Source organism: Oncorhynchus nerka, linkage group LG2 (genome assembly GCF_034236695.1).
Source record: "Oncorhynchus nerka isolate Pitt River linkage group LG2, Oner_Uvic_2.0, whole genome shotgun sequence".
Taxonomy (NCBI): Eukaryota; Metazoa; Chordata; class Actinopteri; order Salmoniformes; family Salmonidae; genus Oncorhynchus; species Oncorhynchus nerka.
Genome location: NC_088397.1, coordinates 40,566,815 through 40,635,098, shown reverse-complemented (window position 1 = coordinate 40,635,098; position 68,284 = coordinate 40,566,815). Strand labels below are relative to the sequence as shown.

The 68,284-nt window shown below is 43.1% G+C and overlaps 2 protein-coding genes across 2 annotated transcripts; one reads left to right on the top strand and one right to left on the bottom strand.

Annotated features, from left to right (window-relative positions):
- The first annotated feature begins 24,091 nt into the window (after positions 1–24,091).
- Positions 24,092–38,122, top strand: LOC115135237 (tyrosine 3-monooxygenase/tryptophan 5-monooxygenase activation protein, beta polypeptide a). Its single transcript, XM_029669719.2, has 6 exons — positions 24,092–24,201; positions 35,805–36,105; positions 36,463–36,586; positions 36,920–37,083; positions 37,426–37,521; positions 37,664–38,122. Exons 2-6 carry the CDS (start codon positions 35,812–35,814, stop codon positions 37,718–37,720), a joined length of 735 nt encoding a protein of 244 aa, XP_029525579.1. The 5' UTR covers positions 24,092–24,201; positions 35,805–35,811; the 3' UTR covers positions 37,721–38,122.
- A 9,186-nt stretch (positions 38,123–47,308) lies between these two features.
- LOC115135231 (mitochondrial import receptor subunit TOM34) lies at positions 47,309–56,868 on the bottom strand. Its single transcript, XM_029669706.2, has 8 exons — positions 56,642–56,868; positions 56,249–56,388; positions 50,451–50,550; positions 49,778–49,930; positions 49,487–49,641; positions 49,191–49,338; positions 48,888–49,014; positions 47,309–48,800 (listed from the first exon to the last, which is right to left on the bottom strand). Exons 2-8 carry the CDS (start codon positions 56,376–56,378, stop codon positions 48,699–48,701), a joined length of 915 nt encoding a protein of 304 aa, XP_029525566.1. The 5' UTR covers positions 56,379–56,388; positions 56,642–56,868; the 3' UTR covers positions 47,309–48,698.
- Positions 56,869–68,284: the final 11,416 nt, after the last annotated feature.

Here is a 68,284-nt window from a genome sequence, read left to right as displayed (position 1 = left end):
TGACTCTCTATGTCCCCTATCCTCCAGGCCGGCTCGGTCCTCCCCTCCCGCTCCGTGGCTCGACGACTCATTGCGAGCTCACAGAACAGGGCTCCGGGCAGCCGAGCGGAAATGGAGGAAAACTCGCCTCCCTGCAGACCTGACATCCTTTCACTCCCTCCTCTCTACATTTTCCTCTTCTCTCTCTGCTGCTAAAGCCACTTTCTACCACTCTAAATTCCAAGCATCTGCCTCTAACCCTAGGAAGCTCTTTGCAACCTTCTCCTCCCTCCTGAATCCTCCTCCCCCTCCCCCCCTCCTCCCTCTCTGCAGATGACTTCGTCAACCATTTTGAAAAGAAGGTCGACGACATCCGATCCTCGTTTGCTAAGTCAAACGACACCGCTGGTTCTGCTCACACTGCCCTACCCTGTGCTCTGACCTCTTTCTCCCCTCTCTCTCCAGATGAAATCTCGCGTCTTGTGACGGCCGGCCGCCCAACAACCTGCCCGCTTGACCCTATCCCCTCCTCTCTTCTCCAGACCATTTCCGGAGACCTTCTCCCTTACCTCACCTCGCTCATCAACTCATCCCTGACCGCTGGCTACGTCCCTTCCGTCTTCAAGAGAGCGAGAGTTGCACCCCTTCTGAAAAAACCTACACTCGATCCCTCCGATGTCAAAAACTACAGACCAGTATCTCTTCTTTCTTTTCTCTCCAAAACTCTTGAACGTGCCGTCCTTGGCCAGCTCTCCCGCTATCTCTCTCAGAATGACCATCTTGATCCAAATCAGTCAGGTTTCAAGACTAGTCATTCAACTGAGACTGCTCTTCTCTGTATCACGGAGGCGCTCCGCACTGCTAAAGCTAACTCTCTCTCCTCTGCTCTCATCCTTCTAGACCTATCGGCTGCCTTCGATACTGTGAACCATCAGATCCTCCTCTCCACCCTCTCCGAGTTGGGCATCTCCGGCGCGTCCCACGCTTGGATTGCGTCCTACCTGACAGGTCGCTCCTACCAGGTGGCGTGGCGAGAATCCGTCTCCACACCACGTGCTCTCACCACTGGTGTCCCCCAGGGCTCTGTTCTAGGCCCTCTCCTATTCTCGCTATACACCAAGTCACTTGGCTCTGTCATAACCTCACATGGTCTCTCCTATCATTGCTATGCAGACGACACACAATTAATCTTCTCCTTTCCCCCTTCTGATGACCAGGTGGCGAATCGCATCTCTGCATGTCTGGCAGACATATCAGTGTAGATGACGGATCACCACCTCAAGCTGAACCTCGGCAAGACGGAGCTGCTCTTCCTCCCGGGGAAGGACTGCCCGTTCCATGATCTCGCCATCACGGTTGACAACTCCATTGTGTCCTCCTCCCAGAGCGCTAAGAACCTTGGCGTGATCCTGGACAACACCCTGTCGTTCTCAACTAACATCAAGGCGGTGGCCCGTTCCTGTAGGTTCATGCTCTACAACATCCGCAGAGTACGACCCTGCCTCACACAGGAAGCGGCGCAGGTCCTAATCAAGGCACTTGTCATCTCCCGTCTGGATTACTGCAACTCGCTGTTGGCTGGGCTCCCTGCCTGTGCCATTAAACCCCTACAACTCATCCAGAACGCCGCAGCCCGTCTGGTGTTCAACCTTCCCAAGTTCTCTCACGTCACCCCGCTCCTCCGCTCTCTCCACTGGCTTCCAGTTGAAGCTCGCATCCGCTACAAGACCATGGTGCTTGCCTACGGAGCTGTGAGGGGAACGGCACCTCAGTACCTCCAGGCTCTGATCAGGCCCTACACCCAAACAAGGGCACTGCGTTCATCCACCTCTGGCCTGCTCGCCTCCCTACCACTGAGGAAGTACAGTTCCCGCTCAGCCCAGTCAAAACTGTTCGCTGCTCTGGCCCCCCAATGGTGGAACAAACTCCCTCACGACGCCAGGACAGCGGAGTCAATCACCACCTTCCGGAGACACCTGAAACCCCACCTCTTTAAGGAATACCTAGGATAGGATAAAGTAATCCCTCTCACCCCCCCTTAAAAGATTTAGATGCACTACTGTTCCACTGGATGTCATAAGGTGAATGCACCTATTTGTAAGTCGCTCTGGATAAGAGCGTCTGCTAAATGACTTAAATGTAATGTAAATGTAAATGTGTGCTACTGATTGAAGCCAGCCAGCAGCTCCTGAAAAAAACACCATGGTTGACACAGTCACAAAGAACAAGCCTGAGCTCCCCACTGCACTCCTAGCAACAATGGGGAGAGAGGCTTTCTCATCAAAGTTTGCCTTCACCCCCACCACCAGTCTAGTTTCTTACCTCCCAAAGAGGAACAAGAATGTGGTCCTCCTGAGCACACTGCACAAAACAGCTGAGATCAGTGATCGTGAAGACAGGAAGCCAGCTATCATTCTGGACTACAACCACAACAAAGGAGGCGTGGACAACCTGACAGGGTGATTGGAACTTACAGCTGCAGGAGGATGACTGCCCACTGGTCCCTGGTCATCTTCCATAACATCATTGATGTGTGCTCATACAATGCCTTCATGATATGGAACAAGATAAACCCTACCTGGATCTCTGATAAGCGGAACAAGAGGAGGGCTTTCCTGGAGCAGCTGGGAAAGGCACTTGTAACCCCATACGTTCAAAGAAGGGAGCACCTCCTTGGCACAGCAGCCTCTGCAGCGCTTGTGAAAGCTGTTCAGTGGGCTGCATCTTGTCCTGATCCACCTGAGGCTGCAGCTGGGGCAGGAAAGAGGATGAGATGCCAATTCTGCCTCCCAAAGAAGGACTTTAAAACAAATACAATGTGCTGTACATGTGAGATATACATCTGCAAAGTCCATGCACACACACTTGCATACTGTCCTACATGTGCTAATTAGAGTTGATTGATTTATTTATGTTCTTCACGTTTCTTTTTTGTATCTATGATCTTATTTTTGTTGTTTATACACCTTGTGGGTGGGGGCAATGGTTCAAAAAATGGGAGAAGACTAGTATTTGTAGTTCCTCATTGTACAGTATATAAGAATATCACTATGTTGCCAATAAAGTTCAAGACTGTTATTGTTTCCCTTCAATTAAATGCATTCCAAACTACTTTCTGCACATTTCTTCTACTTTCTTAGGCTATACAAGTGCTATCTCTTGCTAAAAAAATATATTTTACACCTATGCAGTACCTTTAGCAATAATAATAATAACAAACCTCTACTTTAGTAAAGAAAACAATTATGACAGGTGTGTTGTGATGAATGACAGGTTGTTTCTTCATGCAAAATAGATTTGGGGTTTAAAATTCAATTAAGCTGCTTTATTTTAGGGGTTTAGTGAAAGGTCATTTTTTACTAGGACATATGTTATGAATTCCAATTTGTTGTGGCTACCTTTAGCTAGGTGGCTAACACTAACATTAGGGTTAACCCTTGTGTAGTCTTAACATTCGGTACACTCCCCTTGAGTGCACAACGACACCACTACATCTGGCAAGACAGCAGTCACACACAGCATGATAAGCCAGGAGGTCCCAATCATAGGAATTAAAAAACACAACTGAATTTCCCAATTGAAATGTACAAATAGTACTTCCCATTGCCAAAAACATTTCACGTTTAGAACACAAAGTAACCGGTGACCTCAAGTTTAGGTGCAGATATCAAACAAAGACAATCATAACTATCAAAATTCAAATTCCCAGTTTATGCTACAAAACCAACTTCATAAGAGGTTTTAAAAATAGGTTCTATATGTCTCAACGTTCTATGACATACACTTAAGCATTGTTGGCAGAATAGATGGATAAAGTTCAATGCATTATTATTATAATTCACCAATACATTTCTTGGTAGATATTGCTGTCAGGTTGTAAATCACAGCTGGCCTGGTACATTGTTTGCTGCCATTCGGAGTGCACTGTTTTAGTTTCAATGACTCAATATTTTTGGACAAAAATGGACGAATGTAACTAAGCCTGGGAATGTCAATACAATCAAACTAGGAAGGGCAATGATCACAAGTCAGTCATAATGTGGATAATAGGGAAGCAAATCTATTTATGTAAGAAGCTAAAAACACAGAGCCTAACATTAGCTAGAAAGCTGCTAGGAGGATGTTATGTCATGCCATTGTAGAAGTGGGTGAGTGAGTTACTTTTTCCCCTCATATTGTTTTTAGGTGGCTATACACAGATAGAGATGCTGGTGTCATTTGGTTAGCTAGCAAAAACTTGAATGATTGCAATACATTAGCATTTCTATTGCGTTCACAAATTCATTCTGATTACCTACTCCGATTTCAGAGCACTCTCGTCTGAGTGTGCCAGGGCGCAGAACAACTGATGAATTTACGAATGCACAACACCTGCTAAGTATGATCGGTGTCAGAAACGTAGGCAAAAAAGAACGCTCTAGATAACATGTAAACACCCTAACCAGGTCTGCTAGGGGCAAGTCAAATGGTTGGAGTGAGGTGTTCTCTCATTTGTGTCTGGAAGTAGCTAGCAAGCTAGACAACTTTAGCCAGTTAGCTTGGATGCTTGGTTGGGACAAGCATGCCTTGGCAGTCAAGCTGCAGAAGGACGAGGACGCTACAATTAACCATCTTTTATCAATGCAATTTTGATGGCCAACTACCTGAAAACGTTTGAGAGCGTTTATCTAATGTTCCTTTGTTAGATTTTAGCTAATATTGCTCTGGATAGCATAAGTTGTTGATTGTGTTGTTGTTGATGATGTGTATAACTGAGGGAGAGAGTGTAACGAGTGCGCTGAGAGTCGAGAAGCAAGTTCAGGGAGTGAGTGTTTTCATAAATAATATAAACAATGAACATGAAACAAACAACGCACCGACATGAAAACACCTGAGGAAAGAACCAAGGAGAGTGACAGATATACAGATATAGGGAAGATAATCAATGAGGGGATGGAGTCCAGGTGAGGTTTTTTTATATATTTTTTTATTTCACCTTTATTTAACCAGGTAGGCTAGTTGAGAACAAGTTCTCATTTACAACTGCGACCTGGCCAATAAAGCTGTGATAAGGTGCGTCTCGGTGAGAGGTGTAGGAGTCAGGCGCAGGAGAGCAGGGATTTCTGAGAAGCATTTTTAATATATTGTAGCGACCCGCACAGACAGCTGTGTGTTATGTGCTAGGCTAGGAGGTGGTTGGGTTGTACTGACCAGTACCCGGTGTTTGCGGGGTCCGACATGTCAATCAACCTGCTATCTGCCAATCACGGGAATGCCTGGAATGTTCTGATGCCGGGCATCCTGGTGGTTGGCGGAGTGGCGTGGAGGGGGGTTGGGCATTGGAAGTTAAGACCAGGTTCAGCCTTTGTTCTCTCTCTCTTACGTCTGGGCTTTACAAGAGAAGGTCACGATTGGCTTGTGGGTTATCTGTCATCTATTTGGCGTGTGCTACGGCCCAAACAGTAGCCTGTGTAAAGTTGGTTCAATAAACCGTCAATTCGCAAACTCAAGCCTCTGTCTGGACAATTGTTCATTTATGATCTAGTCAGGTCATTACATTGGTGTCAGAAGTAAAAACGTTGATACAAGTTAGCCAGCTAGCTAGCTGACTTATGTGGCTAGCTACCGTAGGTGAGAACGGGGATTGAAAATGCTTGAGGGAATCCGAAAGTGAAGGTGGAGGTAGGGGACGATTATGGCCAAGGAGGTGCGTGTGAATGGACGTCGGGGTTCTGTCTGAGGAGATCGCCAGGGCGTCGGAGCGCAGAGGCCGCTTGAGGGAGGACGTTAGAGTGATGGCCGCTGAAGCGGGCATGAGTGCTTCGTCGAGTGTATTTCGCGCGGATTCTGGTGGGCGGACCGAAGTGGCGACGTCGACGCGGGGTGACGAGGAATCTGGGGCTCAGGATGTAAACAAACATGGCGGCGCCCAGTTCCCGGCTGCGTCCGTATCTGTTAAGACCCGAAGTATTCCGGTAAGGCGGATTGGGAAGCTTTTCATGCTCAGTTTGAACTGTTAGCTCATTTTAGGGGTGGTCGGATGAAGAAAGGGCACTGCAGTTGGCTTTATGCCTCACGGATGAAGCTCTGGCCTGTTTGATATTGATTAGCCCCGAGGACAGGCATGATTATGGTGCTCTAGTGGGAGCACTGAGGAGGCGCTATGGACAGTGTGTACAGCCCGGGCTACTGCGCTCCGAACTGAGGAATAGACGCAGGCAGCCTGGAGAGCCTCTACGGGTGCTAGCTAATGACATTGAGAGCCTCTCTCGGCGGGCATATGCTCACATGCCCCCTCCGTGCAGAGCGAGCTAGCACGGGACCAGTTCATACAGGCGCTCTCCCCTACGGAGCTGCGCATACAGACCCAGCTGGCTCATCCTGAGTCATTGCAGACAGCCTTGGAGATGGCTTTGGAGAGGGAGCTGGTGTGGGCTGGGGCTTCAGCTGGGGCTTTGGTGGGGGTGCAGGGAGACACACCCTCTGTGCGAGCTGGGGGCAGAGCAGCCCGGAGCCGGAAAAGCCTGCTTGGGTGGCCGAAATGACAGAACTCATTCGGGCTGTGTCGCTACAGGCGGCACGAAACACAAGCCCTGGTCCCAGGGTCTGCTGGGGTTGTGGCCAGCCAGGCCATCTGCGCCGAGATTGCCCCATGTCCCCAGAGCTCAGGGAAGCGGCTCGGGGTCCGCATAGACCGGGTAGTGCGGACCCCTGGCTTTCTATCCCAACCACCATCATCTTCAGGAGGAGCCCACCGGCACAGACGGGAAGCAAGGCTCCACTTCCCCCAGAAGCAGACGAGGGCAAGCGGATGGAGCCTGTTGTTGTGGTGGGCCGGACCTGTGTTGGGGACTTTTGTCATGTCCCTGTCACTGTGGAGGGGGTGCCCTGCTCCGCCCTGGTGGACACTGGGTCCACAGTAACCCTGGTGAGGCCAGATATTGTGCCAGGTTGGACTCAGTGTGAGCCTACAACTGTGCAGCTCCGCACAGTCACAGGTGAGCTGGCACCCATGAAAGGGAAGGGAATAATGACTCTGACAGTAGGGGGCAGGACTGTGCGTCATCCTGTGTGGGTGGCGGCTGTGCAGGACCCTTGTATCCTGGGGTTGGACTTTCTTAGGAGCACAGGCTGCCAGTTAGACCTAAATAGGGGCACACTGAGCTTCCAGGGAGGGACAGAAGTCACCATGGCCCCCTAATGTCACATTCACTCAACCCAACAAACCCTTTACTCCAACAGTTAAAGCAGCAGAGACTCATGGCTGCGCCCCTCCCCCACAGCTGTGTGTGACTTTTCCCCAGTCCCCCTGTCACCTACGGCGGTGTGTTACATTCCCCAGCTACCTCCATGACACAGCCCTCTGTGAGCCCGGGCCGCACCCCCAGCCCAGCTACCCCAGATGGGAGAGGAGAGGACACTGTCTGCAGTGAGGGAGATATGGGGGAGGAACTGTGTTGGTCTTGACCCCGAGCAGCAGGGACGGTTGTGGCAGTTGCTGTTTGAATTCAGAGACAGCTTTGCGTTGAGTGAGGAAGAGGTGGGTCAGACCCATCTGGTGCAGCATGAGATCGACACAGGTGATGCTCGACCCATCAAGATGCGTCCCCGCCGTATCCCGCTGGCACGCCAGGAGGCGGCAGACAAGGCTGTGTTGGAGATGCAGCGGGCAGACTTCATTGAGCCCTCAGACAGCCCCTGGGCGGCGCCAGTCGTCATGGTTCCGAAGAAGGGGGGCAAGCTGAGGTTCTGTGCGGACTACAGGCGGCTGAATGAGGTAACCAGGAAGGACTCATACCCCATACCACGTATCGATGAGTCGCTGGACCTGGTTAGGGGGTCCTCCTGGTTCTCCTCACTAGACCTCCGCAGCGGCTACTGGCAGGTGCCCCTCTCCCCAGAGGCCAGAGCCAAAACTGCGTTCTCCACTAACAGAGGACACTGGCAGTTCAAGGTCCTGTGCTTTGGCCTGTGCAACGCTCCAGCTACTTTTGAGCGTTTGATGGACAGGGTGCTGGATGGCATCCCCCGACAGCAGTGTCTGGTATACCTCGATGACATCCTGGCCCATGGCAGCTCCTTCCAGTCAGCCCTGGGGGCGCTACGGCGTGTGCTGGAGAGGGTGGCTGCCGCAGGTCTGAAGCTCCACCCGAGAAGTGCCACTTCATGAGGAGAGAGGTGTCCTTCTTGGGCCACCGAGTGGGGAAGGAGGGGATCAGCACCATGGAGGACAAGGTAGGGGCTGTCAGAGACTGGCCCACCCCCACCGACCAGCGTCAGCTGAAGAGCTTCCTGGGCCTGGCCTCGTACTACAGGAGGTTTGTACGGGGCTTCTCAAGCATTGCTGCTCCACTGAACCGCCTGCTGCCGAAGGACAAGGCTTTCACTTGGACAGTGGAGTGTGAGGAGGCGTTCAACACCCTCAAACGTGCACTGATCGAGGCCCCGTGCTCGCCCCCTGACCTCACCTTGCCCTTTATCCTGGACACAGACGCGAGCAATGTGGGCATGGGTGGGGTGCTGGCCCAGGTGGGGCCAGAGGGGAGAGAGTGGTGGCGTACTTCAGCAAAACATTTGACAAACATGAGCGCCGCTACTGTGTCACCCGGCGGGAGCTCTTGGCTGTTGTGGCTTCCGTCAAACACTTCAAGTACTACCTGGGTGGTCTGCCCTTTACTGTAAGGACTGACCACTCTGCTCTCCAGTGGCTCATGTCTTTCAGAGAGCCAGAGGGGCAGGTGGCACGCTGGTTGGAGGAGCTTCAGCCGTATGACTTCACGGTGGTGCACAGGGCAGGGGCACGCCACTCCAACGCCGACGCCATGTCCCGTCGGCCCTGTACTGCAGACGGCTGCCGCCACTGTGAACGGAGAGAGGGACGGGAGAGAGAGCTGCGGGCAGAGGAGGGTGTCTGTGCCACAGTGTGTCGGGCGAGCGGGCCTGTCTGCTGTGAGCTGCAGACTGTCGACGTGGCTGAATGGCGGCAGCAGCAGGGACGGGACACAGACCTACAGCCAGTGCTACAGTGGGTAGAGGCGCAGGTGAGGCCACCATGGGAAGAGGTGACAGCGCTCTCACTCGCGACCAAAGGGTTGTGGTCGAAGTTTGAGAGACTGCGGCTGGCTGATGGCGTGCTACAGCGGGCATGGAAGGAGTCAGCTACGGGAGAGGAGAGGTGGCAGGTGGTGGTCCCAAAAGCATTGCGGGAGGCTGTGCTCCAGAGTACTCATGGGGGGGTGGGGACTGGACACTTTGGGGTCACAAAAACACTGCGCCGTCTCCGTCAGAGCTTCTACTGGGGGCAGCACAAGAGGGATGTGGAGGACTTTTGTCGCCGCTGTGACAACTGCACAGCGAAAGGGCCCCCAGGCCGCTCTCATGCTCAGCTCCAACAATTCCCAGTGGGGGCTCCCATGGAGAGGGTGGGAGTGGATGTAGTTGGGCCGTTCCCCACCACAGACAGTGGAAACCGCTGGGTGCTCACGGCCATGGACTATTTCACAAAATGGCCCGAGGCCTATGCTCTGCCTGACCAGGAGGCAGAGACCATCGTCGGCGCCCTGACAGCGGGGATGTTCAGCAGGTTTGGAGCTGCAGAGTCCATCCACAGCGACCAAGGCAGAAACTTTGAGTCCCGTGTGTTCGCCACCATGTGTGAGAGGCTGGGTATGCACAAGACCCGCACTACTCCTCTCCATCCTCAAAGTGATGGCCTTGTGGAGCGCTTCAACAAAACGCTTGGACAGCAGCTGGCCATCGTCTCTTCCAAACACCAGCGTGACTGGGACAAGCACCTGCCTATGGTCCTCATGGCATGCCGCTCCGCTGTCCAAGACTCCACCTCCTGCACGCCTGCCCTCCTCATGCTGGGGAGAGAGATCCGCACCCCTGCGGAGATGGCGTTGGTCGGCCCCTGGATAGCCCTCATGTTCCTCCGGGGCCGGAGTATGCCCGGAGACTCCAGGACCGCCTGGAGACAGCCCACACCTTCGCCAGAGAGCAGCTGGTGAATGCAGGTGTGAGGCAGAAAAGGAACTATGACGTGCACACCCGGGAAGGCACTTTGTGGCTGGGGAGCTGGTCTGGGTCTACAGCCCCTAAGGAAAAAAGGCAGATGCCCCAAGTTGGACAGTCACTGGGTGGGACCCTGCAGTGTCCTGGAGAGGGTAGGGGAGGTTGTGTACCGGGTGCAGCTTCCTCCCAGGGGAGAAAGGTGGCACTGCACCGGGACAGGTTAGCCCCATACAGAGGGGCCTCTTCTCCCCAAACCCCAGGAACCCCCACAATTCCCCTCTCTGGCAATGACATTCTCCAGGCACCCACCCTCAGGTGCCGCAGACAAGGCTCCAGACAGCCCACTCCCCTGTCTCCCCCTGTGTCACCGCGTGGTTCCCCAGAACCACGGACTGTATTACCCGTTCCGCTTCCTTGTCCCCCATATCCCTGCCTTCATCCCCTGGTTCCCAGAGGGGCACTCTGCGACCATCACGGCCACGCAGGCAAAGGAGACCTCCGGGTCGCTTCAGAGACTTTGTTTGTTCCCTCGGGGACGAGGGACTTTGTGGTGGGGGGGCTGTGTAGCGACCCGCACAGACAGCTGTGTGTTATGTGCTAGGCTAGGAGGTGGTTGGGTTGTACTGACCAGTACCCGGTGTTTGCGGGGTCCGACATGTCAATCAACCTGCTATCTGCCAATCACGGGAATGCCTGGAATGTTCTGATGCCGGGCATCCTGGTGGTTGGCGGAGTGGCGTGGAGGGGGGTTGGGCATTGGAAGTTAAGACCAGGTTCAGCCTTTGTTCTCTCTCTCTTACGTCTGGGCTTCACAAGAGAAGGTCACGATTGGCTTGTGGGTTATCTGTCATCTATTTGGCGTGTGCTACGGCCCAAACAGTAGCCTGTGTAAAGTTGGTTCAATAAACCGTCAATTCGCAAACTCAAGCCTCTGTCTGGACAATTGTTCATTTATGATCTAGTCAGGTCATTACAATATATATATATATATATATATATATATATATATATATATATATATTTATATATATATAGTCCACCAATACAAAATTGGCACAGATGAAAATCCAAAATTACGTTCTCGAAGGAACAGAAACTCGTGCCAATACATGGAGGAACAACCACAGTTCCGGCACTACATACAAGTGCCTAAATAGTGAAGACAATACAGAATCTTATGCCAAACGCTGGAAGGAACAAACTCAGTTCCGAAACTTAACTACACGTACGTAATACTGAAAAAAATAAACATCATAGATCATGGAACGCAATACATTAGCACGAATTAAGGCAAGCAACAGGTGCCCTATATACACACAAAAATAAACGCAATTGAAACCAGGTGTGAAAAGGAACACAGACAAAACAACCAGAAAAGGAAAAAGGGATCGGTGGCGGCTAGTAAACCGGCGACGCCGAGCGCCGAGCGCCGCCAGAACAGGGAGAGGAGTTACCTTCGGTAGAAGTTGTGACAAAAGCAAAGCAGTACGACACAAACAACAACACAGAGTTAGACATGGAATAAACAAGCGTCAATAAAACAATAGAAAAAAAGAAAGTCTATATACAGTATATGCAAATGGCGTGAGGAGGTAAGGCAATAAATAGGCCATAGTAGCAAGTAATTACAATTTAGCAAATTAACACTGGAGTGATAGATGTGCAGATGATGATGTGGAAGTAGAAATACTGGTGTGCAAAAGAGCAGAATAGTAAATAAACACAATATGGGGACGAGGTAGGTAGATTGGATGGGCTATTAGACGATGGTGGCAGGTGTGCGGGATAATCAGCAGCCTGATGACCTAGAGGCCAGAGAGGGAGTATATGTGACAGAGAGGCTACCTTTTCGTGGTTGTTTGATCAACTAAAGTCGCTGTTGTAACTACTTGTCAACACACAGTCCAGTTCAAAGTGAATGGTGGCAGGCCCGAATGTCAAATGGCTTGTTTGTATAAAGGTCTACTGTAGCTCTGATTGGCACTTGTCTTGTTTGTATAAAGGTCTACTGTAGCTCTGATTGGCTATTTGTCTGTTTTGACTCCGGTCCTGGACAAGACAGATGTTTTTTTTTGTTTTATTTCTTGCAGTGTCTATTAATTGTCCAAACGCAGTCCCTTTCCCACTCTATATTGCTATAGAATTTTCACAAATGCCTTAGTATACTTACTTCCAAAACAATCTAAGAATTTATGAAAATTACCATATCTACTGCAAGTAGAATTGTTTCATATTCTTTCTGGGGGTGTATATGAACAGATTTGTTGAATCATGTCTGTTCCACTTTAAATGCAAGAAAAGCTTGCAATGTTTCATACACATACTGTAAGTTATTTTCAAAGAGACGGCTAACAACAGCAAGCGCAATGTAATAACAAACAGTTGCCAATGGCTGACTTAGATAGCTAGATTTATCTCCCCAGAGACCAGCAAAAATAAATCCTGCTTGCATCTTTTTTTCTCTTCAGTGTTATTCCTTTTCTTTTCAACAAAAACTGAAGAGATTAAATCAGAACATCATTGAAAATAATAATATAATTATCATCAATTGTCTCTCCATCTCATTCTGTCTGTTATTCCATTGTATTATAATCATTATTTTATATATTCTTAGTCTTTATCTGAAAGCCTAGAAGGTCCATTGTTCCCCACTGTTTCACTAATAATTTGTAGAGTGGCTCTATTTTCCTTCAGCATGCATTTTTTCACTATTCTGAATGTCTAAAAGCCATATGTTGTTCTGAAATATGAACACAGAAAAACTGGATATTTTGAATTACTATCATGTTCTTGAATTGCATTCTTCTGGTCTCGGTCTTGACATGGTGCCCCCAGGAACCAGTCCCGCTTTAGGTGGTCTCGAACACAACACTGAGAGGGAGATTGATTTACATTTACTATGTTACATCTGCCCCTGATTCCAGGTTGCCTGATGTAGAGTAATTAGCACCATGCTCTCTCTCTCCCTCTCTCTATTTTTCTCTCTCTCTCTCTCTATTTTTCTCTCTCTCTCTCCCCCACTCTGTTTCTCATTTGAAACATGCACTGTATCAGCCTGACCTAGAAACAAGGGACGAGTTTCTTGCTGCATCAACAAGAGCTTGGGAAAATATTTATCTTGGTGCTTGGTGCTCCCAGCATTCAAACTCAGATACATGTAATATGTACATTAATTTCATGACGGTCTGCATGTGCAAGCTTTTCTTTGACAGAGTGAATCTCTACAGGCCTGTCACACCCACTACTGATAAACAATATGTCTGTGATTTCATATACTGTATGATGTATGTCCTATGCTGAATTTAGTATATACTCTGTGTGAACAGGGCTGGATATTTCTTTGTGTATTAGAATAATAACCAACCAAACATGAGGAGAGTTTGGATTAATAGTGCAAGGGAATATAGTCAGCACTATCAATTCAACATTTTCACCAGACAGTCTGACATTGCCTATGATGTGACTGAGACAAATTGTGCTGAAAATCACTGCAACCTTTCCTTGCGGGGACACAGTCATTTACAAAATAAAGTTGGTCTGTAAACAAAAAATCTAATCAAAAACGTTGTTGTGAAATGTAATTTGTTTGAACACCTGGAGTGAGTGATCTGAAAATGTTACGATATTGCAAAACAAACATTGCACTAAACCCTTGACAATAGGGGACAGTGGGACTTGACACAGACAGAACACTTAATAGTTGATCTTGCTATGCCTCTGTTCTCCTATAATGTCATATTGCAAATCCAAGGACACAGATGTCCACTGACTGTTCAATTTACTGTAGGGATCTGGGAAAGGCTCATGGAGAAATTTAGCAGACAGCTGTTTTTCCCTCCCCAGGCTGAGTACCTGAGAGAGAGAATCACATTTGCCAGGGAATTGCATGCTCCAGCACACTTGCCATAATGTGGTTCAGAGGCAGGGGTAGGTAATTGCCTTAGACCTTTCACAACATATTGTAAAGAGGGGGTGGGGGGGCTGACATTTTATTTAGGTAAGCAGTGACACTATTGCAGCAACATATTTGGTATTTATTAGGATCCCCATTAGATGCTGCAAAAGCATCAGCTGCACTTCCTGGGATCCACATGAAACATGACATAGTAGATAGTACGGAGCATTATTAGTCAAGGACTGAAATACATACATTTAAAATGTCACACATAGCCTACATATCAGTACATACACACAATATCTAGGTCTAATACATAGTGCAGTGCAAATTACAATACAAATATACAATATAAAATGGCTGTCTCTTCACAGTCCCCTTTGTGCAGTAAGGTGTTCTTTCATCTGTTTTAAACTGGTTTTATTGCTAGCTTGAGATACCTGGAGTGGCAGAATTCCATGTAGTCATGACTCTATTTTATACTATGCCTTTCCCAGGCTCTGTTCTGGACCTGGGAACTGTTAAGAGACCTCTGGTTGCATGTATTATGTTGTACAGATGAGTGTTCGAACTGTGTGCCAACTGCTTGAACAGGAGGTTCGGTACCTTCAACACAAGGATTTGCAAAGGATTTGAAACCAAGATTTTTTTAAACATTTGAGCCATAAAAATGGTTGAAATGCCTACACGGTTCATACAATAATATTGACAAAACCCTTAAATTAATGATGAAAGTTTACACTTAAAGCACATTTTGATTGTTTCCTTTCAAATACATTTTGGTGGCTTACAGAGCCAAAATTATGCCAATTGTGTCACTGTCCAAATACTTATGGACCTGACCCTATACATATTCAGCCCCATTGACATTTTCCACATTTTGTTACATTACAGCCTTATTCAAAAATGTATTAAATCGTTGTTTTCCCTCATCAGTCTACACACAATACCCCATAATAACAAAGCAAAAACAGATTTGTATTTATTTTTGCTCATATATAAAGAAACTAAAATATTACATTTACATAACTATTCAGACACTTTACTCAGTACTTTGTTGAAACACCTTTGGCAGCGATTATAAACCTGTTTTCTCTTTGTCATGATGGGTTATTTTGTGTAGATTGATGAGAAAACCTTTTTTTTAATAAGGCTGTAACACAACAAAATGTTTGGAAAAAGTCAAAGGGGTCTGAATAATTTCCGAATGCACTGTATATATACATTTTTTTTTATTAAATGTTTTTATTTAGATATTTGTAAATAAATTCATTAAAAATCCTACAATGTGATTTTCTGTTTTTTTTCTTCTCATTTTGTCTGTCATAGTTGAAGTGTATCTATGAAGAAAATTACAGGCCTCTCTCATCTTTTTAAGTGGGAGAACTTGCACAATTGGTGGCTAAATACTTTTTTGCCCCACTGTATTTTCAACTGTGCTGTTTCACAAGAGTTCTGAACCTGTCTACCTTTTACAGACACAATATATTTTACATTAGTGGTCTCATTTTTTGTTTTACAAAAGTTCTGATCCTTTCTATTCTCATAGTTTCTAAATATTGTAAATTAAAGATAACATTTTATGCAAAGAGTATTATTATAATATTTATTGATTGACTATGACTTTTCAAATCACCCAGTAGTGCAATTTGCAGAGTTTGGTCCAGGTAAATGTTGCAATTCTTCATCCCTTCCTTAACCTGCAACCAAAAACAAGCTACATATGGACAATACCAGAACAAATTATCTAATAATTCTGTCTCTTCGCAGCAAAATCTGCGGAGCTGGGATGGTTGTATCCCCATATATATAACATTCTATTGGTTGCAGAAATTGTGTATAATAATTTAAATTGAAAAACTCAAGTTGTGAATACAGGTATCATTTTGTGTATCAGTCCATAAAGCATGTGCCATGGAATCGGTACATCGAAAATCTCTCCAACTATTTTACAATCTATATGGCACAGCTGACAATTTTTGGGCTGTCAACTGGTTCAGTTTTTTATTTAACACAATTTTCTTTAAACCAATTTTGGTCTTCAATGCAAGGCCGAAAGACATGTTCTTTACTTTCTACCCCTTCCACTTGCCTCTTCCATTTTTGTGGTAATGCTGTAATTAGTTGCTTGTAATTTTTGGACAGAGCTGACATTTCCATATATTATTGTTAGCTGCATGTGTGACATAACTCCATCATTAGAAACAGTGAGCCATTGTATTCATGCATAAAATAACAAATAATTAAAGAAAAGCATTGCAAGTTTGAATTTTGTAAAGTAAGTGTGGGAGAGTTGGAAAATGATTGTTATTGATCAATAATGGCAACCTCCTGGCATTGACAATTTAGATGGAAAGCTACGGGGAATGGTAGCTGACTCTATAGTCAATCATACAGTGGGGCAAAAAAGTATTTAGTCAGACACCAATTGTGCAAGTTCTCCCACTTAAAAAGATGAGAGAGGCCTGTAATTTTCATCATGAGAAAAAAAATGAGGAAATGAGAAAAAAAATATCCAGAAAATCACATTGTAGGATTTTTAATGAATTTACTTGCAAATTATGGTGGAAAATAAGTATTTGGTCAATAACAAAAGTTTATCTCAATACTATGTTGTATACCCTTTGTTGGCAATGACAGAGGTCAAACGTTTTCTGTAAGTCTTCACAAGGTTTTCACACACTGCTGCTGGTATTTTGGCCCATTCCTCCTCTAGAGCAGTGATGTTTTGGGGCTGTTGTTGGGCAACACGGACTTTCAACTCCTTCCAAAGATTTTCTATGGGGTTGAGATCTGGAGACTGGCCAGGCCAGGACCTTGAAATGCTTCTTACGAAGCCACTCCTTCGTTGCCCGGGCGGTGTGTTTGGGATCACTGTCATAATGAAAGACCCAGCCACATTTCATCTTCAATGCCCTTGCTGATGGAAGGAGGTTTTCACTCAAAATCTCACGATACATGGCCCCATTCATTCTTTCCTTTACACGGATCAGTCGTCCTGGTCCCTTTGCAGAAAAACAGCCCCAAAGCATGATGTTTCCACCCCCATGCTTCACAGTAGGTATGGTGTTCTTTGGATGCAACTCAGCATTCTTTGTCCTCCAAACACGACAAGTTGAGTTTTTACCAAAAAGTTCTATTTTGGTTTCATCTGACCATATGAGATTCTCCCAATCTTCTTCTGGATCATCCAAATGCTCTCTAGCAAACTTCAGACGGGCCTGGACATGTACTGTCTTAAGCAGGGGGACACGTCTGGCACTGCAGGATTTGAGTCCCTGGCGGCGTAGTGCGTTACTAATGGTAGGCTTTGTTACTTTGGTCCCAGCTCTCTGCAGGTCATTCACTAGGTCCCCCCGTGTGGTTCTGGGATTTTTGCTCACCGTTCTTGTGATCATTTTGACCCCACGGGGGTGAGATCTTCCATGGAGCCCCAGATCGAGGGAGATTATCAGTGGTCTTGTATGTCTTCCATTTCATTTGCTCCCATAGTTGATTTCTTCAAACAAAGCTGCTTACCTATTGCAGATTCAGTCTTCCCAGCCTGGTGCAGGTCTACAATTTTGTTTCTGGTGTCCTTTGACAGCTCTTTGGTCTTGGCCATAGTGGAGTTTGGAGTGTGACTGTTTGAGGTTGTGGACAGGTGTCTTTTATACTGATAACAAGTTCAAACAGGTGCCATTAATACAGGTAATGAGAGGAAGACAGAGGAGCCTCTTAAAGAAGAAGTTACAGGTCTGTGAGAGCCAGAAATCTTGCTTGTTTGTAGGTGACCAAATACTTATCTTCCACCATAATTTGCAAATAAATTCATTAAAAATCCTACAATGTGATTTTCTGGATTTTTCTTCTCATTTTGTCTGTCATTGGTTGTACCTATGATGAAAATTACAGGCCTCTCTCATCGTTTTAAGTGGGAGAACTTGCACAATTGGTGGCTGACTAAATACTTTTTTGCCCCACTCTAGGTCTATAGAGGACATGTGTAGTGTTTTTTGTTTAGACTGTCCTGTCTTGACTGGCATTAGTTAGGGCTGACCCCGGTCAAACCTATGTCTGTCAAACCGCTCTGCCAAATTACAATATTGTGAAGGACACTCAATTAATTGCCAATAGTAGAAATATTAGGTGACTGTAAAGACTGAGTTATTACATTATGTGCTGATTACTTATTGAAAGAATGGTAAAGACTAATCACTCTTTCAATCGATTATTGAAGATGTAGAACAGATAGAACAGATCAATATAAATCAAATGTTGTTACAATTTTTGGTATTTGATTTATAACTCTTCATTTAGCATATCGGAGCAGCTCACAGATTACTGCACCTGTATATAGCCCACCTATAATTTAGCCCAAACAACTACCTCTTTCTCTACTGTATTTATTTTATTTTATTTATTTATTTTGCTCCTTTGCACCCCATTATTTGCACATTCTTCCACTGCAAATCTATAATTCCAGTGTTTTACTTGCTATATTGTATTTACTTTGCCACCATGGCCTTTTTTTGCCTTTACCTCCTTTATCTCACCTCATTTGCTCACATCGTATATAGACTTGTTTCTACTGTATTATTGACTGTATGTTTGTTTTACTCCATGTGTAACTCTGTGTCGTTGTATGTGTCGGACTGCTTTGCTTTATCTTGGCCAGGTCGCAATTGTAATATCAGTGATACTGATACCTTCATTATAAGGTTGGTTTTATTTTTTTAACAATATCAAAATGTGAAAGTTATTGTCTGGAAAAATAATCCTATTAGCAGCATTTTGTAAGGCAGGCCAAAGTTAATAATGAAAAAAATTCATATGTAGGACTATCCATCCAATAGCATAGTCTCCACTACACCCTGCTGGCTGCTTCAAAGCATAACTTTACCACAGTTATAAAATACCTCTGAGGACTAGCCTTATGGGGATCATCCTAACCCTAATATTAACCACACTGCTAACCTTGTGCCTAACCCTAACCTTAAATGAAGAGGAAAAAGCACATTTTTCTTTTCATCAATTTTTTCACGATATACAGTGCCATGCAAAAGTATTCATCCCCCTTGGCTTTTTCCTATTTTGTTGCATTACAACCTGTAATTTAAATGGATTTTTATTTGGATTTGATGTAATGGACATACACAAAATAGGCCAAATTGGTGAAGTGAAATGAAAAAAAGAACTTGTTTAAAAAATGCAACGGAAAAGTGGTGCGTGCATATGTATTCACCTCCTTTGCTATGAAGCCCCTAAATAAGATCTGGTGCAACCAATTACCTTCAGAAGTCACATAAATAGTTCAATAAAGTCCACCTGTGTGCAATCTAAGTGTCACATGATCTCAGTATATATACACCTGTTCCGAACGGCCCCAGAGTCTGCAACATCACTAAGCAAAGGGCACCACAAAGCAAGCGGCACCATGAAGACCAAGGAGCTCTCCAAACAGGTCAAGGACAAAGTTGTGGAGAAGTACAGATCAGGGTTGGATTATAAAAATAAAAAATCTGAAGTTTTGAACATTCCACAGAGCAACATTAAATCCATTATAAAAGAATGGAAAGAATATGGTACCACAACAAACCTGCCAAGAGAGGGCCGCCCACCAAAACTCATGGACCAGCAAGGAGGGCATTAATCAGAGAGGCAACAAAGAGACCAAAGATAACCCTGAAGGAGCTGCAAAGCTCCACAGCGGAGATTGGAGTATTTGTCCATAGGACCACTTTAAGCCGTACACTCCAGAGTTGGGCTTTAAGGAAGAATGGTCATAAAAAAAGCGTTATTGCTTAATTAGGGATAGGTGTCCTGTGAGCAGGACACAAGCCGACAACATCCGGTGAAATTGTAGGGCGCACAATTCAAATAAATATTCCTAATATTAAACATTCATGAACATACAAGTGTCTTATACCATTTAAAAGCTAATCTTCTTGTTAATCTAACTGCATTGTCAGATTTCAAAAAGGCTCTATGGTGAAAGCATACCATGCGATTGTCTGAGGATGGCGCCACACATCTTTCACATTTTTCAACCAGCACAGGCTTCACAAAATCACAAATCTCGATTAAATAAATCACTAACTTTTGAAGATCTTCCTCTGTTAGCAATCCCAAGGGTCCCAGCTACAACATGATTGGTTGTTTAGTTAGATAAAATCCTTCTTTTTATCCCAAAAAGTCAGTTTAGTTGGCACCATCGATTTCAGAAATCCACTTGTTCAACATGCAGACAAAGGAGTCCAAAAAGCTACAGCAAAACTTCATCAAAACAAGTCAAACGACATTTCTATTTAATCCTCAGGTACTCTAAAATGTAAATAAACTATAATATTTCATATGGAAAGTAGTATGTTCAACAGGAAAGGAAAATCGCAAGTGCCCGACCTCTCCCTCGCGCGCCGAAAGACTGATTTTCTTCAGGAGGTCTCCTAATAAAAACTTGAAATACTTGTTCATTTTTTCAAAAAGAAGCCTGAAACCTTGTATTAGGACTGTTGACATCTAGTGGAAGCCATAAGAATTGCAATCTGGGAGACGGATTTACATAAAAACAATAGGTTTCCATAATAAGAGCCTGGGAGCTAAAAAACAACAACATTTTGGTCGGATTTTCGCCTGCCATATTAATTATTTTATAGTCTCAGACATAATTTGAACAGTCTTAGAAACTTCAACGTGTTTTCTATCCAATGTTATCAATTATATGCATATCCTGGTTTCTGGGCCTAAGTAACAGGCAGTTTACTTTGGGCACGTCAGTCAGGCAGAAATTCAGGAAACTAGACCCTATCTGAGAGAGGTTTAAAAGAAAGAAATAAGCAAACATGTTTGGTGTTCGCCAAAAGGTATGTGGGAGACTCCCCAAACATATGGAAGAAGGTACTCTGGTCAGATGAGACTAAAGCTGATATTTTTGGCCATCAAATAAAATGTTATGTGTGGCGCAAATCCAACACGTTTCATCCCCCGAGAACACCATACCCACAGTGAAGCATGGTGGTAGCAGCATCATGATGTGGGGATGTTTTTCATCGGCAGGGACCAGGAAACTGGTCAACATTGAAGGAATGATGGATGGCGCTAAATACAGGGAAATTCTTGAGGGAAACCTGTTTCCCTCTTCCAGAAATTTGAGATTGGGACGGAGGTTCACCTACCAGCAGAACAATGACCCAAAGCATACTGCTAAAGTAACACTTGAGTAGTTTAAGTGGAAACATTTAAATATATTGGAATTTGCTAGTCAAAGCCCAGACCTCAATCCAATTGAGAATCTGTGGTAAGACTTAAAGACTGCTGTACACCAGCAGAACCCATCCAACTTTAAGGAACTGGAGCATTTTCGCCTTGAAGAATGGGCAAAAATCCCAGTGGCTAGATGTGCCAAGCTTATAAAGACATACCCCAAGAGACTTGCAGCTATAATTGCTGCAAAAGGTGGCTCTACAAAGTATTGACATTGGGGGGGTGAATACTTACGCACATTTTCAGATTTTTTTGTGTTGTTTCTTATTTCTTTCACAATAAAATATATTTAGCATCTTCATAGTGATAGGCATGTTGTGTAAATCAAATGATACACCCCCCCCCAAAAAAAAAAATCCAGGTTGTAAAGCAGCAAAATAGGAAAAATACCAAGGCGGGTGAATACTTTCGCAAGCCACTGTAGACAATTTTGACTTCGCAGCTTGGCCATTTAGTGGGAACCCCTCATAGGTCATGGATACGAGTGCATTGCAAACACTGGTGTTAAACATTTGTACCCATGACTTGAGACGTACTATTCTTGACTCCTGTGAATGATTAAGAGAGGCCTAGAATTCCTTTTGTTTTATTTCTCAGTTTCTCTCTTATTTTATTTTTTACATAAATGCATACATTTATCCATAATTCGATAATACCAACAGTAATTTATTTGGTGTTCTTGCTTGAAGAACAAACCTGAATATGATGCAATCTGATGACACCACTTCAGGGGTGCTTAATTAAAGTTCAAGATTGGGTTGAGCTTGTTTCTGAACTTTTCTTTGGGCATTTGTGGTACTGCCTTGAGCTGCAGTGCAGACGCACTCTTCAGTTAGTGACCAAAATTCAGCAGTAATAACGCCTTGGTCAAACACAATTTCTAGTGGCAGTAGTGAAAGAGCATGCTTTATGCTGGTATGTAACCTAAAACGAAACTGGGGAGCTAGGAGTTTTTCCCCTTAAAAGGGTTTTATTACAGACAGAATACTCCTCAGTTTCATCAGCTGTCCGGGTGGTCGGTCTCAGACGAAGAAGCCGGATGAGAAAGTCCTGGGCTGGCGTGGTTATACAAGGTCTGTGGTTGTAAGGCCGGTTGGACGTACTGCCAAATTCTCTAAAACGACGTTGGAGGCAGCTTATGGTAGAGAAATTAACAATAAACTCTCTGGCAACAGATATGGTGGACATTCCTACAGTCAGCATGCCAATTGCACGCTCCCTCAAAACATGAGACACCTGTGGCATTGTGTTGTGTGACAAAACTGCACATTTTAGAGTGGCCTTTTATTGTCCCCAGCACAACTTACACCTGTGCAATGATCATGCTGTTTAATCAGCTTCTTGATATGCCACACCTGTCAAGTAGATGGATTAACTTGGAAAATGAGAAATGCTCACTAACAGGGATGTAAACAAATTTGTGCACACATTTTAGAGAAATATGCTTTTTGTCCATGTGGAACATTTCGGAGATCTTTTATTTCAGCTCATGGAACATGGTACCAACACTTTAGACATTGCCTTTGTAATTTTGTTCTCTTTTCATCCGAGGAGGTTCTTAGAACATTCACTATGTAAAAAAAATGTGTGGGTGAAAGGGTTATTCTACCAAGTCCCATAACCAAATCAAATCAAATCAAATGTATTTATATAGCCCTTCGTAACATCAGCTGATATCTCAAAGTGCTGTACAGAAACCCAGCCTAAAACCCCAAACAGCAAGCAATGCAGGTGTAGAAGCACGGTGGCTAGGAAAAACTCCCTAGAAAGGCCAAAACCTAGGAAGAAACCTAGAGAGGAACCAGGCTATGTGGGGTGGCCAGTCCTCTTCTGGCTGTGCCGGGTGGAGATTATAACAGAACATGGCCAAGATGTTAAAATGTTCATAAATGACCAGCATGGTCGAATAATAATAAGGCAGAACAGTTGAAACTGGAGCAGCAGCACGGCCAGGTGGACTGGGGACAGCAAGGAGTCATCATGTCAGGTAGTCCTGGGGCATGGTCCTAGGGCTCAGGTCCTCCGAGAGAGAGAAAGTAAGAGAGAAGGAGAGAATTAGAGAACGCACACTTAGATTCACACAGGACACCGAATAGGACAGGAGAAGTACTCCAGATATAACAAACTGACCCTAGCCCCCCGACACATAAACTACTGCAGCATAAATACTGGGGGCTGAGACAGGAGGGGTCAGGAGACACTGTGGCCCCATCCGAGGACAACCCCCGGACAGGGCCAAACAGGAAGGCCCCACCCACTTTGCCAAAGCACAGCCCCCACACCACTAGAGGGATATCTTCAACCACCGACTTACCATCCTGAGACAAGGCTGAGTATAGCCCACAAAGATCTCCGCCATGGCACAACCCAAGGGGGCGCGCCAACCCAGAAAGGATGACCACATCAGTGAATCAACCCACTCAGGTGACGCACCCCTTCCAAGGACGGCATGAGAGAGCCCCAGTAAGCCAGTGACTCAGCCCGGGTTCTTCTGCCAGAATAACTTTTTCTCAGAGCAGTGTTTTTTCTAAGAGCAGTGTTGTTAGTATTATGGTAGCAATATATATTTTTAATCATATGCATGCAATCATATTCATGCAAGCAGTCATTTCATAAGACATGATCAGTGCTTGACTTGGACAGGAGCTCACAGGAGCTGATTACTGGCAAATGTTCTACTGCTTGAGCTCCTGTTCCTCTTTAATAATATTAGCTCAAACGTATTGTGGTGCTCCTGCAACTTTACATAAACAGTACAGCCAGACTATCCTGTCTCAACATCTGTGTTCTATGATTTACACTTTACTTCGGACTGTAAGCAATCGCTTGGAGACAGTAACTATGGTGACCACTTACGTCATCGCATAGGCTCGTATACTCTTTATGACGTCAACTACCCTGCAGAATGCTTTGGAAACCCCGGAGTGCTGTTACCATAGATACTGGCGGGGGGAGGGGTGGAGTTTAGAGGAAGCGGAAGTGTTTGCGCAGGCGGAAGTGGTACTGCCCTGAAAATCCCGAGCAGCGAACGGAGGACAGTTTGGTACTCCCATCGTTTAGAGAAAAAGCAGGATTCAAAATACAAGCTAAATGTGAGTTCACTTGCATAAAAATTCGATTATATTATTATCTCCGGGTAAGATTGGTAATTGTGGGTTCATAGTAACCCAACAATGTCTCCAATCGCTATCTGTGGCGGAAGGTGCCTATTGTGGTTTGGGGCTGGGTATAAGGATTTAGGCCGAGACGTGTGATTGAATAGCGAGCTAGAGCTCACAAGCTAGCTAGGGATTAGGTTATTGTAAACCACGTAGGGGAGATCTCAGATCTGCCCTGGGAAATATGAATCTAAATCCAAAATGGTACCGTAATGCTGATGTATATATCCACAGAAGACTGTTTTTTTTTTGCAAGGCTAATGTTCCCTGCCTGGTCGTCGTGAAATCAAGACTTACAGGAGCTACTTTACCGCTATCTCCAGCTAATTTTACAAGTGAATGGACTGCAAATGCACAGGTTTTTGCGATTACACTGGTGCATAAATAGCTACGAATTAAATTATATTTTCGTATATCCAACTCATTGGTAGCATTCAATTTCTATAACTGTTGCTAGATAACGTTAGCTGGTTTGCTAACGGCAGCTTTCATATTAAAATTCCGCAAGGGAATGCGACAAGAGAGGGCGTTACTAGCTCTCCAGCTCCATCTTCAATGCCGGACTGGAATCTAGCAAGCTAGCGCTTTAGCGATTAGGTTGGCTACCGATTTTATAGCGCAATGGTGCAGTATTTCCGCCATGGACGTTACATTTGACATCCTTGATCATAACTAGTTAGCGAGTATTTGCTAACGGTCGAAAGATGGTTAGTAAAACACAGTGACATTTAAGATACAGCCTTGGTAATGTAGGATACCATACTGTCATAGTATACCAGTTTTATTTTATTTTTTTATAAATAAACTGATCTCAACTGGCGCAAGTGACACAGCCATTGTGAGCAAATCTGACTTTATCACAGTCGAAATTGACTTGAGATAACATGGCCACAAGAGCCGTGTAACTAACTATACATGGCCATAATAATACATTGGTTTAACAATAAAGCTAAGATCACCTGCTGCGTTTTCACTACTGCACATTATTTCTTAGGGATGTATGTCCTTTGAAAACATGCCTTGCGTCTAGAGCTGGGTTTCACGTAAAAGTTATATGGTTAATTTCCTATAATGGTTGTTTAGAAGGAGAAAGTCTGCTGATTATGGCTTAAACTTTCTAGAGCCCCAATGGGGACAAATTGACATTTCTAAGAATGTCGTGTTTTCAAGATAGATTATCAGAAAACCACAATTTTGGAGTTTGTTTAGTTGTGGCCAATCATAATGGACAAGTTTGCTCAAATATAATACCTAACATTTACCAAGCTGATCTTATATTGTCCTATGTCAGCATTATTTAGATGTTCCGGTGTGGACAATATTTTCTTTATAACATTAAATTTTGTATTACTGGCCCAGAGAAAGGGGTTCATTTCCTCTCAAAAAAAAAGTGTTCAAAGGTACATGTATACTGTGTTTTTAAAGTATTTTTAATGACCTTTATTTAGCTAGGCAAGTCATTTAAGAACAAATTATGATTTACAATGATGGCCTGTATGTCAATATATCAAAATAATTCAATCAATGCCTGTATAACAAGAATAGCTTTTTTCCATTTTTTTTATGAGTGTTTGTTCTCATGTTGTCGTTTTGTGTCTTGGCTCCTTGTGTGCTGTGCACCTTCCCATTTACACACATACAGCAAGCCCTCCCCCTTACCACTCCAAACAACAAAGATGAGATGACTTCTTTCTCTCCTTTTTTTTAAGACAAGAACATTGAAAGTACGATTGTTTGCCATTTTAATATTTGATAATTAACCAATGATATTAGGCCATGATTACAGACACCGGTGTCTTTTGACACTATATAAACGAGTCATCCCGCAGTGTTTGTTTAAAAAACCCTGATGAAGACAGCTTGGCTGTCGAAACATTGGTAATTACATTTTTGCATCTGAGCTCCTAGAGTGTCCGGCTGTTATTATATTTTCGAGGACCTGCCTTTACAACAGGCCTACAAGCCCTCCGTCCAGCCTCTCTCAGCCTATTGTGGACAGTCTGAGCACTGATGGAAGGATTGTGCGTTCCTGGTGTAACTCGGGCAGTTGTGGTCTGTCTCCCTGTAGCGCTGTCTTAGGCGTCTCACAGTACGGACATTATAAATATAAAATCAAACTTTCATTTAATTACACATGCCATATAGCAAATTAAAGCTACACTTGTTCTGAAATCAGCCAACATGTCAGATTTCAAAAAGGCTTTTCGGCGAAAGCAACCGATGCTATTACCTGAGGATAGCACCCCGTAAACAAAGAGAGAAACCATATTTCAACCCTGCAGGCGCGACACAAAACGCAGAAATAAAAATATAATTCATGCCTTACCTTTGACGAGCTTCTTTTGTTGGCACTCCAATATGTCCCATAAACATCACAAATGGTCCTTTTGTTCGATTAATTCCGTCAATATATATCCAAAATGTCAATTTATTTGGCGCGTTTGATCCAAAAAAACACCGGTTCCAACTTGCTCAACGTGACTACAAAATATCTCAAAAGTTAACTGTAAACTTTGCAAAAACATTTCAATCTACTTTTGTAATACAACTTTAGGTATTTTTTAACATAAATAATCAATCAAATTGAAGACGGGATGATCTGTGTTCAATACAGGAAGAAAACAGACTGAAGCATGCTTTCTGGTCACGCGCCTCTATCCAACAGTACACTTCAAGTGACCCTCGTTCAAGATGGCCGTACTTCTTCATTACACAAAGGATTTACCTAAATCAATTTCTAAAGACTGTTGACATCCAGTGGAAGCGATAGGAATGGTTCCTTTAGAAATCTGGATTCCCAATGAAAACCCATTGAAAGAGAGTGAACTCAGGAAAAAAATCTGAATGGTTTGTCCTCGGGGTTTCGCCTGCTAAATAAGTTATCTTATACTCACAGACATGATTCAAACCGTTTTAGACACGTCAGAGTGTTTTCTATCCAAATCTACTAATAATATGCATATCTTATCTTCTGGTGATGAGTAGCGGGCAGTTGAATTTGGGGATGCATTTCATCCGGACGTGAAAATACTGCCCCCAAGAAGTTCAATTAAATTTAGGGGGGGGGCAACTCGGCTCCATTTATTGAATCGCGAAGCCCACTGATATTGCAAACTGCTTTAATGACTTTCATTGGCAAGATAAGCTAACTTAGGGATGACATGCCAGCAACAAACGCTGATACTACACATCCAAGTATATCGGACCATATTATGAAAGACAAGAATTGTACTTTTGAATTCCGTAAAGTCAGAGTGGAAGAGGTGAGAATTATTGTTGTCTATCAACAATGACAAGCCACCAGGGTCTGACAATCTAGATGGAAAATTACTGACGAGAATGCCACTCCTATTTGCCACATCTTCAATTTAAGCCTACTAGAGAGTGTGTGCCCTCAGGCCTGGAGGGAAGCTAAAGTCATTACGCTACCCTAGGATAGTAAAAGCCCCTTTTTACTGGCTCAAATAGCCAACCAATCAGCCAGTTACCAACCCGTAGTAAACCTCTGGATTTTGTTTTTGACCCGATACAATGCTATTTTACAGTAAACAAATTGACAACAGAATTTCAGCATGCTTATAGGGAAGGACACTCAACAAGGACATCACTTACTCAAAAAAAACTGATTTGACTGAGAAATCTATGATAAAATGATTGTTGGGGCTGTCTTGCTAGACTTCAGTGCAGCTTTTGACATTATTGATCACCGTCTACTCCTGGAAAAACGTATGTGTTATGGCTTTACACCCCCTGCTATTTACATTTACATTACATTTAAGTCATTTAGCAGACGCTCTTATCCAGAGCGACTTACAAATTGGTGCATTCACCTTATGACATCCAGTGGAACAGCCACTTTACAATAGTGCATCTAAATCTTTTAAGGGGGGGAGGGGGTGAGAAGGACTACTTTATCCTATCCTAGGTATTCCTTAAAGAGGTGGGGTTTCAGGTGTCTCCGGAAGGTGGTGATTGACTCCACTGTCCTGGCGTCGTGAGGGAGTTTGTTCCACCATTGGGGGGCCAGAGCAGCGAACAGTTTTGACTGGGCTGAGCGGGAACTGTACTTCCTCAGTGGTAGGGAGGCGAGCAGGCCAGAGGTGGATGAACGCAGTGCCCTTGTTTGGGTGTAGGGCCTGATCAGAGCCTGGAGGTACTGAGGTGCCGTTCCCCTCACAGCTCCGTAGGCAAGCACCATGGTCTTGTAGCGGATGCGAGCTTCAACTGGAAGCCAGTGGAGAGAGCGGAGGAGCGGGGTGACGTGAGAGAACTTGGGAAGGTTGAACACCAGACGGGCTGCGGCGTTCTGGATGAGTTGTAGGGGTTTAATGGCACAGGCAGGGAGCCCAGCCAACAGCGAGTTGCAGTAATCCAGACGGGAGATGACAAGTGCCTGGATTAGGACCTGCGCCGCTTCCTGTGTGAGGCAGGGTCGTACTCTGCGGATGTTGTAGAGCATGAACCTATAATGTGGACAAAGAGTTACTTGTCTAACAGAACACAGAGGGTGTTCTTTAATGGAAGCCTATCAAATATAATCCAGTTTGAATCAGGAATTCCTCATGGTAGCTGTTTTTAGGCCCCTTGGTTTTTTACATTTTTACTAACGACGTGCCACTGACTAAGGCCAGAGTTTCTATGTATGCGGATGACTCAACATGATACATGTCAGCTACTACAGCGACTGATATGACTGCAACACTCAACAAAGAGCTGCAGTTAGAGTGGGTGGTGAGGAATAAGTTAGCCCTAAATATTTCTAAAACTAAAAGCATTGTATTTGGGTCAAATCATTCACTAAATCTTGTAATAAATCATGTGGAAATTTAGCAAGTTGAGGTGACTAAACCCTGTTTCTAGTCTGCATCGAAATAGCGGTCACAATAGCGACACAGTTGAGTGCCACCAAATGGCTTGAACACAGCCTGTGGGCTGTTTTGTTGAGCAGTGGTTCAATGCCATGACAGAGGGTAACACGTCGCTGCAGGCACAGTTGATGAGCTTATTTCTCGAGTCAGTTGTTCGAATGGAGCTAGCTAGTGTGTTCATATGCCTTTGAAATGGCAGCCGCGGTATGACAACCAGCACACATGATTGTGTTACAAACAAACCAGTTGATTGCAGTGAAACCAAACATGACTGGAAAAGTCACATTCTGTGTGGGTTATTTACCTGGAATGTGTCGTCAAATGGAATGAGACGGAATTCACAACACAAGCGGTTCACAAAATGTTTCGTGTTAGGCTATAAAAACGGATTTGATCAAACAAAAGATAATTCACTTGTGTAACAATGAGCATTGGAATTGCAAACAGACAAAGATCGTCAAAGGTAAACTATTTATTTTAATGCAGTTTGTGATTATGTTACGCCTGTGCTGGTTAAATTTTTTTTATTTTTTATGGAGCTCTATGCTCAGATAATCGTATTCTTTCGCAGTAAATCCTTTTTTAAATCTGACAACGCAGTTGGATTAGCAAGATTCTAGGCTTTCGATACATGTGAGACACTTGTATTTTCATGAATGTTTAATATGACTATTTATGTAGCGATCACCGTATGTCGTGGAATTTCAGCCCGCTAGCGGGTTCCGTACGCAGATGGGTTAAGAATGTGAAATGTCAGAATAATAGTGTAGAGTGATTTATATCATCTTTTATTTCTTTCTTCACATTCCCAGTGGGTCAGAAGTTTACATACACTCAATTAATATTTGGTAGCAATTGCCTTTAAATTGTTTAAATTGGGTCAAACGTTTCGGGTAGCCTTCAACAAGCTTCCCACAATAAGTTGGGTGAATTTTTGCACGTTCCTCCTGACAGAACTGGTGTAACTGAGTCAGGTTTGTAGTTGTAGGGCTCCTTGCTCGCATATGCTTTTTCACTTTTGCCCACAAATTTTCTATAGGATTGAGGTCAGGGATTTGTGATGGCCACTCCAATACCTTCACTTTGTTGTCCTTAAGCCATTTTGCCACAACTTTGGAAGTATGCTTGGGGTCATTGTCCATTTGGAAGACCCATTTGCGACCCAGCTTTAACTGCCTGACTGATGTCTTGAGATGTTGCTTCCAATATATCCCCATCATTTTCCTCCCTCATGATGCCATCTATTTTGTGAGGCGCACCAGTCCCTCCTGCAGCAAAGCACCCCCACAAGATGATGCTGCCACCCCCGTGCATCACGGTTGGGATGGTGTTCTTCGGCTTGCAAGCCTTCCACTTTTTCCTTCAAACATAACGATGGTCATTATGGCCACGCATTTCTATTTTTGTTTCATCAGACCAGAGGGCATTTCTCCAAAAAGTACGATCTTTGTCCCCATGTGCAATTGCAAATCGTAGACTGGCTTTTTTATGGCGGTTTTGGAGCTGTGGCTTCTTCCCTGCTGAGCGACCTTTCAGGTTATGTTGATATAGGACTCGTTTTACTGTGGATATAGATACTTTTGTACCTGTTTCCTCCAGCATCTTCACAAGGGCCTTTTGCTGTTGTTCTGGGATTGATTTGCACTTTTCGCATTAAAGTACGTTCATCTTTTGGAGACAGAACTCCTTCCTGAGTGGTATGACGGCTGCGTGGTACCATGGTGTTTATACTTGCGTACTATTATTTGTACAGATGAGCGTGGTACCTTCAGGCATTTGGAAGGTCAGACTAGTGGAGGTGTACAATTTTTCTTGGCTGATTTCTTTTGATTTTCCCATGATGTCAAGCAAAGAGGCACCGAGTTTGAAGGTAGGCCTTGAAATACATCTACTGGTACACCTCCAATTGACTCAAATGATGTCAATTAGCCTATCAGAAGCTTCTAAAGCCATGACTTCATTTTCCGGAATTTTCCAAGCTAAAAATTATTTTTCCAAGGTAAAAATCTGTCATTCTGTCCCTGAGCAAGGCAGTTAACCCACTGTTCCCTGGGTGCCGAAGATGCCGATGAATGCAGCCCTCCACACAACTGATTCAGAGGGGTTGGGTTAAATGCGGAAGACACATTTCAGTTGAATGCATTCAGACATTCAACGGACTAGGTAACAGTCACACTGTAAATTAAAGGAATGGGTTTCTATGGCTGGATTTTTCCTTTAAGTTGTTTGGCAAATGCACATGTTTTTAGAAACTTTAACCTGCTCTTTTCTGGTTAGGAAATCCAAAAGTTTGCCTGCATGAAAAAATATTTGAAAAGGTTGCTTTTTGGTACGCTGAAGCTCCTTTCCCTTTGTCAATTACCCACACTGCGCTGTAGTCTCTTCAATCACAAGGCAGTTAATACTATCGTCACCCATCAGAATATTATCACCCATCAGAATATTGTAACTCTAATCTGGTCTTTAGGCTACATCTATTATTACTACATCTATGTGTGAAATTAGTTTTGATTTAGTTTAGGTCAGGTGTCACTAGCCTTCTCAAGATCACTTTCTGAGTCAAAATGCAACCCGAGATCTACTGCTCAGATTTTCTTTTAACGTGTCTTAAAACATTTAAGTCTATGCAACACTAACCTATTAAAAACAGTACTGTAGCAATGAGATTTGTGCAGTGGGCTATAGGCCCAATACGTTATCACCGCACATTTGGCTTTGCTTGAATTTCCCTCCCAATGCATTGTCCCCCGCCCCCCAAAAAAGTTAATTTAAAACTGTGAGTTATATGATCACAGCGGTAATAGATAACTCATTGTATTACTTTTGAGTCACAGCTGATTGAGCATACATTTAAATAATTTGCTTATTTTTTACTTTACTGGGCTGATGGTCAGTCTCAGCAGAGGGAGAGAGCAGCTGACTGAGGGTCTGCCTCAACGTCCTGCCGCTTTCCCTTTCCTCTGCTGACACTGACCAAAAAGGGACACCGTTTTCTAGCTGATGACAACTCACGCACCACAAATTCATGCTGTGAACAGAGAAAGTGAAATATTCCTGGATATTAAAAAAGAACCAATACGCTAATAAAAACGCAAGCCTATCGATACACTTTCCTACTCGTTCGTTACAGCTGCAGCCCTGGTTGTAGCACGAGTGGAAGTGGGAAGAATATGCATTTTATGGCTTATAAAGGTGTTGAATAAAAAGAGTTGACAGTGCTGAGTAAGGACTTACATGAACTCAGTCATAAAGACAGCAGCTCTCGTCATGGTTTAAAAATAAAAAATCTCGCAGTATCAGCTTTAATGTAGCTTTTTTTAAATTCCTGCTACATTACTGCAGACACGGTAAACTGAGCCACGCGATTGGCCAGCGGTAGGCCTTTAGTGCACTTGATTTACTCTCCGGCCCAGCCTGGAAGGCAGGGTTCATAACTTCAGACACATGTTTCAAAATGCAAACTCTGCCTGCTCAGGCCAGCTAAAGTGGGTGCACCTATTACCTTTTTTACAGAAATGTTTGGCGATCGACTGAAAGCAACCGGTTGGTGACCACTGGTTAGGGTGTAGTTTCAATCTATTTTAATTGTATTTTTGTTCAACTAGGCAAGTCCGTTAAGAACAAATTCTTATTTTACAATGATGGCCTAACCCGGACGACACTAGGCCAATTGTGCCCGCCCTATGGGACTCCTGATGACGTCTGGTTGTGATACAGCCCGGGATCGAACCAGAGTCTGTAGTGATGCCTCTAGCACTGAGATGCAGTGTTTTAGACTGCTATGCCACTCGGGAGCCATGGGCCATTGTCAGATGGCAGCCAAGTGCAAGGGGGGGAAATTACATGTCCTCTGTGTTTTGAATAGACTTATTTAAGAAAAGTCAAGGATGGGGGGGGCATGACTTTGCAAATGGCAGAATAATTCAAATGTTAAATTCATATGACCTCAATGATGCTCTCTGAGTTTAGTTGTCTATGATTAGTCTCTCCTCGGTCATCTTTCAGATACCCACGTGATGTTGTATGTTCCTGAAAACCAATGAGTAGATGGGAGAGGTGGGACTTCCAGCGTGTCAAGTGTCTCAAAAATAGACAAGTTATATTTTATCGTTTGACTACGCATACTCTCGTTCAGGCCTGTGAGCGGCGTGGGTGAAATGGTTGAATAACATGTACACTACCAGTCAAAGGTTTGGACACACATACTCATTCAAGGGTTTGTTATTATTTTTTTTATTATTATTTTCTACATTGTAGAATAATAGTGAAGACATCAACTATGAAATAACACATTAAATCCTGTAGTAACCAAGAAAGTGTTAAACAAATCTAAATATATTTGAGATAATTCAAAGTAGCTACCCTTTGCCTTGATGACAGTTTTGCACAGTCTTGGCATTCTCTCAACCAGCTTCCCCTGGAATACTTTTCCAACAGTCTTGAAGGAGTTCCCACATATGCTGAGCACTTGTTGGCTGATTTTCCTTCACTCTGCAGTCCAACTCATCCCAAACCATCTCAATTGGGTTGCGGTTGGGTGATTGTGGAGGCCAGGTCATCTGATGCAGCACTCCGTCACTCTCTTTCTCGGTCAAATAGCCCTTATACAGCCTGGAAGTGTGTTCGGTCATTGTCCTGTTGAAAAACAAATGATAGTCCCAATAAGCGCAAACCAGATGCGATGGCATATCGCTGCAGAATGCTGTGGTTGCCATGCTGGTTAAGTGTGCCTTTAATTCTAAATAAATTAAGAATATTGTCACCAGCAAAGCACCATAACACCACCTCCTCCATGCTTCATGGTGGGAACCACGCATGTGCCGATCATCCATTCACCTACTCTGCATCTCAGAAAGACACGGTGGTTAGAACCAAAAATGTCTAATTTGGACTCTTCAGACCAACGGAGATTTTCACCTGTCTATTGTCCATTGCTCTCTTATTATTGGTGTCTGTTGGTAGTGGTTTCTTTGCAGCAATTCAACCATGATGGCCTGATTCACGCAGTCTCCTCTGAACCGTTGATTTTGAGATGTCTGTTACGTGAAGCATTTATTTGGGCTACAATTTCTGAAGCTGGTAACTCTAATGAACTTATCCTCCGCAGCAGAGGTAACTCTGGGTCTTGATGGGTTTTTGCGACTGTACTTGAAGAAATGTTCCGTATTAACTGACCTTTGTCTTAAAGTAATGATGGACTGTAATTTCTCTTTGCTTATATGAGCTGTTCTTACCATAACATGGACTTGGTCTTTAACCAAATAGAGCTATCTTCTGTATATCACCACTACATTGTCACAACATAAATGTTGGGCTCAAACGTATTAAGGAGGAAAGAAATTCCACAAATTGACTTTTAACAAGGCACACCTGCTAATTGAAATGCATTCCAGGTGAATACCTCATGAAGCTGGTTGAGAGAATGCCAAGAGTGTGCAAAGCTGTCATCAAGACAAAGGGTGGCTACTTTGAAAAATCTTAAGTAAAAATATATATTTGGATTTGTTAAACACGTGTTATTTCATAGTTTTGATGTCTTCACTATTATTCTACAATTGTAGAAAATAGTACAAATGTGGCCTCCCGAGTGGCGTAGTGGTCGAAGGCACTGCATCGCAGTTGCTAGCTGTGCCACTAGAGTTCCTGGTTCGAGTCGAGGCTCTGTTACAGCCGGCCGCGAACGAGAGACTTATGGGGTGGCGCACAACTGGCCCAGCGTCATCCGGGTTAGGCGAGGGTTTGGCTGGCAGGGATGTCCTTGTTCCATAGTGCTCTAGCGATTCCTGTGGCTGGCCGGGTGCATGCACGCTGACACGGTCGCCAGGTGTAGTGTTTCCTCTGACACGTTGGTGTCGTACGGGAGTTGCAGCGATGAGACAAGACTGTAACTACCAATTGGAAACGACGAAATTGGGGAGAAAATGGGTTAAAAGTAAAAACAAAAAATCAAGATAAACCAGCGAATGAGTAGGTCTCCAAACCTTTTGACTGGTACATTTATTTTGCAACGCTCGTGCACGGAATGTAGCCGTTGTGGTTTGCATGTAAGGGAGTAGTTGACTGGTATCTGAAAGGTTTTATGATGTTTATTAATCAATTTGATCGTGTAGCCTACTGAATACTCAATCATTTTCCATTTGAAGAACACTTGCAGGTTTTGGGTCAGTTCCATTTAAATTCAGTCAAGTAAACTTGCTTTTCAGTTTACTTCCAGAATTAACTGAATTGAAATGAAATTGACCCGGACATGTCTGGACATGCTATTGGGTTGTCTTTATATCCGTATATTAATGCATATTTAAAAATCCTAATCATCAGTCAGAAATGAGGCCCTCCCTTAGCTGAGAGAGACGTCTGTGCTAATAGGCTATTGGTTTGTTGGGCATTTTATTACGGCTAATAACTGAGTATTCAGTAGGCTACATGATAAAACGGATTAATAAAATCAGAACATTATAAAACTTTTCAGGACCCACAGAGGTGCACATTAATGTTCTAGCCCAGCACAAGCACACCAGATGCATCTAATCAGGTCTGTTAGTAAAAATGTTCATCCCCTTGGGTCCACAGTACTAGGATTGTAGAATGGGTAACCTCATACTTTCTAACACTATTAATAACTGTTGCTTGGTGTGACTATGACCACAATAACTCTGTGCCATTTCACAGCCTCGACATGGACAAGAACGACCTGGTACAGAAGGCTAAGCTGGCCGAGCAGGCCGAACGCTATGACGACATGGCGGCGGCGATGAAAGCGGTGACGGAGCAGGGCGGTGAGCTCTCCAACGAGGAGCGCAACCTGCTGTCGGTGGCCTACAAGAATGTGGTGGGGGCGCGTCGCTCCTCCTGGCGCGTCATCTCCAGCATCGAGCAGAAGACCGAGGGCAACGAGAAGAAGCAGCAAATGGCCCGTGAATACCGCGAGAAGATTGAGGCCGAGCTGCAGGACATCTGCAAGGATGTGCTGGTGAGAGAGCTTGCTAGTCTATGCAAGCGAGAGCTTGCTAGTCTATGTGCCTCCATCGCTTTTAAAGGAGTCCCTTGATGCTATGGGACGGGGTGATATAACGTGACACTGGGGCTAGAGTTACATTCATTTAGAGTCCAAGCAATTTGGGAATGTGGTTGGAAGTGGAAATTGTACAGGGAAAATGCCCTATTTACACAACAAGCATTTTTCATTTAGTATGAATGTGAGCTGGAATGAATTTGACACCAAAGCAAGGTTGCAGAGCATCTATTTTTGGTTAATCTTTTGTTTGGTCCTGTGTGTTGAAAGAGTGGAGTTGACTGACACCCAATCAACCCCTTTTCTTGGTTTTAGGCACTCCTCGACAATTACCTCATTGCCAATGCGACTCAGGCAGAAAGCAAGGTGTTCTACCTTAAAATGAAAGGTGACTACTACAGATATCTGTCAGAGGTGGCATCTGGAGACTCAAAAAAGAGTAAGTAGATCTCTGTTCTGTGAGGAAGCTTCCGAGTTACACTGTTGCCAAGAACCCATAATCGTTAATTGGCCACTTTTCCTCAGCCTCTGATTATCATGGAAATAAGCAAAACCTACATTTTTATAATCTGCTGCTTGCAGTGCTTTTTAAGGCTTAAGTGGTATCATCACTGGCCTGATTTGATGTCCACAGTACATAATATCTAGACCATGTTCAATCAGTATCCATTATACAGGAGATGCTCTGTGAAATGTAACATTAATTCTCTTCAACAAAAGCATGATGAGTGAATGGTGTTAATTCATTGGGCCCCTTCTCTCCCCATCACAGCCACAGTGGAGAACTCCCAGCAGGCCTACCAGGAGGCATTTGACATCAGCAAGAAGGACATGCAGCCGACACACCCCATCAGGCTGGGCCTCGCTCTCAACTTTTCCGTCTTCTATTACGAGATCCTCAACTCCCCCGAGCAGGCCTGCAGTTTGGCGAAGGCGGTGGGGCACCGTTATACGCTCACACACGTTACACCATCACACTGCAGTGACTGCGTGATACAGAAGGAGCCTTTTTTAGCCTCCGAATCAATACGGAGTGCAAACACGCCCCTCCTGCTCAGATTTTTTACACAAACCTGCTCGTTAACACCGGTGCTTGTGCTGTTGGCATTTGCCAAATGTTTAAATGAAAAATTTACTGTTGTGATGGTGCTTTGTCATCTGGAGTACCAAGCTTTGTCAATTGGTAAAGTGTTTTGGAGGCATTTTATGCTGTGGTATTCTGGGCCTTATAAAACTTTTTTTTTTTTTTTCCCTTCCATATACCTATTTTCCCTATAGGCTTTCGACGAAGCGATCGCCGAACTTGACACCTTGAACGAGGACTCTTACAAAGACAGCACCTTGATCATGCAGCTACTAAGGGACAATCTCACTGTAAGTGCTTACCGCCAATATAAAACATGTTTGTTTTTTTACCACCTTGTCATGCCATTCAAATGCTTTATCGTTCGATAGACTTGGAACTGAATGCCTCGAGTGTATGAATCATTGGATTTTGTTTTTTCCCCCTTTACAGCTGTGGACATCAGAAAACCAGGGTGACGAGGGGGATGCCGGCGAAGGGGAGAACTAAAGGCGTTGCACATCACTGTTAATCCACCCACACTCTTCTTTCTCTTATTTTACACATATACAGCCCATACATCCCTGCTCCATCCAGCCCCCTCCCTTTCTGTATGACAAGCAGCATGAATTGTACCTGACCTACCAGTTGTGCCCTTTCTCAGATATGCTCAGTTGTTAACAAGCAGAGTATTGTTTTGTGAGGATAAAAGAAAAATAAATTTACCCGGTTGAGTGGCAAGGCCATTCACCCCCCCTTTCCCTTTTGATTCTCTCCTAACAATTCATAAAGATATGTTCTTTCACCTAGCAAGATATGCATTTTAATATCCTTTTTTGCTTTGCTAGTGTACTGGCGATTGCTGGTTTTTATTCAAAAAGGTCATTAAACTGTCCGTTTATTTTCAACAAACACTGTGATGCTTAGTTTTTCTCCACATAATCACAAGTTCTGGTCGCTAAAATTCAGTACTGTATGTAGCAGTGCAATTCTGCTGTGGCCTCATAGAGAATGGTAGAAGAGGTTGTATTGTGACACTGACTAACATGCATATTGCTGTGTATTGTACATTTTATTTTGGCTCTGGAACTAAAAATTAATACAAGGGACCCCAGGTTTTGCCATTCAATATGTATGTCCAGCTGAAAAGAAAAAAAACATTCCATTAGAACCTAACATTAAAGGTAGACTCAGCGAAATAACGTTGCAGCACTGCAGATATTGAGATGAGCAAGTCTTACACGGTCACACAGTATCTGTGCATGCGCACAGGTTTGCGTCACATTGTTAGTGTGGTAGGTACGAGACCAAAACAGAGTGAAAGTTGAGCTCCCACTTCAGCGCTCTTCGTTGCAGAAATAGACCCACTATGCTGTTTACTTTCTGCATTGACGTCATTTCGCTGAGTCTACCTTCAAACGGGAGCATTCTCCTAATGGTATGTACTAGAACAGTTGACAAAAAGGTGCTGTTTGACATTAGTATAATAATACTATTTTGTTCTTAAATGTTACTTTTTTGCTTTGCGTAATAGTGACTTGCACATTGGTTCAAAACTGTAAATTGTAAACCCTTTTAAAATACATTTTAAATCTCTTAAATTTTGTTAACCTGCTTGCAAAGAAATACCTTAAAGCTGTTTTACGTTGAACTTTTACATATTGGTTATTAAAGCCTTTCTTGAAGGCCTTATGCTGACAGTCCAAACTGACCAGTCAAAAGTTAGATTTCATAAAGGAAACAATAAGAGAATGCACGCTCTTGCCCACGAAGAGTGTGTAAGCAAGTCCCCTTATGTAAATTGTGTCAGTCAGAGATGGCATTGATGCTTTTGTTTTGTGTATCTCCAGACTTAAGGGTATATCAGAGGAGACCATATTGTAGTGGAATGCGGTCAGTGGATGGGTTAGATTCTGGAGTAGTGCAAGGAACTTGAAGTAGCTGAATTCACTCAGTGTCACAATACTTTGTCATCACCATAACATTCCACTTAGGTGTTGAATTCATCTGGTTCAGTCTTGCTGAAGACAATGTTTCATGCACTGAAAAAAATCTCCCCGTTAGCTGAATAAATGGCAGTTATTCTACGCTTAATTTAAAAAATGCAGTAGTGAATGTGGAACCGAGCCTGTCTGTATATCTGGTATCTCCAATTGCTTTGTTTTTACTGACCAGTATTCTGCCTAAAGTTTGCTTCTGTGATGGTTTATATTGCTTAGCGCGCACGTGGTTGTGAAAATTTAGAATAGCATTAAAACAAAAATACACAAAAAACAACCCCTGGTTATTGACGTAATACTAGATTTGTATGTCTTTTAAAACAGTTCTAGTTTCACCCTACATGTTATCAGGAAAATGTAAAAGACAATTTAAAGTGAAATAAAAGTTTTATCAGTTCCAAATTGTCCTGTTTTGTTTTTGTAACGAGTGGTTTGTCTGACAGAGTTAAACACTTGCATACATTTTTACTTAGTCTGATAAGCATTATTTAATGTTAAATTAAAACAGGCTAATTATTTAGTTGACCTCAAAGGCTGCATTTACAGCCCAATTCTGATCTTTTTTTCACTAATTGGTTTTTCAACCAATCAGATCAGCGATTGGTCAAAAAAACAATTAGTGGGAAAAATGTCTGAAATGGGCTGCCTGTGTACATGCAGCCAAAGAAGATTCAATCAGATCAATTATTAACCGGATAGCCAACACCCGCATAGCTGATGTTTTGGCAGTGTAGATGCATTGGAGCTGTCAAATTGGTGAGAAGCAGCTCTTGATCATTGTCATTAAAACCACACCTTCCTGCTTGCATTAGATGTTCAGAAAGAGAAAGTGTAGGCTATATAGATATTACGCTTAAATTTGAAATAATGAATGAGGATTTCTATCAACCTAATTGAGTAGATTAGGCCTACAAGTCACATTCCACTGTTCGAACGTGTGAACAAGGCTGCATGGGATTGCTCTTAATGCAACTCCGTGCAGCCAATGGCAATGTCCACTTTAGGTATAACGCCAGGAGCTGCTTTTGGATTTGACAGCTCTAGCGCAGCTCACCTTTGACACTGCCAAAACAACCGCTATGCTGATGTCTGAAAGCGGATCTGATTGAATAGAGAACTTAATATATTCCTCAGGCATCCTATTTTTATTTGGTCCTTTCTACTATGGGCTCTTGAATTAGGCTACATACTATTGCACACAACCTAGAAATTGAAATGAAGCGTCAGGGCACTAGATACATCTTGAAGTGCAGTCATTGACCACAATGAAGATAAATGGGGGAAATTATTATTTTGCTACATCAACAAAATATTGCCAAATATCAAAATTGATTGAATAGCCCCAGGAATTGACCAGCAGTTCTGAAAATCTGAGGATAGTCATTTCTGTGGGGCTCCCTCTTTGAAGTCTGGTTACTCTCATGGATTTGTCCTATTTAGGGAGTTTTTCCTTTAAACTCCCCAACACTGCTTATTTCCTATGGGATCATCATGGCACTTGCTTTCTCTTTAAAATTAAATGTTGTGATCGGCCAACCACGAACCCAGTATAGTATGTACCTTGCATTATTTAACAGCATTTAAACAATTTAAAAAAGGTTAGTTGGGGAAAACAGGGTTGTGGGTCATGCAGTTGAAGATAACATAAACAAAAATACAAAACACAGCTGAAAATAATTTAGTCAGCGAACTTAAAATTAAGAAACTCTGCATAGTTTCCCTGCAGTCAAGTGGCTTACAGTATTATTATAGATTTTCAACTTCCTAGAACAAAAACCTACCAGCATACAGTGGCTTGGCTGACCACTCTTGACAGTTACACTATCAAGCGACTTCAAATGGATAGCTTCAAATAAAAATGGGATTTTCTCTCAATTGAATTCCTACTACTACATAGCCTATATGATACATCTCATACATTATACACATTAGCATGCATGTAGAAATGTTATGGCTTATACCCTTAGTGACCTGGAATTGGAATTGGGTGAAATAGCCATCCTATGATTAAACCTTAAAGTGCAACTCCACAACTTTTCAACCTTATATTAGTTATCTCCAGCATCTACATACACCCTATATACAACAGTATGTGGACACCCCTTCAAATTAGTGAATTCAGCTATTTCAGCCACCATCGTTGCTGACGTGTATAAAATCGAGCACACAGCCATGGAATCTCCATAGACAGCCATGCAATCTTCATTGTTTTAATTCACTGTAGAGCCCTCAGTCCCGCTCAAAATGCCTTAGATGGCTCTTTTGTCCCACCCCACACTCATGCGGAAACCTCACCTAGGATAACTGACGCCTCCAGAGACAACCTCTCTCATCGTCACCCAACGCATAGGTTTACCTCCACTGTACTCACATCCTTCCATACCCTTGTCCGTACAGTACATTATGCCTTGAATCTATTCTACCATGCCCAGAAATCTGCTCCTTTAAATCTCTGTTCCGAAAGCACTAGACAACCAGTTCTTATAGCCTTTAGCCGTACCCTTATCCGACTCCTCTGTTCCTCTGGTGATGTAGAGGTTAACCCAGGCCCTGTAGCCCCCAGTACTACACCTACTCCCCAGGCGCTATCATTTGTTGAATTGTTGACTTGGTAACCGTAAAAGCCTTGGTTTCATGCATGTTAACATCAGAAGCCTCATCCCTAAGTTTGTTTTATTCACTGCTTTAGCAAATTCCGCCAACCCTGATGTCCTAGCTGTGTCTGAATCCTGGCTTAGGAAGGCCATTAAAAATTCTTAAATTTCCATCCCCAACTACAACATTTTCCGCCAAGATTAGAACTGCCAAAGGGGGTGGAGTTGCAATCTACTGCAGATCCTGCAGAGGTCTGTGCCCAAAAAGTACGCGCTTCTACTTTTAAAAATCCACCTTTCCAGAAATAAGTCTCTCACTGTTGCCACTTGTTGTAGACCCCCCTCAACCCCCAGCTGCACCCTGCACACCATATGTGAATTAATCGCCCCTCATTTATCGTCAGAGTTTGTACTGTTAGGTGACCTAAACTGGGATATGCTTAACACCCCGGCCGTCCTACAATCTAAACTAGATGCCCTCAATCTCACACAAATGATCATGGAATCTACCAGGTACAACCCTAAATCCATAAACATGGGCACCCTCATCGATATCATCCTGACCAACCTGCCCTCTAAATACACCTCTGCTGTCTTCAACCAGGATCTCAGCGATCACTCCCTGCGTCCATAATGGGTCCGCGGTCAAACAAACACCCGTCATCACTGTCAAACGCTCCCTAAAACACTTCAGCGAGCAGGCCTTTCTAATCGACCTGGCCCGGGTATCCTGGAAGGATATTGACTTCTTTCCGTCAGTAGAGAATGCCTGGTTATTCTTTAAAAGTGCTTTCCTCACCATCTTAAATAAGCATGCCCCATTAAAAAAAGGTATAGCCCTTGGTTCACTCCAGATCTGACTGCCCTTGACCAGCACAAACACATCCTGTGGCGTACTGCATTAGCATCAAATTGCCTCCGCGATATGCAACTTTTCAGGGAAGTTATGACCCAATATACACAGGCAGTTAGGAAAGCAAAGGCTAGCTTTTTTAAACAGAAATTTGCATCCTGTAGCATAAACTACAATAAATTCTGGGACACTGACAAGTCCATTGAGAATAAGAGCACCTCCTGCCAGCTGCCCATTGCACTGAGGCTAGGAAACACTGTCACCACAGAATAATCTACAATAATCGAGAATTTTTCTACGGGCTGGCCATTCTTTTCACCTGGCTACTCCTACCCCGGTCAACAGCTCTGCACCCCCCACAGCAACTTGCCCAAGCCTCCCCCATTTCTCCTTCACCCAAATCCAGATAGCTGTGGTTCTGAAAGAGCTGCAAAATCTTGACCCCTACAAATCAGCGGTGCTAGACAATCTGGACCCTCTCTTTCTAAAATTAACCCGCCACAATTGTTAAAACCCCTATTACTAACCTCTTCAACCTCTCTTTCGTATCGTCTGAGATCCCTAAATATTGGAAAGCTGCCGCGGTAATCCCCTTCTTCAAAGGGGGAGACACCCTAGACCCAAACTGTTACAGACTATCTATCCTACCCTGCCTTTCTAAAGTCTTCGAAAGCCAAGTTAACAAACAGATCACCGACAATTCCGAATCCCACCATACCTTCTCCGCTATGGAATCTCGTTTCCGAGCTGGTCGGAAATGGGTGCACCTCAGCCAAGCTCAAGGTCCAAATCAATATCATAATCACCATCGATAAAAGACAATACTGTGCAGCCGTCTTCATCGACCTGGCCAAGGCTTTCGACTCTGTCAATCACCGCATTCTTATCGGCAGACTCGGTTTCTTAAATGACTGCCTCGCCTGGTTCAGACTGAGTTCAGTGTGTCAAATCGGAGGGTGTGTTGTCCGGACCTCTGGCAGTCTCTATGGGGGTGCCACAGGGTTAAATTCTCGGGCCCAAATGTTTCTCTGTATACATCAATGATGTCGCTCTTGCTGCTGGTGATTCTCTGATCCACCTCTACGCAGACGATGCCATTCTGTATACTTCTGTATTCTTCTTTGGACACTGTGTTAACAAACCTCCAGACATGCTTCAATGCCATACACCTCTACTTCCGTGGCCTCCAACTGCTCTTAAATGCAAGTAAAACTAAGTGCATGCTTTTCAACCCACTGCTTCCCGCATCCTCCCACCCGACTAGCATCACTACTCTGGACGTTTCTGACTTAGAATATGTGGACAACTACAAATACCTAGGTGTCTGGTTAGACTGCAAACTCTCCTTCCAGACTCACATCAAGCATCTCCAATCCAAAATTAAATCTAGAATCGGCTTCCAATTTCGCAACAAATAATCCTTCACTCATGTTGCCAAACATACCCTCGTAAAACTGACTATCCTACCGATCCTTGACTTTGGCGATGTCGTTTACAAAATAGCCTCCAACACTCTACTCAGCAAATTGGATGCAGTCTATCAAAGTGCCATCCATTTTGTCACCAAAGCCCCATATACTACCCACCACTGCGACCTGTATGCTCCCGTTGGCTGGCCCTAGCTTCATATTCGTCGCCAAACCCACTGGCTCCAGGTCATCTATAAGTCTTTGCTAGGTAAAGCCCTGTCTTATCTCAGCTCACTGGTCACCATAGCAACACACACCCGTAGCACACGCTCCAGCAGGTATATCTCATTGATCACCCCCAAAGCCAACTCCCAAAGCCTTTCCTTCCAATTCTCTGCTGCCAATGACTGGAACGAATTGCAAAAATCACTGAAGCTGGAGACTCATATTGCTAGGTAAAGCCCCGTCTTATCTCAGCTCACTGGTCACCATAGCAGCACCCACCTGTAGCACGCGCTCCAGCAGGTATATTTCACTGGACACCCCCAAAGCCAACTCCCAAAGCCTTTCCTTCCAATTCTCTGCTGCCAATGACAGGAAAGAATTGCAAAAATCACTGAAGCTGGACTCATATCTCCCTCACTAACTTTAAGCATCAGCTGTCAGAGCAGCTTACAGATCATTGCATCTGTAAATAGCCCACCCAACTACCTCATCCCCATATTTTTTGTTGTTGTTGTTGCTCCTTTGCACCCCAGTATCTATACTTGCACATTCATCTTCTGCTCATCTATCACTCCAGTGTTTAATTGCTAAATTGTAATTATTTCACCACTATGGCCTATTTATTGCCTTACCTCCCTAATCTTACTTCATTTGCACACACTGTATATAGACTTTTCTATTGTGTTATTGACTGTACGTTTGTTTATTCCATGTGTTACTCTGTGTTGTTTGTGTCGCACTGCTTTGCTTTATCTTGGCCAATTCGCAGTTGTAAATGAGAACTTGTTCTCAACTGGCCTACCTGGTTAAATAAAGGTGAAATAAAAAATACACTGCTCAAAAAAATAAAGGGAACACTAAAATAACACATCCTAGATGTGAATGAATGAAATATTCTTATTAAATACTTTTTTCTTTACATAGTTGAATGTGCTGACAACAAAATCACACAAAAATTATCAATGGAAATCAAATTTATCAACCCATGGAGGTCTGGATTTGGAGTCACACTCAAAATTAAAGTGGAAAACCACACTACAGGCTGATACAACTTTGATGTAATGTCCTTAAAACAAGTCAAAATGAGGCTCAGTAGTGTGTCTGGCCTCCACGTGCTTGTATGACCTCCCTACAACGCCTTGGCATGCTCCTGATGAGGTGGCGGATGGTCTCCTGAGGGATCTCCTCCCAGACTTGGACTAAAGCATCCGCCAACTCCTTGACAGTCTGTGGTGCAACGTGGCGTTGGTGGATGGAGCGAGACATGATGTCCCAGATGTGCTCAATTGGATTCAGGTCTGGGGAACCAGCGGGCCAGTCCATAGCATCAATGCCTTCCTCTTGCAGGCACTGCTGACACACTCCAGCCACATGAGGTCTTGCATTAGGAGGAACCCAGGGCCAACCGCACCAGCATATGGTCTCACAAGGGGTCTGAGGATCTCATCTCGGTACCTAATGGCAGTCAGGCTACCTCTGGCGAGCACATGGAGGGCGGTGCGGCCCCCCAAAGAAATGCCACCCCACACCATGACTGACCCACCGCCAAACTGGTCATGCTGGAGGATGTTGCAGGCAACAGAACGTTCTCCACGGCGTCTCCAGACTCTGTCACATGTGCTCAGTGTGAACCTGCTTTCATCTGTGAAGAGTACAGGGCGCCAGTGGCGAATTTGCCAATCGTGGTGTTCTCTGGCAAATGCCAAACGTCCTGCACAGTGTTGGGCTGTAAGCACAACCCCCACCTGTGGACGTCGGGCCCTCATACCACCCCAATGGAGTCTGTTTCTGACTGTTTGAGCAGACACATGCACATTTGTGGCCTGCTGGAGGTCATTTTGCAGGGCCCTGGCAGTGCTCCTCCTGGCCTGTATTGAAGAACTCTGTGACCAGTGTGGCACCGCCATAGGATGCCAACTGGCAAAAAAGTCAGTTCCTCAAATGTCTACCCTGCTAGAGTTGCCCTGGTCAACTGTAAGTGCTGTTATTGTAAAGTGGAAACATTTAGGTGCAATGACGGCACAGCCACGAAGTGGTAGGCCTCACAAGCTCACAGAACAGGACAGCCGAATGCTAAAGCACGTAAAAATCATGTTCTCGGGTGCAACACTCACTACAGAGTTCCAAACTGCCTCTGGAAGCAAAATCAAGAAGAACAAGAACTGTTCACCGGGAGCTTCATGAAATGGGTTTCCATGGCCGAGCAGCCGCACACGAGCCTATGATCACCATGCGCAATGTCAAGCGTCGGCTGGAGTGGTGTAAAGCTCGCCACCATTGGACTCTGGAGAAGTGGAAACGCTTTCTATGGAATGATTAATCTCGCTTTACCATCTGGTAGTCGGATGAAAGAATCTGGGTTTGGTGGATGCCAGGTGAACACTACCTGCCCGAATGCATAGTGCCAACTGTAAAGTTTGGTGGAGGAGGAATAATGGTCTGGGGCTGTTTTTCAGGGTTCGGGCTAGCCCCCTTAATTCCAGTGAAGGGAAATCTTAACACTACAGAATACAATGACATTCAAGACAAATCTGTGCTTCCAACTTTGTGACAACAGTTTGGGGAAGGCGCTTTCCTGTTTCAGTATGACAATGCCCCTGAGTACAATGCGATGTCCACACAGAAATGGTTTGTCAAGATCAGTGTGGAAGAACTTGACTGGCCTACACAGAGCACTGATGTCAACCCCATCGATCACCTTTGGAATGGATTGCAACACCAACAGTGAGCCAGGCCTAATTGCCCAACATCATTGCCCGACCTCACTAATGCTCTTGTGGAGGAATGGAAGCAAGTCCCTGCAGCAATGTTCCAACATCTAGTGGAAAGCCTTCCCAGAATATTAATGGCTGTTATAGAAGCAAAGGGGGACTAAATTCATATTAATGCCTATGATTTTGGAAAGAGATGTTAGACGAGCAGGTGTCCACATACCTTTGACCATGTAGGATACGTGCATTTGGGAAATATTGCTGAGCCTTAATTGACATATTGAAATGCCATGATTACACTGTGTATAAAGTCATATCTTTATTATTTTGCAACATGAGGTAAGCGTTCCAACATTTCACAGAATTGAAAAAAAGTGCTGCAATCACCAATATACCCAGATGACATTGCTGAAATGTAAAACACCCACACTAACTTGTGTCACCACTGCAAAAGCATTGATATTCCAAAGACAAATTTAACAAAAAAATATGTTCAAACATTCCGTAATTGAAGCAACCAACTGGACAATGGAAAACAACTAGTTTCACAACTGGTATCATCCAATTCAGCCCCCATCAGGGAGGATGAAAGTTTGATTTGTTTCCTGAATCCTAATTAGTGAAAAAAAATGACATTAAAGATTATGCATTACTGATAGAATTGTCAACATGTTAGGTGATACAGGTGATACAGGTGGTAATGATGTTTCAATATGCTCTTAAATTCACTAATAATACGGTAACCATCTGTTTCTCTGGTATAGTGTTACTTTCCTCGACTGAAAATACCCATAAAATATTCATTTTTTAAAATTTATTTAACCTTTATTTAAACTAGGCAAGTCAGTTAAGAACAAATTACAATGACGGCCAACACCGGCCAAACCCGGACGACGCTGGGGCAATTGTGCGCCGCCCTATGGGACTCCCAATCATGGCCGTGTCTGTAGTGACGCCTCTAGCACTAAGATGCAGTACCTTAGACCTCTGTGCCACTCGGAAGCCCAAGATAACTACGATCTTAAAGGGATAGTTTACCTATAGATGTATTAAAGATGATATAAATAGGTGCTTATATTAGAATTTCATGCTTCATGTCCAAATCATCCTAAAGTATCTAAATATTGATTGTGTAACTCATAAGTTACTTAAAATGATTTGGACATTAAGTGCGGGAATGCTAATATAGGTACGATTGACTTGAATTGGATTTGTGCCATAAATGCTAAAAAGTTAGCATTTGAAACAGTGACCAGGTAAACAAAAACAATGCATGGATTGCTGTCCTACCTCGTCCATAGAATGCTTACAGAGTAAGTCTGTAAGTAAAACCAATGTAGTTTTGTAATTTGGGTGAACTATATCTTCAACTACAACAGTAGTTGATCGTGAAAATCTCTTATGCTAGTGGAAATACATACAAATGCATAGTCCTTGTAAAACAATGGTTGAATGCTATATTTTCAGTTTCATGCAGTGATTGCATGATGTATATGAAGGCTAAATATGCACTGTATTGACTGTGCTTCCCCTGTAGTAGTCAAAGCAATACTCCATCTTGAGTGGATTTAAATTAAACAGGCCAGGAAATAGATTGGAAAACCTGCTTCTGTGAGTGAATACAGGCACTTCAGGCATGTACACCAGGTCAGCGTAGGGTCGTTCACATCCACAGGCAACCATCCGAATCACAAGCTCATTTCTTCTTTTGCACTTCCAGCAGTAAATTCTGTCCGGCTGTGTTCTTTGGCTCAACTTTCAGCAAGCTGTTTAGATCTTCAATGCAAGCTTTGTAGTCCTGAACGGCAAAATTAACACATCAAACAAAATGTAAAAACTCCATACAATGTACTAACAATTTTTTGTTCATCAGAAAGGCTCTCACTTTCAGCTCCTTGTGTGCCTGTGCTCGTCTGTACAGTGCCTTGATATTAGCGGAGTCGAGTCGCAGGGCCTCTCCACAATCTTGCACTGCCTCCTTGTACATCTTCACAGAGAGGTAGCAAAGTGCCCTATTTAGTACAAAAGGCACAAATTAGTCCCATATAGGAATTATGCACATCCCTTGTACAACAGGAGCTGGGCAATAACATTTCACAGAACTATATAACAATGCAGAGTTGTGAATACCACTCCCAAGGGTTTGTTGGCATTTGTCTACACACCAGATAGACATTATTAGTCTCACCTATTTGTGTAGGTTGTGATTTCTGAGGAATTGTGTTTGAGGCTCTGAGTGTATTTCTCTATGGCTTTCTTGTACTCTCCTTTTTTCACCTGCGCATTGCCTTCCTCTTTCAGGGTTAGGGCTTTTTTAACGGAATCCTCTCCTGGGACTGCAATAAAAAATGATACATCTTATTATTTACAGTACATCTGTTACAGGTTGTACAAAGATGAGAATCCAATAGTAATAGCCAAATTATTAACATCATTTTGTGTTTCTACTCATATTTGAGAGACTGAATCCTATGAAAGACCAACCAGATTTCTCATTTTCTCTGGTGCCATTGTGTTGCTTTGTTTGTTGGCTTGTTGCCAGAGACAATTTTTCTTTGACGGCCATCGGAACAGTGGGAATAAGTGAGAGCTTCTCTCGCCATGAGAGTCCATCCACCTCTGTCAGATACTTCGTCATTCTAGAAAGAAAGAGGGTTAACAAGTTGTACATTCCACTATCTTGATTATGTCCCCTATATATGACATAAGTTCTTAGAAGTTAAAGGACTTGAAAGGCTTTTTGTAAGTGAAATGGAATTGTGCAACATGTAATACCTGCTGGTACCATCATGGGCTGCAGGTATGTTACAGTCGATCTGTAAGGCTGTCTTGTAGTCCACATAGGCTAATCTGTATCTCTCCAATGCTTCATACGCTGCAGCCCGGCGAAGGATAGGCTTGATGCCAAACGGAACTAGGTCAAGAGATCTATAAAATAAAACATTTTTAGGTAGCAGTGTTGTTGCAGTAGTATGGACAAAGAAAGCCGGAGAACCTATACAACAGACGAAGTAATGTTCTACTTGAGTATATTGGAAAAAGATTATTGTGATATCTTTTAGATATAAGTGTTTCTGCAGTAGTATGGACAAGGAAAGACAGAACAGAACCTAAGCAACACTGGACAAAGTAATGAGTTTCAAAGTAATGAGTTACAGTAAATTGGGAAAATGTTATGTTGATAAGTTTTAGGGTAGGAGTGTTACTGCAGTAGTATGGACAAAGAAAGACAATCTAAGCAACACCGGACAAAGTAATGAGCTACAGTATATTGGGAAAAGATAATGTTGATATTGTAACGACCCTGGGTTTATAAGCGCGGCCAGTTTCATTCCAATATGTTTGAGGTAGGAGTGTTACTGCAGCAGTATGAACCGACTGTAGAGCCGAAGAAAAAGGCATTCATGGCCTAACACAAAACATAATGTCCACAATGTAGGCTACTTACACTGTACAGTCCTTCACACACTCCCAACAATTTCCATCCTTCAGATAACTGGCTGCACGGTTAGAATACAGGATACTAAGATCCTCTGGATTCTTCTTTCCTGTAAATTAATTTACAGTGGTAACAATGTATCAGAACATGGAAAGCTTGTTCTGGTTTCAGAAGACTTCAAATGACGCACAATATTAAAACACATGTATATGATGTTAGGTGACGCGGCAAACAATGGACGCTATGCGAGAATTGTACCAAAAGAAAAGCAATAAACACATCTGTTCAATAATGTGGTATTCAAAATACAAAATAAATAACTTGAAAATGTCCATGTGACAGTTGTTACCCATGTCTAAAAATCCCAATACTGTGCGTTATCATATTTACACGATATGAGCAAAAATGTAAAGTCCCGTGCTCTAAGAACCTTTTTGTGAAACCCACGAAATTCTGTGTATTTATATTTGCGATGAGTATTCCTCAACACATCAAAGCAAGATCAATAGTGGAAAGTAAGGGGTGTTTCACTGTCATCAGACATCTTTTGTCTGAAATAGATGGTGAAATGTTTTTCCTTCGCTTCTGTCATTGATGTTTTCAGAGACACGAAAAAAACAGCATTTTACAGTTTAGAGTTTCGTAGCTACAGTGGGGCAAAAAAGTATTTAGTCAGCCACCAATTGTGCAAGTTCTCCCACTTAAAAAGATGAGAGAGGTCTGTAATTTTAATCATAGGTACACTTTAAATTTCAAATAAAATGTTATTTGTCACATGCTTAGTAAACAACAGGAGTAGACTAATAGTAAAATGCTTCCCAACAATGCAGAGAGAAATAATAGAAAAGTCTAATGTAATAATAAAAGTAATAAATAATTAATAAATAAAGAACTTGTATATATACACATACATACATACATTAGGTAATTGAGGTAGATATGCAAATATAACTAGGAATAAGTGACGGATAATGAACAGTAGCAGCAGCGTATGTGATGAGACAAAAAAGTCAGTGCAAAAAGGATCAATGCAGTTAGTTTGGGTAGCTATTTGGTTAACTATTTAACTAACTATTTAGCAGTCTTATGGCTTGGGGGTAGAAGCTGTTCAGAGTCCTGTTGGTTCCAGACTTGGTGCATCGCTTGCCTTGTAGTAGCAAAGAGAACAGTCTGTGACTTGGGTGGCTGGAGTCTGACCATTTTTAGGGCTTTCCTCTGACACCGCCTGGTATAGAGGTCCTGGGTGGCAGGGAGCTCGGCCCACAGTGATGTACTGGGCTATACCCACTACCCTCTGTAGCACCTTGCAGTCACCAAGCGGTGATTCAGCCAGTGAAGATGCTCTTATTAAATATGTAAATTAAAACATTTACCATTACAAATGTAGACAGGACAAAGAATAGACGCCAAACCAATTATAATTGCCAAGATAATCCATTCACCTGACAGGTGTGGCATATCAAGAAGCTGATTAAACAGAATCATCATTACACAGGTGCACAATGTGCTGGGAAAAATAAAAGACAATGGACATCATAATCCCTGGGCGGCAGGGTAGCCTAGTGGTTAGAGCGTTGGACTAGTAACCGAAGGGTTGCAAGTTCAAACCCCCAAGCTGACAAGGTACAAATCTGTCGTTCTGCCTCTGAACAGGCAGTTAACCCACTGTTCCTAGGCCGTCATTGAAAATAAGAATTTGTTCTTAACTGACTTGCCTAGTTAAATAAAGGTAAAAAAAATATATAAAAAAAAAATCTCGTCACGGTGTCTCAGCATTCTAATTGCCATCGAAAAAATGCTACGGTGTTCGTTGTCCGTAGCTTATGACTCCCAATACCATAACCCCCACCGCCACCATGGAGCACTCTGTTCGCAGCGTTGACATCAGCGAACCGCTCACCCACACGACGCCATCCATGCTGTCTGCCATCTGCCCGGTACAGTTGAAACCGGGATTCATCCATGAAAAGCACACTTCTCCAGCGTGCCATTGGCCATCGAAGGTGAGCATTTTCCCACTGAAGTTGGTTACGACGGGCAGACAGCATGGATGGCGTCGTGTGGGTGAGCCATGGTGGCGGTGGGGTTATGGTATTGGGAGTCATAAGCTACGGACAACGAACACCGTAGCATTTTTTCGATGGCAATTTGAATACTGAGACACCGTGACGAGATCATGATGTCCATTGTCGTGCCATTCATCCGCTGCCATCACATCCTGTTTCAGCATGATAATGCATGCCCCCATGTCGCAAGGATGGGTACACAATTCCCGGAAGCTGAAAATGTCCCCAGTTCTTCCATGGCCTGCATACTCATCAGACATGTCACCCATTGAGCATGTTTGGGATGCTTTGGAATGACAGCGTGTTCCAGTTCCCGCTAATATCCAGCAACTTCACACTGGGATTGTGGATTGGGATTCCACAAACCACAATAGCCTAATCACCTGCTCATCGAACATCGCATTCCAAAATCATGGGCATTAATATGCAGTTGGTCCCCCGTTTCCATTAGATGTTGGAACATTGCTGCGGGGACTTGCTTCCATTCAGCCACAAGAGCATTAGTGAGGCCGGGCACTGATGTTGGCCGATTAGGCCTGGCTCGCGTTCCAATCCCAAAGGTGTTCAATAGGGTTGAGGTCAGGGCTCTGCAGGCCAGTCAAGTTCTTCCACACCAATCTCAACAAACCATTTCTGTCTGGACCTTGCTTTGTGCATGAGGGCATTGTCCAAACTGTTGCCACATAGTTGGGAGCACAGAATCGTATATAATGCCACTTTATGTGTTTAAGATTCCCCTTCACTGGAACTAAGGGGCCTGGCTCAAACCATGAAAAACAGCCCAGACCATTATTCCTCTTCCAACACAGTTGGCACGATGCATTCAGGGCAGGTAGCGTTCTCCTGGCATCTGCCAAACCCAGATTCGTGAAGAGAGAGAGAGTCCAATGGCGGCGAGCTTGGCATTGCGCATTGTGATCTTAGGCTTGTGTGCGGCTGATCAGCCATGGAAACTCATTTCATGAAGCTCCCGACAAACAGTTCTTGTCCTGACGTTGCTTCCCGAGGACAGGCTTAAAAAAAAACGCTACACAAAAAAACGCAATCCCGTTCTGTGAGTTTGCATGGCGGTGTGCTCGATTTTATACACCCGCCAGCAAGGGGTGTGGCTGAACTAGCTAAATCCACTAATTTGAAGGGGTGTCCACATACTTTGTATACAGAACATTGGGAAAGTATTCAGACTGACTTTTCCCACATTTTGTTACGTTAGTTAAAACATTTTCCTCAATCTACACACAATACCCCATAATGACAAAGCGAAAAACAGGTTTTTAGAAATGTTAGCAAATTTATTACAAAAAAAACAGAAATACCTTATTTACATAAGCATTAAGAGCCTTTGCTAAGACTCGAAATTGAGCTCAGGTGCCACTCTGGTACACTCAATTGATTGGACATGATTTGGAAAGGCATACACGTCTGTATAAGGTCCCACAGCGCATGTCAGAGCAAAAACCAAGCCATGAGGTCAAAGGAATTGTCAGTAGAGCTCTGAGTCAGGATTGTGAGGAGGCACAGATCTGGAGAAGGGTAACCACCAAGACTCTTCCTAGAGCTGGCCGCCCTACCACACTGAGCAATCAGGGGAGAAAGGCCTTGTTCAGGGAGGTGACCAAGACCCAATGGTCACTCTGACAGAGCTCCAGAGTTCCTCTGTAGAGATGGGAGGATCTTCCAGAAGGACAACCATCTCTGCAGCACTCCACCAATCATGCCTTTATGGTAGAGTGGCCAGACAGAAGCCACTCTTCAGTAGAAGGCACGACAGCCCACTTGGTTCACCAAAAAGCACCGAAAGGACTCTCCGACCATGAGAAACAAGATTCTCTGCATTTCTACTTTGATTCATGGTGGTGGTAGCATCATGCTGTGGGGATGTTTTTCAACGGCAGGGACTAGGAGACTAGTCAGGATCGAGGGAAAGATGAACAGATTAAAGTACAGAGAGATCCTTGATGAAAACCTGCTCCAGAGAGCTCAGGACCTCAGACTGGGGTGAAGGTTCACCTTACAACAGGACAAGGACCCTAAACACACAGCCAAGACAATGCAGGAGTGGCTTCGGGACAAGTCTCTGAATGTCCTTGAGTGGTACAGCCAGAGCCTGGACTTGAACCTGATCGAACATCTCTAGCGAGACCTAAAAATAGTTGTGCAGCGACGCTCCCCATCCAACCTCACAGAGCTTGAGAGGATCTTCAGAGAAGAATGGGAGAAAATCCCCAAATACAGGTGTAGCATCATACCCAAGAAGACTCAAGGCTGTAATCGCTGACAAACGTGCTTCAACAAAGTACTGAGTATAGGGTCTGAATACTTAGGTAAATGTGAAATCAGTTTATTTTTAATACATTTGCAAACATTTCTAAAAACCTGTTTTTGTTCTGTCATTATGGGGTCTTGTGTGTAGATAGATGAGCGGGGGAAACTATTTAATCAATTTTAACTTAACAAAATGTCTGGGAGTCTTCCCGAATGCACTGTATATAGATTCATCAAAAATGGCTATTGAAGTCGAAAAGGCTATTAGACCATCTTGAATGTCCTTTTCTATTCAAAACTTTGAAAGCTTTCAACTTTCCAGCTGAAATAATAAATCTGCTGATGCAAAAATATACACAAATAATACATTATCTGATTAAATTGCTTAAGAAAGGGGCAAAAAAAAGGCATGTCTCTCTCTCTCTCCTGTTTGCACTGGCAAGTGAATCTCTTGCAGAAAGAATTAGACAGGACCCAAGCGTAACAAGTATCAGTCTTGGCAAACATTCATATAAACTAAACGCATTTGCAGATTATGTCCTGCTATACCTAACCAATATTGAAAACAATACCCCCCTTGCTAAAATTATTTTCAAAATACTAATACAATTCACCTGGGGGAAAAACAAAATAATATCATTAGGAAGATTAATGATCTACAGCAATCTATTAAGTTGACCACAAACAATATCAAATACTTAGGATGCTTATTAGTGACCACAAACAACAAATATACGTTGAGTGTAAAAAACATTAAACAAGTGCTCTTTCCATGACAGACTGACCAGGAGAGGAGACAGTTTAAACTTCTTCTTCTTTTTTTTTTTAAACCTTGAGACATGGATTGTGTGTGTGCCATTCAGAAGATGAACGGGCAAGACAAAAGATTTAAGTACTTTTGACAGGGTATATTAGTTGGTTCCAGGCACACTGGTTTGAGCGTATCAAGAACTGCAACACTGTTGGATTTTTTACGCTCAACCATTTCCCAAGTGTATCAAGAATGACCCACCATGCAAAGGACATCCAGCCAACTTGACACAACTGTGGGAAGCATTGGGAGTGAACATGGGCCAGCATCCCTATGTAACGCTTTTGACACCTTGCAGAGCACATGCCCTGACGAATTGAGGCTGTTCCGAGGGCAAAAGGGGGTGCAAAACTCAATATTAGTAAGGTGTTTCCAAGGTTTTGTACACAGTGTATAAAGATAACTTTATCCCATTACTCAACAATATGAAAGCAGATCTAATTAAATGGAAAAATCTTCCCATAAAATAAGATTTTAGCAATGGTAAATCCTATCCTCATGAAATAGTGCTGTGTGTTCCTGAGAAGCTTCTCTATAACATTCAATACAATGTATAACACCAGAACCAACGTTTAATGTAACCCCCTACAATGTAGCGTGGTAACAGAAAACACGAATAGAAAATTAAGCAATTGTTGTGACTGGGTTGTTAGCTAGCTGCCTACCTGACTTCTCCACTTCTTTGATAGCCTGGCTGTAAATAGAAGCAGCCTCCCCATACTGTCCAGTTTTAAAGAATTCGTTGCCTGCTTGTTTCAACTCTGTCCAAGACTGGGAACGACGCCTCTGTGACATCTTTGTTTTTCTGTAACACATGACAGAAAACAGTTGCAAGATAACGTTAGTTGGCTAACGTTAGCTTTACGTTTGGCAGCAAGCAAGCTAACTTTTACAGTAAACAAGTTATTGTTAATAGCTACTAAATTTAGCCAGCCAACTAACGTTAGCTTCTACATACTTCCCTTGAATAATCTGGCCAGCATAATTTGAGCTAATTCCTTAAAAATACAGTAGCTAACTAGCATAGTATTAGTGTATTCAGCTAGGTCTCAATTTACCAGTGACTGAATGAATATTGATATCTGGGCAAGCCGGTTGTACTGTACTCGTCCGCAAATCGTCTAACTAATAATGTTAGCTAGTAAACTCAAGATCTTAAACAAGTTAGCTATAGAGGTGTAATACGTGTCTCGTTTACTAGCTAATCACGAGCATCGATCAGTGGGCTTTCAGAATCACGTTAACTCCCGTTATTGGCAAAACCGCTGTGATTGAAAAAGGCAAGAACAAATAAGTACTTCCGGGTCACGGATTTGTGGAATCAGTAAAAGTTCCGTCCTGTGTACTTTGTAAATTAATAATGAAAATGTGCACAACTATCGACATATATATACTAATTTATACTAATTATCATACAAATAATAAATCAAATCAAATCTAATTTTATTTGTCACATACACATGGTTAGCAGATGTTAATGCGAGTGTAGCGAAATGCTTGTGCTTCTAGTTCCGACAATGCAGTAATAACCAACAAGTAATCTAACTAACAATTCCAAAACTACTGTCTTATACACAGTGTAAGGGGATAAAGAATATGTACATAAGGTTACATGAATGAGTGATGGTACAGAGCAGCATAGGCAAGATACAGTAGATGGTATCGAGTACAGTATATACATATGAGATGAGTATGTAAACAAAGTGGCATAGTTAAAGTGGCTAGTGATACATGAGGATGCAGTCGATGATATAGAGTACAGTATATACGTATGCATATGAGATGAATAATGTAGGGTAAGTAACATTATATAAGGTAGCATTGTTTAAAGTGGCTAGTGATATATTTACATCATTTCCCATCAATTCCCATTATTAAAGTGGCTGGAGTTGAGTCAGTGTCAGTGTCAGTGTGTTGGCAGCAGCCACTCAATGTTAGTGGTGGCTGTTTAACAGTCTGATGGCCTTGAGATAGAAGCTGTTTTTCAGTCTCTCGGTCCCAGCTTTGATGCACCTGTACTGACCTCGCCTTCTGGATGATAGCGGGGTGAACAGGCAGTGGCTCCGGTGGTTGATGTCCTTGATGATCTTTATGGCCTTCCTGTAACATCGGGTGGTGTAGGTGTCCTGGAGGGCAGGTAGTTTGACCCCGGTGATGCGTTGTGCAGACCTCACTACCCTCTGGAGAGCCTTACGGTTGAGGGCGGAGCAGTTGCCGTACCAGGCGGTGATACAGCCCGCCAGGATGCTCTCGATTGTGCATCTGTAGAAGTTTGTGAGTGCTTTTGGTGACAAGCCGAATTTCTTCAGCCTCCTGAGGTTGAAGAGGCGCTGCTGCGCCTTCTTCACGATGCTGTCTGTGTGAGTGGACCAATTCAGTTTGTCTGTGATGTGTATGCCCAGGAACTTAAAACTTGCTACCCTCTCCACTACTGTTCCATCGATGTGGATAGGGGGGTGTTCCCTCTGCTTTTTCCTGAAGTCCACAATCATCTCCTTAGTTTTGTTGACGTTGAGTGTGAGGTTATTTTCCTGACACCACACTCCGAGGGCCCTCACCTCCTCCCTGTAGGCCGTCTCGTCGTTGTTGGTAATCAAGCCTACCACTGTTGTGTCGTCCGCAAACTTGATGATTGAGTTGGAGGCGTGCGTGGCCACGCAGTCGTGGGTGAACAGGGAGTACAGGAGAGGGCTCAGAACGCACCCCTGTGGGGCCCCAGTGTTGAGGATCAGCGGGGAGGAGATGTTGTTGCCTACCCTCACCACCTGGGGGCGGCCCGTCAGGAAGTCCAGTACCCAGTTGCACAGGGCGGGGTCGAGACCCAGGGTCTCGAGCTTGATGACGAGCTTGGAGGGTACTATACGAGTATTTCCATATTATGTTATGTAATTTCATTTTTTATGTATATTTTTTCCAAGCCTATATGGTCAACAATGTTTGTGTGTGTGTACTTCTATCACTTATTGCAGCATCTCTGCTCATTTGGCAGCCCTTATAGAGCGGGCCATCAACTTAAATCCAATGTTTTTTTCGTATTGCACTACAAAATTATCTGTACGTTGTGTCACAGTAAAAGGGGATCCATTCTACTCAGGAGCACTTGAGGTTTTCAAATCCATAGAGTTTACACCCAGAGGAGTGTCGCTGCTCATTTTAGCGGCCCTTATAGAGTGGCCCATCAACTTAAATGTAAAAAAATATTCATATTGGACATACCTATTGCACTGTACAAAATTATCTATACTTTGTGCCACTGTAAAAGGGGGGGGGGTCCATTCTACTCAAGAGCACTTTTAATTTCCAAAGTCACAGAGTTTACACCCCCAGTCGTTTCGCTGCTCATTTTGAGGCCATATTTCATGCCGGACATACATTTTGCACCATTTCTGTACATTGTGTTGCAGCAAAAGGGGGTCCATTTTACTCAGGAGCACCTGTAGCTTCCAAGTAGACAGAGTTTACAAGATGTATAAGAAAATGAACATGATTAATAAAAGAGAAAAATATTTATTAAAACATTTCACTTTGAACAACTACTCCATCTAGTGTCCTTTTAAAATTCTGACTAATGACGGAAAATATCCTTTTTTTGTAGCGTTCAGTGTTATATTGAACATATCAGAGGAGGCTGGTATCAGGAGTTCATTTTAATGGCTGGGATGTAATCAATCGAACGGGGTTAAACACGTTATTTCCATATGTTTGGTGTGTTTCAAGTCAAATCAAATTTTATTGGTCACATTCACACACATATTTAGCAGATGTTATTGCGGGTAGAGCGAAATGCTTGTGTTCCTAGCTCCAACAGTACAGTATGATCTAACAATTCACAAAAATACACACAAATCTAAAGTAAAAGAAAGTAATTAAGAAATATAGCATTATTAGGACAAGCAATGTTGGTGTGGCATTGACTAAAATACAGTAGAATAGAATACAGTATATACATATTAAGTAAGTTAAGCAAATATGTAAACATTATTAATAAAGTGACTAGTGTGCCATATAGGGCACCAGCCTCTAAGGTGCAGGGTTGAGTAACTAGGTGGTAGCCAGCTAGTGATGGCTATTTAACAGTCTGATGGCCTTGAGATAGAAGCTGTTTTTCAGTCTCTCGGTCCCAGCTTTGATGCACCTGTACTGACCTTGCCTTCTGGATGGTAGCGGGGTGAACAGGCCGTGGCTCGCCTGGTTGATGTCCTTGATGATCTGTTTGGCCCTCCAGTGGCATAGAGTGCTGTAGGTATCCTGGAGGGAAGGCAGTGTGCCCCAGTTGATGTATTGGGCAGACCGCACCACCCTCTCTGTAGAGCCCTGCGGTGGTGGGCAGTGCAGTTTCCTTACAGCCCAACAGGATGCTCTCAATTGTGCATCTGTAAAGGTTTGTGAGGGTCTTAGGGGCCATGCCGAATTTCTTCAGCCTCCTGAGGCTGGGTATCATTCCATTGATTCCATTCCAGCAATAAAAATGAGCCTGTCCTCCTATACATTCTCTGACCAGCCTCCTCTGGAACATACATATTGCACTGTACGCAATTTATACTATTATAGTGGCCCTTAATCTGTGGAAAAGTTACTGAAAACTGATATTCAAAGCATAGAGCTGGTTATGCTCCTTAAGTGAGTTACTGATGAATACGAATGCAAAATAATGACAAATGGAAACAAAAATAATGTCAATGCTAGTTTTTATTTGTTGCTACTTTGAAATACCTATTTTCAAGAGGGAAGTGAAAAAACAGATACCTCCTTAAGCCAATGTTGGAGAAACTGAAAAATAACTTCCCTGATCGCTTTTAAGACAATCGAGCAAGCTCATGGAAATACACAAATCATTAACAATAACTAAACTATTTACATACTTTCAAAACATGTAAAAATAGTGACTTATTACAACAAAAACAATGATTTAATAGCCGAACCTACAATAATCAGACTTTGGAACTAGTACTTAATAATCAGGGCTGGTGTCTGCTCTTAAGGACCCACAGGTTGTGCAAGGCTTTGTTCAAGCCCAGTTCTACCATACATGTTCCTACTAATAAGCTGGTTAGTAGAATTAGGTGTGGTAGAATGGAGATTGAACATGAAGCCACCATCCCAGATACAAAATACGAACAAATCACAAACTGCTGGGAAACACCCATAAAAGGATGAGTCATTAGACAAGTACAAAAGCACACAAATAAAATAACAAAATGAAACAGAAAATTAGTTGATTGATAATTGGCCTAAAATCTATGCTTTCGAATTTTTGGCTAATATAAATGTCATAAGTAATGCTTTTGAATTTAAACAATATATTTACAAGAAGATCAACACAACTTCCACTTGGTTCTCTTTGTGATTTCAGCAAATGTCCTTGGTGAGAAACATTGTCTCAACGGTCCCAGGCCTTCAGTTCCTGAAAGACAAAATACAATTTCTGATAATCATGCAACATATAGCATTCAACAGATGATTGTGCTTTCAAATCCATCTTGGAAAAGTCCAACAAATAATTATATGTCCAATATGAAAAAACAATTGGATTTAAGTTGACGGGCCACTCTATAAGGGCCACCAAATGAGCAGTGACGCTCCTCTGGGTGTAAACTCTCTTGATTTGGAAACTATAATAATATACTAATACTATTAATATTGTTATTTCTATTATTATAGTAATAATGGCTTTTTAAATAATGTTTTGTAATTTATATTACTGTTGTTACCATGATAACTATCTAGTAATTATTACTTTTAATGCTGTTAACAATAATGTCAATGCTATATAATATTATTTGTGCTATAAATGCTATTACATGTATTATTTTTTTCATATTGTTAAACAAAGTCTGCTAACATTTCCTCATAAAATGTTACGAATTTCGACCATTTGTATTATTTTTTTATCTTCATTGTGGGACTTTTATTTTGAAGGAAAATCGCCGAGGTCACGGCTTTATTCTTGCAAGTTCTTGATTATTCTTGCTGGCGGAATGGAGATCTTGGCAAGGACGGACACGCTATCTTGGTGTTAGATTTCATTTTCGGTTCTTCCGTTCTTTGGACAGGGAAAGTATGGGTAGCTCCAGCCCAATATGGCGACCGGAGAATGGGCGAGTGGGTGTGTCGAAAGTAATGGGTGTTTACATTTTTTTTTTTTAAAGTAGTGTGTGTATGGAAAGCGAATCAGCTAATTTGGCAGATTTGTTGCCACACAAGACCGTTTTGTGTTGCTGACTGGTCTGCACTATTGTTGTTATTGTGTGCACTGGTGTTGTGCTTGGCCACTTGAAGTGTGTCCTGCTTGGTATCATGGTAGTGTCGTTGGCAGTAGCTACGTGGCCATTTTTTTTCTCTCACATCAGTTTATTTAAAGTATGATAGCAATCTACACAATAAATATCGAATATTGATATCGACCTAGATTTCACCTTAATTTTTTTTACAGAATTTCAGTTTCATCTTCTCCCTTTGCAGGCTACTGGGCTTCCTCTCACAACCATATTTGGTAGTGAGTGGAAACGTCAAGCGGATGTAATATTTATACATCCGGTGAAATATCTGTCTCATTGTTCTCTCTGTGGCACTACTGTCAGGCATAGGAAGTTGCTACCTAGTAGCCAAAATCAGGGTGACAGTCACACGAAGCACATGCATACAACACTAGAAGCAACAGTACACCCATCATCTATACATTTAATGAAAAAATAAACAATCATCCGTTTTATAACTGAAAATAAATAATTATTTGTGTAAAACTAACAGTGAAATACGATTCAGACTCATTCTCTGCTTAAAAACAGAACTCTCGAGGTATGGTAGCTCAATGTAAGTAGTTGCATGGTAAGAAATGAACACGGCTCAATCAAAACCGTTAAGGCAGTTGTTCCCAAACTTTTCATACTCCCGTACCCCTTCATACATTCAACCTCCAGCTGCATACCCCCTCTAGCACCAGGGTCAGCGCACTCTCAAATGCTACCACACACACACTATACGGTACATTTATTAAACATAAGAATGAGTGTGAGTTTTTGTCATAACCCGGCTCGTGGGAAGTGACAAAGAGTCAGGGCACAAATAATAATATAATAATAATCAATCATTTTGCTCTTTATTTAGCCATCTTACATATAAACTATTTGTTCATCAAAAATGGTGGACAGCTTAACACAGGTGTGCTTGAAATGCAAGATTGCACATAACTCTGCAATCTTGGGTTGTATTGAAGAGAGTCTGTCTTAAATCATTTTTCACACACGGTCTGTGCCTGTATTTGCTAGTGAGGGCCAAGAATCCACTCTCACATAGGTACGTTGTTGCAAAGGGCATCGGTGTTTGGCCGAAGTAGGCCGTCATTGTAAATAAGAATTTGTTCTTAACTGACTTGCCTTGTTAAATAAAGGTCAAATAAAAATAAATAAATGTGTTTTAGCAGCACGATTTGCCAAGACAGGATACACTGTCAGAGGAAATCTGTCAGAGGCTTCTCATTAAATTACATTTTCACAGAACCGCTTGTTGCAATTCGATGACATTATCTATAAGCTTGAGTTCATTTTCACACCAAAAATCATAAAATGAAGGAAAGACCTATGTGTTGTCCTTGTTAATGCAGACAGAGAAGAGACCCAACTTCTTAATCATAGCCTCAATTTTGTTCCGCACATTGAATATAGTCGCGGCGAGTCCCTGTAATCCTAGATTCAGATCATTCATGCGAGAAAAAACATCTCCCAGATAGGCCAGTCATGTGAGAAACACGTTATCATGCAAGCGGTAGACAAGTGAAAATTATGGTCAGTAAAGAACACTTTAAGCTCGTCTCTCAATTTAAAAACGTGTCAATAGTTTGCCGCTTGATAACCAAAAAGTGTTTACATGGTCGCTGCCCATATCATTGCATAATGCAGAAAATACACAACAGTTCAGGGGCCTTGCTTTAACAAAGTTAACCATTTTCACTGTAGTGTCCAAAACGTCTTTCAAACTGTCAGGCATTTCCTTGATTTCCTGGATTACTGGTAACATTTTATTTTTTTATTTTTTTTATTTGACCCCTTTTTCTCCCCAATTTCGTGGTATCCAATTGTTTTAGTAGCTACTATCTTTTCTCATCGCTACAACTCCTGTAAGGGCTTGGGAGAGACGAAGGTTGAAAGTCATGCGTCCTCCGATACACAGCCCAACCAAGGCGCACTGCTTCTTAACACAGTGCCATCCAACCCAGAAGCCAGCCGCACCAATGTGTCGGAGGAAACACCGTGCACCTGGCAACCTTGGTTAGCTCGCACTGCGCCCGGCCCGACACAGGAGTCGCTGGTGCGCGATGAGACAAGGATTTCCCTACCGGCCAAACCCTCCCTAACCCGGACGACGCTAGGCCAATTGTGCGTCGCCCCACGGACCTCCCGGTCGCGGCCGGTTACGACAGAGCCTGGGCACGAACCCAGAGTCTCTGGTGGCACAGCTGGTGCTGCAGTGCAGCGCCCTTAACCACTTGTAACATTGTTGTGTAGATTTGGCAAACCAACGGGGGTAGGAGCGTTGAGCCAGTAGCAAAAACGGAAAACACATTTCAGTTGTACCCCCTTTCCCCTATTGGATGGACTGACGAGTGCAACTGCAAGACTAAAGTTAACAGCTACGACCATAGCCCCCTCTCGCTCAACTTTCTTTTTTTTGCGCTGCACACACTGGTATGTTCAGTGCGGCTGGACTATTATTGCTTTCAGCACTTATTATTGACAGTGGTGTTCAACGGAGTGTGCATTTGAGATTGATTATTATTTGGGATTATTGATTGAACTGGATAGATTTTTGTGGGACTTTTGTTATTTGGCCAAAGACACGGAGACGTTTGAAGGCCTTTTTTGTTTTGTCTATACACACACACAAATATACATTCATGACCCAGTCACTACTCGATCAGGGAATGAATACAGATTATTGCAAATCCTGTCACGGCCGTCAAAAGAAGTGGATCAAAGTGCAGCATTGTGAGCGTACATTTGTTTTATTTTAAAATGTCGCCAAAAAACAACAAACAAAGGAAACAACCGTGAAGCTTACAGGGCCAAGTGCCACTAACAAAGATAACTACCCACACTGAAAGGAGGGAAAAAGGGCTACCTAAGTATGATTCCCAATCAGAGACAACGATAGACAGCTGTCCCTGATTGAGAAACATACCCGGCCAAAACATAGAAATAAAGAAACATAGAAAACAAAACATAGAATGCCCACCCCACATCACACCCTTACCTAATCAAATAGAGAAATAAAACGGCTCTCTAAGGTCAGGGCGTGACAAATCCTTTGTAGTTTGCTGGGTTCTTTATTGTCTGTTGACTCTATGAAGTTGCCTCTGAGTTACTCTAATCGAATCCTCGAGCTGATTACTCTCATATATATCCAAGATGGAGTAGCAGTGCAGACGTGGTTTGTTGTCCTCTCGTTTACTTTTTGTATTTTTCGTCTTCTTTGTATATATTCCAATTTATTTTTCAATCTTTTTTTCCATTTTTAAACTAAATATACCTTCCGGTAACCCGCCTCACTCAATGTGACATGGATCCGCCATTTCTTTTAGACCCTATAGCCAAACTTTCATCAGAAGGTAGCCAGCTAATTAGCTAAGTTACTAGCCATTTAGTCATTGTTAACCACTGCTAGCGGCCTTTACCCTCTGCTCAGGCGCCAGCCGTTTTTTTAGCCTGGATAATACCTGCCAGCCTTTGACTGTTTCAAATCAAATGTATTTGTCACATACACATGGTTAGCAGATGTTAATGCGAGTGTTGCGAAATGCTTGTGCTTCTAGTTCTGACAATGCAGTAATAACCAACAAGTAATCTAACTAACAATTCCAAAACTACTACCTTATACACACAAGTGTAAAGGGATAAAGAATATGTACATAAAGATATATGAATGAGTGATGGTACAGAGCGGCATAGGCAAGATGCAGTAGATGGTATTGAGTACAGTATATACATATGAGATGAGTAATGCAGGGTATGTAAACAAAGTGGCAGAGTTTAAAGTGGCTAGTGATACATGTATTACATAAAGATGCAGTAGATGATATAGAGTACAGTATATACGTATACATATGAGATGAATAATGTAGGGTATGTAAACATTATATTAAGTAGCATTGTTTAAAGTGGCTAGTGATATATTTTACATCAATTCCCATCGATTCCCATTATTAAAGTGGCTGGAATTGAGTCAGTGTGTTGTTTTTCCCCACTACAACGCCAGATTCCTGCCGTAAACCCCTGGACCATTAGTCATCACAGCTAGCTGTCTTCAACTGAGTGACCCAGCCCCGAAGTTAGCCCTGAGCCAGGCGCATCTCCCGGCTAGCAAACGAAATTCCCACAACTACAATACCTCTTTCGCCATCTGGCTCGTCGCCACGACGCCCCGCCGTACCACCACCACTGGTCGGCAGACGTAATTCTATCAGCTGTGCCTTCAACCGGCCTTTGCCGGATGATGGAGCAGACGCTTCTACTTACCCCGGACTGCTAACTTTAAACGCCGTGTCTCCCGCGTGCTAGCGTAATAACGACTACCTAGAGGTTTCCCTGTTTCATCTATTGCTGTACACTGGACCCTATGATCACTTGGCTACATAGCTTATGCCTGCTGGTCTGTTCATTTATCAAGGTACTCCACTTTGTTTACCTTTGTTTATCTGTCACCCTAGCCCCAAACTCAGGCCCTGTGTGTAGTTAACTGACCCTCCCTGCCCATTCATCGACATTTTACCTGTTGTTGTTGACTTAGCTGATTAGCTGTTGTTGTCTTATCCCTTGTTGACTTAGCTAGCTCTCCCAATCAACACCTGTGATTGCTTTATGCCTCGCTTTATGTCTCTCTCAAATGTCAATATGCCATGTATACTGTTGTTTAGGATAATTATCATTGTTTTACTTTACTGCGGAGCCCCTAGTCCCACTGTACATGCCTTTAGATACCTCCTTTGTCCCACCTCCCGCACATGATGTGACCTCACCCAGTATAACCAGCATGTCCAGAGATGAAACCTCTCTTGTCATCACTCAGTGCCTGGGCTTACCTCCACTGTACCCGCACCCTGTCTGCACATTATGCCCTGAATCTATTCTACCATGCCCAGAAATCTGCTCCTTTTAGTCTCTGTCCCCAATGCACTAGACGACCAGTTTTGCTAGCCTTTAGCCGTACCCTCATCCTACTCCTCCTCTGTTCCTCGGGTGATGTGGAGGCTAACCCAGGCCCTGCGTGTCCCCAGGCACTCTCATTTGTTGGCTTCTGTAATCGAAGGCCTTGGTTTCATGCATGTTAACATCAGAAGCCTCGTTCCTAAGTTTGTTTTACTCACTGCTTTAGCACACTCCGCCAACCCCGATGTCCTTGCCGTGTCTGAATCCTGGCTTAGGAACGCCGCCAAAAATTCTGAGATTTCCATACCCAACTACAACATTTTCCGTCAAGATAGAACTGCCAAAGGGGGAGGAGATGCAATCTACTGCAGAGATGGCTTGCAGAGTTCTGTCATACTTTCCAGGTCTATGCCAAAAACAGTTCTCCAGAAATAAGTCTCTCACTGTTGCCACCTGTTATAGACCTCCCTCAGCTCCCAGCTGTGCCCTGGACACCATATGTGAATTGATTACACCCCCATCTATCTTCAGAGTTCGTACTGTTATGTGAGCTAAACTGGGATATGCTTAACCTTTCTAGGGCAGGCGTTCCGCTAGCATAACTCCTCGACAACATTCTGGTGAAAAGGCAGCATGCGAAATTCATTATTATTTTTTTGAAATATGCATCTCTCACACATTAACGAGTCCAATACAACAAATTAAAGATAAAAATCTTGTTAATCTACCCATCATGTTCGATTTTAAAAATGCTTTACAGCGAAAGGACAACATATGATTATGTTAGGTCAGAGCCAAGTAAAAAAAAAACACACAGGCATTTTTCCAGCCAAAGATAGGAGTCACAAAAAGCAGAAATATAGATAAAATGAATCACTAACCTTTGATGATCTTCATCAGATGACACTCATAGGACATCATGTTACACAATACATGTATGTTTTGTTCGAAAATGTGCATATTTATATTCAAAAATTTCAGTTTACGTTGGCGCGTTACTTGCAGTACATTTTGATTCCAAAACATTCGGTGATTTTGCAGAAATACTCATAATAAACATTGATAAAATATACAAGTGCTATTCACAGAATTAAAGATAGACTTCTCCTTAACTTCTTGCGACTAGGTGGCGCTATTAAAAATGTTGGTTGAAAAACGTTCCCGTTTTAAACAAGATATTTTGTCACGAAAAGATGCTCGACTATGCATATAATTGACAGCTTTGGAAAGAAAACACTCTGACGTTTCCAAAACTGCAAAGATATTGTCTGTGAGTGCAACAGAACTGATGTTACAGGCGAAACCCAGATAAAAATCCAATCAGGAAGTGCCGCATTTTTTGAAACCGCCTCATGCCAATGACTCCTTATATGGCTGTGAATGAGCTACGAATGAGCTTATGTTTTCCACGCATTCCCCGAGGTGTCTACAGCATTGTGACGTCTTTTTAGGCATTTCCATTGAAGAATGGCTGTAAGGGACCATATAGAGCATGTGGTCACATGGTGTCTCCCGGAGAAAATCTTGCGTAAAATACTGATGTAGCCATTTTTCCAATCG

Bases quoted from the DNA above. Each gene is read 5' to 3' on its own strand.
- LOC115135237 (XM_029669719.2), top strand. From the start codon at position 35,812: ATGGACAAGAACGACCTGGTACAGAAGGCTAAGCTGGCCGAGCAGGCC. The intron at 36,106-36,462 runs GTGAGAGAGCTT...TCTTGGTTTTAG, and splicing joins ACATCTGCAAGGATGTGCTG to GCACTCCTCGACAATTACCT. The intron at 37,084-37,425 runs GTGGGGCACCGT...TTTTCCCTATAG, and splicing joins CCTGCAGTTTGGCGAAGGCG to GCTTTCGACGAAGCGATCGC.
- LOC115135231 (XM_029669706.2), bottom strand. From the start codon at position 56,378: ATGTCACAGAGGCGTCGTTCCCAGTCTTGGACAGAGTTGAAACAAGCA. The intron at 50,551-56,248 runs GTAGGCAGCTAG...ATTAATTTACAG, and splicing joins CAAAGAAGTGGAGAAGTCAG to GAAAGAAGAATCCAGAGGAT. The intron at 49,339-49,486 runs GTTGGTCTTTCA...TTTTTATTGCAG, and splicing joins CAGAGAAAATGAGAAATCTG to TCCCAGGAGAGGATTCCGTT.